Source organism: Nothobranchius furzeri, chromosome 2 (assembly GCF_043380555.1).
Source record: "Nothobranchius furzeri strain GRZ-AD chromosome 2, NfurGRZ-RIMD1, whole genome shotgun sequence".
In the NCBI taxonomy this organism is placed as follows: Eukaryota; Metazoa; Chordata; class Actinopteri; order Cyprinodontiformes; family Nothobranchiidae; genus Nothobranchius; species Nothobranchius furzeri.
The window spans coordinates 54874393-54931325 of record NC_091742.1 but is presented as its reverse complement, the minus strand read 5'-3'; the positions used below and the strand labels follow the sequence as shown (position 1 = coordinate 54931325).

At 40.5% G+C, this 56933-nt stretch overlaps 2 protein-coding genes across 3 annotated transcripts in view; both read left to right on the top strand.

Annotated features, from left to right (window-relative positions):
- Positions 1–2340, top strand: part of LOC107377180 (zona pellucida sperm-binding protein 3) — a 5002-nt gene extending 2662 nt beyond the window's left edge. Inside the window, exons 4-8 of one of the 2 annotated variants that reach the window (XM_054747766.2) lie at positions 839–1016; positions 1175–1292; positions 1369–1451; positions 1522–1628; positions 1702–2340. In XM_054747766.2, the coding sequence (XP_054603741.2) occupies positions 839–1016; positions 1175–1292; positions 1369–1451; positions 1522–1628; positions 1702–1778 (563 nt within the window). In that variant the 3' untranslated portion in view covers positions 1779–2340. The remainder of the gene's footprint in view (positions 1–838; positions 1017–1174; positions 1293–1368; positions 1452–1521; positions 1629–1701) is intronic. The other variant, XM_054747767.2, reaches the window with a different exon arrangement.
- Positions 2341–11885: 9545 nt separating this feature from the next.
- Positions 11886–40987, top strand: ntn5 (netrin 5). Its single transcript, XM_015946867.3, has 7 exons — positions 11886–12010; positions 18840–20308; positions 23932–24120; positions 28186–28335; positions 31431–31481; positions 39134–39214; positions 39314–40987. Exons 2-7 carry the CDS (start codon positions 18850–18852, stop codon positions 39880–39882), a joined length of 2499 nt encoding a protein of 832 aa, XP_015802353.3. The 5' UTR covers positions 11886–12010; positions 18840–18849; the 3' UTR covers positions 39883–40987.
- The last annotated feature ends 15946 nt before the right edge of the window (positions 40988–56933 follow it).

The following is a 56933-nucleotide window of genomic DNA, read 5'->3' as shown; positions in this document are numbered from 1 at the left end:
TTAGTTTTTTTATATTCTCCTCATGCTTCTTTATGTTCCCGTAAGCTCTCGTTGAATCAATTGGCTTGTTAGATCTTAACACCTTTGTACCAGTAAGAAGCTCAGCTGTGTTTGTTTTTGTTTGTTTTGTTTTAAGATTTTACATCAAACAGAACTTTAAGGTGGTGTTGTTTTACTCTATCGGGGGAAGCTGGCTAGAGGCTAACATTGAGCTAACAATGCTAACGGTGAATTAGAAACAAATAGTCAGCTCTAAAAATATCTCAAGCGACTTATTCTGTGTGAACTTTTAGCCGCTCGCTCCCCGTCTCGGTCACTGAGGTCAGCCGACCAGTTTCTCCTAGAGGTGTCGAGAACGAAGAGAAAGCTCAGGGGTGATGGAGCTTTCTCAGTAGCAGCACTCATCTGTTCTCCGCTGCTTTTAATTCAGTTTGAGAATGCATCTGTTTTAGTAGCTTTTGTGTCAGTTTGATATGTTTTTGTCATTTTTTTTTACATTTTGATGAACTTTTATCGTATTTTTAGCATTATAGGAAACTTTTATTTGTTTTGGCTTGTTAAGCACTTTGGTTAGCTTTTATGCTGTTGTAAAGCACCATATAAATAAAGTTGACTTGACTTAACTTATTTGATTACCAACAACTCGGCGTTACAGTGATCAACTTATCCACTACGACTCGCCATCTAGAGTCTTCTGCTGATCCTGAACTAGCAACTGTTTCTCAGAGTAGACTCATTGGTTTTGATACATGGGCTACCCACATTGAGTCATTAACACATCCTAAAATGTGTTTTTTCCAAAGTAATTTTTTTATTTGTTTTATTTTTTCCTTCTCAGATGACTGGAGCAGAGAGAGAGCTTCCCCCGTTTTCTTTATGGATCAGACGGTGAACATGCAGGCCTCTGTGGACCATCATCACCCTCCTCCTCTTCATCTGTACGCAGGCGGCTGTGTGGCCACTCTGACTCCTGATGTGAACTCTCACCCAGCGTACCCCTTCATAGACCGCCATGGGTGAGTCTTTAGCGTCTGCAGCGGTTCCTCCAACTAATCCTCCAAATGAAACCGTCTTCCTTTGAACCCCCGGCTTTCGTAAATCCACCCACTTCCTTTGACCTGCCATTATTCTCAGATGCAGGCTGGAGTTGAATTTGATCAGGATTTTTCCGCAGATGTTTCACAGACTCCCGGCTGAGCAGCTCCGGCTCACGTTTCCTGCCCCGAATCCGGGACGAACTCCTCCAGATTCAGCTGGAGCCGTTTTTCTTCCATCAGGACAGCAGACACACCGTCAGCGCCCCATAAACCGGTTTACCTTTATTTCATTTAGGATTAGAAAAATCCTGATTTTATTTCTCCCATGCAGATTTATATCACTTGTTACCTGGAGGCTGTGATCGTTTCTCAAAAGGAGACAAAGAAAAAGGCGTGTTCTTTTATAAATGAGAGGTCTGTTGTCAGAGAGGTTTAGCTTCATTTCTTTTTATGTGATCATAAAACATTTTCGCTTTATCTTCAGGTGGAGGTCCGTAGATGGTGACGATGATGCATGTGAGAGCTGCAACAGCGCAGATGAATTCAGCCACAAGGGGGCGCAAAGGAGTGAAAGATCAGTTGGAATAAATGGTGTCAAGTCCCCTCTGAAAGGTTTGATCTAATATTTCCAGAAGATTGTAACTGAGGTGTTTTGTTCTTGCAGATCTGCACCAAGGGACAACTCTGGGTCCAATCGTATTCCTCCCAAAGCGAGCTGACTCCACTGAGAATGTGACATGAGGAAGATTAATCTATCAAAGACAGAAAAGGAGGAAAATAAGTATTTGTTACTGTGATATTTACAATTCAGGGTTAATTTATTGTGTAAACAGCATGTCTGATGTACAGTTGTGTCACCTGAAACTCATATGTCTCAGTATGATTGAGTCGGACGAAGGAAAAGCAGAAAGAATAGTAAAGCATCAGAAATGCTTTGTGTTTTCAGTTATAGTTGTTTGCAGCTGCAGGTGGCACATTTTTGTTCACCAACAAACATTTTAATGCTCAGGATCTGCCTGATTATGTTTGATCATAATATAACTGGTGCCAGTTTAGATTAACTGAACCAGTATAAGGTTAAGTAAAATTATTAGAGCACTGAAATACATTTTTACCAAGTAACTACCTTTGTTTGTTGTTGAAATAAAAGTGTGTAAGGAGGGGTATGTAATTGATTTTTGTTAAAAAAAAAAAAGCATTTCCTTGGAGGGGGTGTGGCCTAAAACATATTCTGCAGCCATCCACCAGGGGACGATCTTCATTCATGTACGGTTGTAGTCATATAAACACGCTTCAACTTTAACCGTGCTGTCTCAATGCATTATTCTGTTCCTTTTTATTTTCTAAAACATGATTTACATGTAATACTTTTTTGGTCAGGGTGAACGATAGGCTGTCCATAAAAAGATTAGCACATCATACTTTTTAGATAATTTGTTAATGTTTGACCTGACAGTTGGATTATAAAATCTTTTGTGGGATTATTTTTTCACCATAACGGTGTACACCCTGTGTAAACTGATCATATCTTAAAAAAACACTGACACCTTCTTTTTAAGCTGGCTGAATCCTTTATTTAGGCAGGCAGGATGAATTTTCTATGGCTATTAAAGATGTCCAGATTATTTATTTTATCTGATGGCGCCATCTAGTGGCTGACAAGCGTATCACACCAATAAGTTAGGCTGAAAGCCATGCCTGTCATTCATGAACGCACTCCTCAAGTTGATAAAACAAAGCTAAAATACATTGTTTTACATTTATCATGCTCATGTTACAGTGTGTGTTCATAGACTTACTTGGCCATGAGAAAAGATGCAACCGAGTATGTCCTTAAATGCTCGAGCACGCTCTGTGAATAACGTCTGTACGTAAACGGTGATCTAACGCTATTGGTTAGTCCTAACCGATGTTAGGCATCTCAGGTAAAAAAAAAAAGATAGTTACAAATTCCTTTTTCCAAAAAGTTACTAAGTTGGTACCTTGTGAAGTTACTTAGCAAAGTAACTGACATTACTTTGATGTTCTTTAATGCAGTTACAATCTATAATATAACGTGAAAGTGTTTTTTTTAACTGAATGATTCGTACTGTCTAGAATGAACATCTCAGATATCTGAAAAGTTCATTTGGTAAGAATGTTCTTATGGATTTCTGGAATGGTCATTTCTACTAGGAACAATAGAATTATAGATATCTGGAATACAGATCCAGTCTGTTTGATGAATGTTAAAAAGGCCACTTTAGGTTTTAGGGATTCTGAGATATCTCAAACTTAATTCCTACTCGTGCAGTTGTTATAATGGTAATCCTTAAAGGGCGGGTCAAGACTGCCTCAGAGCCCTTCTCCACCCACAAATCAATTTTTAAAGTTGCAACATTAGTAGGCGTTGCCTGGAGGACTGAAAGGGTGGACTGCTACAAGGCTGGTTGAGACCGAGGTGCTTTTATAACCTACATCCATAGAGCTGCTATGTAGTACTGTTCTTGTTAGCTATTGGCTAAAACACAAAATAAACGAGTTCTATACTTTTGAGCTGTAGATGGCGCTAGACTGATGTTTTTAAACAGAATTTAGTTTTCAAAGAAAATGCATCAAAATGCAAAAAATTACCACACATGTCTACAACACTATTAGACACTCATTTATACTAGTTATCAGCTAAAATAAGTTGATTTTGATGTGGCTTGCTCTTTAATTTTAATTTTTATAGTAACAACGTAGGTTGATGTTATCTTATGCAGTTTCCACCAATAAAAACAGAGTTGGTACTAGGATAAATGAAATTATTGTTATTTAAAATAAAAATGAAGGCGTCCAATTGTTGATTAAATGTTAAAACTGCTTGCCACACATGACTTGAAGTCTGTGTGAAAGCCTAAAGTGTAGCTGTATCTTTGTGTCTTTTTGAAAGAACAAGTTTCATCTTAGAATAAATTTAACAAATTCCTGTTTCAGATGTAATTGATCTGAGTTTCCACCTTATTTGGCTCAAATGTCACGAGTAAGACTAAACCCACACATGAAACTTAACAAATAAATAAATTAAACTTTAAAAAATCTTCACTACTGATTAAAATTTTTTTTTTTTACTTTTTCCTATTTACATCATGGCTGTTCTGAAAGCACGAAATACACCTTTTCCCTTTATTGACAAACTTTTATTTTGAAAGTCCTAGTTTAAGACGTGAATATTTAGCCTTCAAACTAAAGCAGGTTTTTAAGAATTAATGAAGTTTAAGGAGTGTTTTATATGTTTCTTCTTTTAATCTGTCGTGTTTATATAAAGTAACTTAAGGTTGTTAAGTATGAAAAATTCCGGTCAAAATCTAACTTTATGGTAAAATACGAATATTAATGATCTAAAACGGCACCGGCAGTATTTTTTTTACCCAAATGTTACATCTGGCTATAAAAAAAAAGTACTCTTACGTTAGTAGCTTTAAGGGATTGGATTGGGGCTTAAACCACCAAATAGTTCCTAAGTGCAGCCACTGCTGCAGCTCACCGCCCTCCTCCATGGGGATGGGTCAAATGTGGAGATGAATTTCATCAGTGTGGGATGATGACTTTAACTTTCCTGGGGACACCACTTTAAAAGATCCAAACTAAACCACAGTCATATTTACTTGAATGATCAGAATTGTACCATTTTCTGGAGTATTAACTCATTTTCTCTGATTTCTTGTTGAACTTTGAAATTTTAGATTTGCATTAGAGCGATATGGTTGCATGAACTGATGAAATCATGAGGGAGCTTTAATTTCTCGTGATGTGCCTGTTACATCACGTATCCGGTGGAAAGCTGTAATGAGGACAGAGCAGTTAAGGTAATACATGGATTTGAGTTATGATGGGCTGATTACTTCCTGACACTAGCGGGGACAGTCTTCAGCCCTCACATGATCATTAAAATGGGTATAAAAGCAGTCAGACTAAATCTTTTTACCAGTTCTGCACTCATTCTGAAACAATCACGCTCATAAATGCTTGTTTTTACTTTGTGGGGAGTGTTTGATTCATGAAATGGGGAAACAAGATGTGACGAGAACTAAGAGAGATGGAGGAGTTTGCTGTGCATCGACCTTGGCTGAAATATCTGGCCCACCAGGAAGCCCAGCAGTGATAAATTCTTGACCCGAAGAAACTCCAAGGACAAGGTTCTGTCTCATCGTCATGAGCACAAGCTAAACAACTCTCACTCATTAATCTTCTTTTTTCAATGGTAGTCACTGAATTAGAATCAAATATATATTTTGGTAATAAGTTTGCATCCTTCTGTTCCCCTTTACCGTCTGTCAGCACTCACTCCAAACAGAGTTAAAGAAATGCTAGAAAACCAGAAACATTGCATCTGGATTCACATCTTACAGGATAATGTTCCTCTGCTGTATGCAGCTTTAGGTTTTTGAGCCAATCAAATCAAATCAACTTTATTTATACAGCACTTTTCATACAAAAAAAATGCAACTCAAAGCGCTTCACAGATTAAAATGGCCCCATTGATCCCATATTCCCATCCCAGCCCCCCCACCCCCCCAAGTATAAAACAGTTGACAGTTACACTTCCCCTCCCGCAACCAATTTCCAAGGTGAACGTACACTCACCCACACACTCGCACACACACGTGTGCGCGCGCGCACACACACACACACACACACGTGAACAACAGGGTAAACAATAGGTTCAGATGGGTCAGGTAATGGACGACACATCATCAGTGGAGCCATCTGCCTCGACAGCAACAGATCCACGGCAGCAGCCAAGACACTGGCCCATGATGCCCAGCGGGGGAGGGCGGAGACCCCCACCACTGCCCGGGCACTACCCGAGGAGCGCCCCGGCCGCCAACACCGGCCACAAGGCAGAGGGCTCCGCAGAGGAAACACTGGAGGATTAAAATATATAACATGTAAAATAACAAAAGCTAATATGGATAGAAAGTAACTGATAAAAAGTGATTATAAAGATAGTAAAAGAAAACAATCATGTAAAAACACTAAGATGTAAATAAAATAATAAAATTAAGTAAAAGAGATAAATAAGTATATAAATAAACAAATACGACAAGCGATACAGTTAAACAGACTAGATTAACAGTTAAAAGCTAAGCTAAAAAAGTGGGTCTTGAGCCTATTCTTAAAAGCCTGGACGTTCCCTTTGGCCCTGAGGTCCTCCGGCAGCCCGATCCAAAGGCGAGGGCCGTGGGATATGATACAATGTGATACAATAATAAACGATACAATGCAACTCGATACAATACGACGTGATACGATACAAAGCAATACGATATGACTCAATACAATATGATGTGATACAATACGACGCAATATGATACAGTACGAAACAATACGACGTGTGTGAGGTCAAATTTTTGACTTAGATTTAAAATTTTAAATGAAAATAAACATAAAAATGTACATAAAAAGTAAGAAAAAATAGATGACATACATATATAAAAGAAATACATGGTGGTCGGTAACTGAAAAACAGCTGGAGCTAATTTATGTTTGCGGGGGTGTTCCTACGCATCACTGTGCATCACCTCTAATGTTTGATGTAGGACACACCTGGGAAGAAAAACCCTGTTGAAAACACCTGGAGAATGCACCAACACGCTGATCCTCTAAAACCATACCAACTAAATTAAAAGACTGGAGAGGCAGCCGGTAAGACAACAAACTGAAATGCATTACTTGTGATGCCAATAAGCTGATGAATGATTGTTTAGCACAGCTCAGAGAGATTCTGGTGCATCATGAATGTTTGTTTTATGTGTTTAGTAATTAACTTGGTGTTTGTGCTTCAAATGAGTTATTTCAACTCTAATTATTCACTGTTTTGAGATAAAATTGAAATATAAATAGTTGTAATCATGAATTTGAGTGAGATTCGGTCAGAATTAATTAATCATATTGCATTGCCTTTTTGATAAATTTAAATGGGGTTTGGTCCCAAATTATTAATCAGGTAATTATCTATTTCATAAATGTTAGTTTAAATTAATCATGTTGTATTTTACTAATAGAAAATTTATTTAATGCAATTTACATAATTATATGGGTTTCTTAGTATACGATGTGTTTTGTTTAGGTTCTTCACCTGCTTGTAGGCTTTAGCCTTACTCCATGACATCACCTTGCTCATATTGTTACCTCAAAGAACAAGAAATAACGACGTGATACGTTATGATGTGATACATTACAACGTGATACATTACGACGTGATACGTTATTACGTGATACAATATGACCTGATATGGTATGACATTATACGACACAATGTGATACGATACAACGTGATATGATGTAAAACAATATGGCGTGATACGATACAACGCCAAACGATATGACATAATTCAACATGAATTATGATGTGATATGATTTGATACGGTACAATATTATGGGATGTTATTCAATATGATACAATACAAAATGATCCAATATTATGTAATATGATCTGTGATAAGATGGGACGCAATACCAACTGAAACTATATGATATAGTGTAGTGCAATGTGGATGCAATTTGTGATTAGATACAATATGAAACAATTCTGTGTGATACACTACCATGAAACTTGATATGATGTGATACAGCAAGTATTAGATAGGACAGGGATTCCCAAAGTGTGGTGCGCGCACCCCCGGGGGTGCGCGAGCTGCCGCTAGGGGGTGCGCGAGGTGAAAAGTGTAATGGCTGCGGAGCTCAGAGAAGTCTGTCATATGTCACCATTAGCGTAGCCAGAAACTCGTTTGTGGGCGGGCCTAAGAAAAAGTAAGTGGGCCCAATAAATGTAATTAAAAACAAGTATATTTTTACGCCTGTCCTCCACATGTGCCCTAGCTTCATAATAACAATGCGCCGAGCTTCAGCACTCTGGCCTGCGCACGCCGATATGTTCCGTATTTGATCATTTTTAACGGTGTTGGAGGAATCTGAAGGTGGTGAGTCATTCTGGCAGATTGTAATTAACACCCTGTCTCATGCAGGTGTTCTGACATTGTAAACCTCACACACAGAACATTGTGGATGTAACAAAATAACAAGAAATGATTCCCATTCAGGCTATTAACAGCGCGCTGAAGATCTGAAGTTCAGAGTGCGTCTGTCAGAGGTCAGACGCGTTCCAGCGGAACCACGGCTCACGGGTGCACATGTGAGCACATCTGGGCTGGGCAGAAGTAATTTTACAACATTGGTTTAAATAGCGCCAATAACGAGACACGGTGACTTGAGCGGCTCATGGAGCTGTGCCGCGCGCGCGCACGCACACACACATTCAATAAGGGCGCACGCTGCACAAACTCCGGCGCGCCGTCAGACAGAAGACAGAAATGAGCGCTGCCTCCTCCGTGATAAAAACTTTTAAGAGGTTTTATAACAACATTTTTCATTCAAGGTCAAATTAAGATATTAGCTTCTATTTTGAGATGACGTATTAAAGTCGGGTTCGCTCCAGCCAGTGACTCCTCATGAACCTGACCACATCTCATGTTACTGCAGCATTTGTTATTCCAGTCCGCGTGGCAGCGGATCACAGATTCAGCCACACCATAAAACAGCAATAAGTCGGTCTGAGGCAAAAGTGAACCTCATGGCTGTAGCTTTTCCATCTTTTCCCCTATAGACATTTGATTACGCACAAGTAGGTGATCAGCTCAGGTTTATGCAGAGCAGAAGGAAGGAGAGAGCTCTGGCCACTGCAGGTTAAACATTCCTACTTTTGGAAAACCGTTAAATTGCATTGTTTATGTGCTACCTGGGCACTCTAAATATTGATTTAAAATTAAATCAAAGGAAATTGTAATGTATCAAATGTTTATTAATTACTATTTAAAAATGAAAGTGATGGGGAAAAAGGTCAATCATATTTTAACCCTGTCTGTTTAGCGTGACGTCTGATATATATATATATATATATATATATATATATATATATATATATATATATATATATATATATATATATTTATATTTATATATATATATAGCCATGCCTGATGTGGGGGCTGGGGGGTGCGCGGCTAAATAAGTTTGGGAACCACTGAGATAGGAGGTAACACGTAAGATAAAATATAATGCAACATAAGACAGTAAAACATTTTCTTCATTGTCCTCTGAGGTTTAAAAAATTTTGGACTTTGTCCCAATTTTTGTTTTCACTAAGAATATATAACAGTGATTTATGAAAATTAATCAAACTTTTAATGAAAGATATGTGCTACTAATTACAGTCAGTTTTACAATAGTAATTGGATAAAATCAGTTCCAATGTTATAATAAAGAATAACACGCTTGCCTTTTTTATTTTTGTTTCATTTTCAATTCTAAAATAAAAGAGACCAAGTCGTAACATTTAAAAAAAATCTTTTGTGTGAAATTATTTGATAATTCACAGCTTCTTTTAAACCGTATACTTTGTTGGGTACATTTAGCAACACTATAAACTTTTCTTGTCACTGGCAGACTGTCTTAACACAAAAACATTTCATTCTTGACCAAAGAGATGTTTGTTGTCAGGCAATAATTCACTTTAACTTGTCATTGACTGAGACATTTAAATGACATTTAAAAGACTCCTGTAGCATTTAACTTGATTTTACTGGACTTTCCGACTCCGCTTTGAGTTTTGTCTCAGTTTTTTAACTGCCGTGTTCTCAGAGTGCATTGTTTTTATAAACTTTGTACTTGCACTAGAGTAAAACAAAATACTGCTACTGATCTGCATCTTGCCAAACAACTTAACAGTCCTCTAGATTAATCTTGCTAGATTTTACGATAAGCGCACGCAGCTCAACGTTTTGTTTACCTTCAACCCATTTAGACAAAACTCGTGCTGATGCGTCTGTGTTTGAGTTGGCAAACATGCCCGAGAAGAGCTGAAGGCTTCATTTTGATATTAAAGCAGATCTTACAATAAACAGACATTTCAGCTTCAGCTTCACACCCTTGTTATCGAAGCTAACCGCAGTGGCGTGTTGTCATATCACAGATATTTAATCAGATCTAATCTAACCAACAATTCCAAGCCAAGTTGTGAAAGCCCGATTGTGCGACTGCGATTTACTGTTGACTTTTAAAACTTGTTGGCACTTTGTTTATTATGACGTTGGTTTCTTAGCTGCAGGGTGTGAGCTTTGGCAGCGCTAAAACACCTGTCAGAGACCACTGCAAGAGCCTGACGAAGCTGTAAAACAATTTCTTACATAATTTCAGGGATGACTTCTGTTATCAATTTGGGTTTCTTTGATCCGTTAATAAACGGCACCAATCTGCCTCCGTCTGAGGGCTCTCGTGTCTGTGTGTTTATGCTGCCGAGGTGCATTATTGACACATAAACGTGCCGTTTCGCCCCTCAGTTTACTTTATTGCACTTGTCTTGCGTCCAAGGATTGCATTTTTTAAGTGCACTGTAAGTAAAGCACACCTGGGGAAACATTCCTCGAGGGAAGCCATCAATCAGTTTTATGTCCTTTCTATGGGAACGTTTCCTCCTCTCCAATCAAGCGTCTTCCCTCCCTCCCCCACCTCCATTCCCTTTCTTATATTTCCATCTGTATCAGTTTTGCCGCACATCTGAGAACCATCCACCACAGCCAATTAGCTTCAACCATTTTTTTTCCCAAACTGCTGGATAATGGGAGTAAACTGGAGCGAGACGTTAGGTTTCCTGATAAGACTGCAGCATCTGAATGTGTGTTTTCCTGATTTAGCCCTCTGGTGGTAATAAACCTGAGGGCAGAGGATGTGTATGGTGTAAAATAAAAACTGCATAACAAGCTATAAAACGCTGAGCAGAGTCTTTAAGTTTCTGGTGAGGTTTAAAGGCCGGAGAAGCTGCCAGGGCTGGAAAATGAGACTTTTTATATGAGGATCAATTTGTTTGAGTTTGCTCCTGATTTCACAACAACAACACAACTGGTGCAAAAAATAAATAAATAAACAACACAATACAAAAGCGTCACTAACACGAATAAGCACAGTAAAGTTTGTTTTAAAGTAATAAGCAGCATTTTGATTTCTATACAATGAAGAATATTTTTTGTGGCAAATTTTAAAAAGTCCAAAACTGTTGAAAAATTAGAGCTTTTATTTTGTTAGTGAACCCCTAAACTTGTTTTGGTCAACATGTGGGAACGTTCTTTAGCTAAACGAGGTGCAATAGGCTATATAACAAGCAAGGTTTTATAGGTTTTGATTTAATAAAGTGTAAAAAACTATTTCAAATTTTAATAAAAGCAAAAAACTTCATCATTTTCTATCAATTTTCGTCCGATTTTCCAGTAGTTCCCAATGTTGGGGTCGGGGCCCCACTGTGGGTCACCAAGAACTACACAGGGGTCAGGAAATTGTTTGCAAAACTCAAAATAAATGTGAAAAACAGCTGAAACTATATTTTTGTGTAATTGTTACAATACACGAACACAAGTTGAATATGTAGGCTTTTTAAGTATAAATCGGAGATTTCCGGGTCCACGCGTCCTGACAATGTTTGGGAACCACTGAGCTAAGTGACTCAAATATTTAGGGAGTTTTGCAAAAGTTTTGGAACGTCTGCTCCAGAAGCCCTGTTTGGTGACGTTTTGGCTTGTGAGATTAGAGCACATTGGGGTCCCATCATCTAATTTTTTAAAGACTAATTATTAGAGCTTTTTCGAAAAGATTTGAACAGAACGGCCAACGTGTATACAGTCAGAAATCCTCCACTTGCTGAAGTCTACTCACCAGTTTGAGATTAATAATCCAGATTTGAGAAGCTTCTCTTGGCTCATCAATTAATGTCAGGAGAGACACCTCCCATCTGATTCCGCTAATTCTCCTCCTCCTCCCCCACCTCCGCCCTCTGCAGCCAGCCTGTAGCTCCTCTCGCAGCGGAGCGGAGCGCTGTGAGCGGACACTTGCTGCGCTCCTGTCCGGGATCAGCACGCGCCGCGGGAGCGGAGGAGAATCAGCTGCAGGGACGCACATGGTGAGCTGAGCGCTTCACAGCGACCTTTTCACCCTTTCATCTGTTACATGAAACGTGTTCCTGCTGCCTGCTGCCTGCTGCCTGCTGCTCCTGTTTCATGGGAGGATTTGTTTCTGTCTACGTTGCCCCCTGGAGAAGAGGTGGATTTATTTCTGAAAGGATAGAAGTTTTGGAAATAGATGTGTGTCCTGCAGAGTGATGAGCAAAAATGTTTTGAAAAGTTAATTAATGTAAGTAAATTAACTAATTATTGCGCGATTTTACTCGACATTACGGCTCAGCTGAATCCCTAAAAACTCACTAAAAGCATAGGCTATTATTATTGTTATTGTTATTATTATTATTATTATTATTATTATTATTATTATTATTATTATTATTATTATTATTATTATTATTATTATGTTGTTGTTGTTATTATATTATTATATTAGTGTTATTAATATTATTATTATTGATGCTGTTGTTTTGTAAATATTACTTATAAATAATCCAAACATTTACACAAAAGAACAAATAGCCTTTTTTATCTGACGAGTCTCTAAATTAATAATTCTAGGTAGAAATTCTATTTCTAAACCTTTTTTATCTTTGCAATTTTTTACAACTTAACGTCTTTATGGTAACATTAATTAGCCATCTCTACAAATTTAGGGGGGAAACCACAACATTTACGCAGAAAGAAACGTAAATAATCTCTAGCAGGCTTTATTAGCAGCATATGACAGATGAATCAGCACAGCCCATCTGGAGGAAGCTGTTTGATCAGCCTGATAGACTCCTTGTGTAAATATTGTTGTACCTCTCTGAGACAAAGATAATTGACTGCGGCCAATTTCTGCTCAACAAGCGCAATTAACTGCGGTAATTACAGTGCGGGACTTCGCTCTTAGCTGCTGCCAAAGCAATCCTGTTCTAAATATGATAAACATTTATGTCTAATGAACCGCGTCCAGTCCCGGTTGAACAGCTTCAGCCCGTCGCTGCGGGCTGTCCCGCTCCAGGTGCGTTTGTTTTTTATTAAAAGACCTCAGAGGGGAAAATAAACCCAATTTATAGTCTTACAGGCGTGGAGACGAAAACTTTACAGCTTTTAAAAAAAGATGTGAACCTTTTGCTTTTTTTATATTATATAATCGTTTTTAATAAACGCATTTTTGCTCGTAAATTTCAATCGTTTAATTTGGTGCTCACAAGAGCCGCAGCCCTGCAGCGTTCTGATTCTAATTATTAACCTGCCAAAATACACCTTTAGTTCCAGAGACATTGTTTCAGTTATTGAAGTGTGTGCGTGCGTGTGTGTGTGTGTGTGTGTGTGTGTGTGTGTGTGTGTGTGTGTGTGTGTGTTCATTATCAGAATATCTTTTGAGCAAAATTGGAAAAAATATCTTACAGAAAGGAAATAAATCTAAACTTCGATCTGCCATAGATTCACTTTCCAAGTCAAGCAGGCCGCCACAGTTTGAGTTCAATTTTGTAAAAGGAACTCGAACACCAAAGCGACATCTAGTGTGTAAAGGTTGTAGTTACAATAGAACAAAGTTCGTGGGAGGTCAGGTTCGCTGCCCATGCAGCCAGCACCGTGTGCTGTAATGAATCGCATAGGATAAACGCTCATTTCTACGAATAAGTTTATTTTACAATATTATTTCATGTTTGAACATCTTCTGGGCTCAGAAGCACCTGGTTGACTTGTAGAGATTGCCATTATCCACAATGCCAGCCCTGATGTGAGCGGACTGTTTGGCAACCCGCAATGGTGCCCTCTACTGGCTGGAAGATGTACACATAAACCCAGCGTTGCCCGTCAAAATAAGTTTTTGATTATTTTTGTGTGAACATATATATTTTAAGGGAAATACTGTACCTTCATTCTGCACACCTAAATGCCCAGTGGAGGTATTATTTATAAAAATATAACTTTTAATTATGTTGTTCCATATTCAACCTTTAACATATACAAAAAACAGGTCCGCTTTTAAAATACAGAGATAAAAATAGGTGTTGCCAAGCAAAAAGCTTTACAATTTTTGCTAACTTTTCGAGTCAAAACCCTTTTGTCTTTAGCTAAATATCTCATGAACCACTGGACATATTTGAGTTAAACTTTCAGAAAGGGATCATTTGCAACTTTTCTTTGAAGTCAACCAATTCAACATGGCTGCCTCAGCTAAAATGACTGCAGACCAGTCACTTTTACATGAAAGATTAGGCACTATAGAAGCTGAGATCTATTCTCACGACACATTCTGAACCCTACACATTGTGTGACTTCTATACTAAATTTTCCAATTCAACCCTCATAAATCACCAGATACACTTTTATGGAACTCCCAGAAAGTATTGATTAATCTACAACTTATTAATTTATGGAGTTGATAATGGAGTGATGAGCGCTGCTCTTGCGGCTGCACGCTCTGAAGTGAGGAGAGTCCAAACCCTTCCTACCCACCTAGTGGACACTTATGTTGTGTATCATCTGAAGTCTGTGTGCATATCTGTCTGAGGTGTTTCTTTTTTTTTTCTTTTTCTTTTTTTTTTTTACATAGAAAAGCTATCCTTTCTGTCGGGGGTAACTCTGAAGTTTTCCCTCCCCCTGACTCAGTCCTCATATAAACCCTCTTGATCTATAACGGTAGTGTGACTCGTTTTGCAAATGATGACAGTCACCAATTCTTGTCACGTGTCTATGTATGTCTGATCTCAAAATTGTGTGTACTGAAACAATTGAATTTCCCTCTGGGATTAATAAAGTATTTTTGAATTTGAATCTGAATTAACTCCAAAATTAGCATTAGCCAACACAAATGTAGCTGAAACTGTCACATTTATATTTATTGAGCCTAAATGTTAAATTGTACAACCTTGGTGACATCCATGCTGTGTGGCATTGCTAAAAAGTTAGCCATTAGCTTGTAGAGTCAATCCTGATGGTTAGCAAAATGACTGGAGAGTCACTGCAGCTGATTGGAATGAAACCCTTAGAAAATAATCACTGGTTGTACATCTTTAGGGGGTTCACCCATTCATGATGTCCACCATAATCAATCACAACTCAGTTTCACAGATGTAAAGCTAAAAGTCCAAATTAGCTGAGCACAGGTCAACACAAGCTAAGTGCTAATCCTTGACATAAGATCTTGTGATATTGAGTGAGACCGTGCATTAAGGTATTTACGGGATTTCGATCAAAGGCTTTTGGTTTAAAACTCACATGAAAAGTGGTGAGGGGTTTGCATTCCCGAAATGAATGTTAAGTCTTTAATTTTTTTTATTTTTTATTTATTTACTTTTTTTTACCATCGTACCCACAGTTAGCTCAGCTGCACATGGAATCACAGTGATTTCATCTCCATCTGTTTTCCAACATCATCATGAGAAGCTGGAGACCCACAGAACCTCCTGCCAACTTGTCTGAGGCTGTAAAAAAAAGAGGGAGGCGGGGGCGGGGGGGATTCGTGAGGAAACATGAATTTTAAACATGTGTTTTTTTATTTAGAACATAAAGTAAACAAAACTCCTGCATGGGTCAGCGCAGAGGCGGCCGGACCTGACTGTGGAGGTTCCCTAAAGGAGCCTTGTTTGTTTGTAAATGTGGAGGACAGAGATGCAAGCTAGCAGAGACATCCCGTTTCTCCTCGTGTCTCTGTATCCCTACTAAAATTAGATTATTACACCTAAAACAGAACTCCTGGAATCTGCTCCATGTGGAAAAACCCAGCGTTCAGGCAGGAATGCACTTTGGGAATACAGGGCCGTCCTCTTCTTACCCAGAGTCCAGTGTTGTATTTCTGAAAGAGCGAAGGACAATTGCAAATTAACAAAGGTGTCAGATTGGTAACACGCACCAACAGGTGCTGTGGTGCAGCATCGAACATGATTTAATTATTAGATTTTATTTAAAGGCTCTGCGTTGGAGCAGATCCGGCCGAGGATCTTTTTAAACTGCATGTAGTTCTTCGTGTGCACAAGTTTTAAAATGTAAAACAAAAAAATTGGGACAGCTTGAGCTTGACTCTGTCAGACAGGACTGATGGGCATGACGGGGAATGTTAAAATGTGTGAGACGGGCTAAATCCAGCTCATCTGCTGAGCAGAACACGTGACTCGAAACGGCCTGACGACCCACAGTTCGAACAGATCGGACGCACCCAGCAGGTCTTCACCAAAAACGGAGAAGAACCAGGCACAGGCTGGACTCGAAAATGTTATTAAATGGTCTTATTGGTGCTTTGTTTTTTTTAAGTAAACTTTATTAAATATACACAAAAGGGCAAAACAGCAACAATTATGTCATTAAACAAAAGTTGTCTAAAAGAAAATTAATTTAAAAAATGCAAAAAAAGGAAAGAAATGGATGCAAATAGTTTACTTTGTTTGGATAAAAGTACATTTAATTCATTAAGTATTTTTAGTAAAAAAAAAAAAAGTAAAAATAAAAATCACATAGAAAACCAAAAAAATTATTTAAAAAAATCTACGAAATGTACTTTTATTGTTTTTACTAAAGCTAGATTTCAGCTTAAGATAAAAAATCCACGAGGGCTGCAGAGCGCGGATCTGAGCACGGCCCTGTCCGCTCTCATCTGTGCAGCCATACCGTAAACATGCCCCCAGGTTGTCAGCAAGTATTTTTCCAGCCCCTCGTCGGCCAAGCATAGCCGCTCCTAAAGATCACCCGCCGGAGATGTAGTTGATCTCATCGTACCACTATTTGACTGTTTAAGCTTTTTAAAAGACACAACTGCTGCCAAGATATTTTAGTTACACGGAGTCTTACTCGTGAGTGTGTCGTGATGTTTTAGAGCGCTGCTTTAGCACTTTACACTTTATGTCTCACCCAACGACGTTTTAATATACAAAATGTTGGCATTCTTAAAGACTTGCATGATGTGTGAATTTATGAGCAGTAGCGGAGAAAACCTGTTCGTGTTTCCGGCGGTGTTGGCGGCGGGAGACAAATGATCTGGCTTTGGAAGAAGTCCGGATTGGGCCTTGAGGGGGCTTTAAAAACCTCAGGGGCCTCTTTTCAGTTCAACTTCCATTTATCAAAGTGCTGGTAATGGACCGATGTTTAATTAGTCATGTAATGTGACAAAGACAAGAGCGAATTTATGTCAGGGGGAATGTTAAACAACCTCCTCCGATCCTGAACCTCCACCTGCCTACGCCCGCTTCAAATTCCCCATCCAGAATAAATTCTTCAGCATGATGTCAGCCCTCCACAGCTCCCCTGGATCCTTTCATAACCTTTTCCCTCCTTTAATCCCCTTCATGCTGTCCTTTCTTTTTATGCAAACAGGACATTGACACCAAATGAAACCAGAGAGCTAATTAATCACTAAACAACTTATAAGTCCTGCTTCTTATCAGTGCGTTCAGGTTCCCGTGGGGCATGTCTCGACATGCCAGGAATGGCTAGCTGAGGCATTCTGGACACCAGGAATGTGGCTTGGTGGAACTGGGGTCACAGTCGGACCACTCATCACGGCACCTTTTTGTGTTTCCTGTGGCAGCATTAGAAAAGAGAGCCGCCCGTCGGGCTTAAACTTTCCATTTTGTTCTCAACCGATGATTCAACCGGCTGCTTTTGCAATTGGAGGTCAGGATCGGAGAAGCTTGTCCACGGAAGCCGAGGGAACGTCACGACTAGCGTGCAGGCGGCTCAGAGTTGTGTGGTCCCTGAGGAAAGCTTCGAATTTCGACCGTTAGCTAATTGAGCAGGATGACGAGGCCGGAGAGGATCTCAGCCCCGTCCTCTCTTACGAGTTTGGTTTATGCTGCCCTGCTGACTTTGCTGTCAGTGTCAAACGCTTGTTAGGACATCATCAATCTCAGGGCAGTTAAGAATATTCCCAGAACAGAATGAAGGGGGCAGGTGATAAATGGTCAGAGACGAAGATGCGAAGGGAACGAGGTCTGAATATGAGGTGGGGAAACAGACATCGGATTCGATGCAAATATAAGAGAAAGAAATTCATAGAAGTAAAGCTGCATGGTGATGCTGTTTCTGCTCAAGAAACAAACAAAGATGAGACTGTTAGGGAAGTAAACTGCATTGCTCAGTTTGTCTTACTGGCAAAACGATTGCTTTCTACCAAGAAATCTTGGCAGAAACATAATTTACGGTCATCGCCAGTTGTAAGAGATAGAAAGGGATTCGTGCACAGTTTAGTGACACAAGCCTGCGTTTGTCTTCACTGCGGAAGCAGCAAAGCAGAGCTGAATCAAGCATGCATTTCAACTCATAAATCATTTCAAACCCTCCTAAAGCCTAATCTCCAACTCTTCTTCCTCCCTCCTGCCTCTCCGTTCTACCCTGTTTCCTCACGCCTTACATTTTGCACCATGACTAGACCCACCGCTCAGGCCTGCAGCACCAACCGAGGGTGAAACGATTGGAAAAGGGAGCAATAAACGTGATGGATGTAGGCCAATGCAGGGTTTAGCTCCAGCTGTCGGGCATGTTTTGTGTCATTTCAGACATACCTTACGGGGTGTGTGCCCTTCTTCACCCCAACTCTTCCACCACTCTTTGAGTTTGCAGGAATTTTTTCTAAGATTGATACGTTTTCAACGGTCAGTGACATTATGGGTTCAAATCAGCGGCTGGCACTATAACAAAAGCTGAGATTACATTTTTATGGGATGAGCTCTCTACTGGCCCATGGAAAGAGAGAAAGGTGCAGATGAAGTGAAGTGATGCTTTCATCTGTTTTCAATAAAGGCGCAGGCCGTCGTTTTTGGATTTTCTCCAAAGGTAGATCAAACAAATCAGCCGGTTTTCTTTGTGATTTTGCTAAAGATTGCTTTTTTTCTTCTCTTCTAGGCTCGATGACATGATGATCTTACCTTTATCCCTTCCTCCCTTCCACCCTCTCATTCCTGTTTTCCTCTTCCTCCTCCTCCTCCTCCTCCCTCCCTCTCGTCTCTCTACATTCTCCCACCCCCCCCTGAGTTGGACTTCACCTCATGAACCCTGCTACCACCCAGATGGCCGTCCTCGACATTGCCTGTCAGAGTTCATCAATGCTGCCTATGGGAACCCGGTCAATGCCAGCCACTCGCTACACGGTGACTCTCAAGGCAACATCACCACAGTGACAGACCTGAACAACCCTCATAACCTCACCTGTTGGAATGCACAGGCAGGGGCTTTTAAGGGGGATTGGGTCCTTACTCTACCACTGGGCCGCCGCTTTGAGATCACCTACATAAGTTTGCAGTTCTGTAACCAAGGGGAGCCATCAGACCCCATCTCCATCCTCAAATCCATGGATTATGGGCGTACCTGGAAGCCAATGCAGCACTACTCCAGTGATTGCCTCAGGGACTTTGGACTGCCCCCTCGGACCGTAGCCCAAACAAGACACCAAGAAACAGAGCCCCTCTGTTCAGACCCTAGACCTCTGCAGAGGCAACGGGGTGGCACGGTGCTTGCTTTTTCTACTCTGGATGGACGACCATCATCTCCTGACTATGATTACAGCCCAACCCTCCAAGATTGGGTTACAGCCACGGACATCCGAGTGGTCTTCCATCAAGTATCCAATGACATCACTGTGGGCAGCTCTGATAAAAGGGGAGATGCCCAATGGCTTGATGGTGCTCAGGATACCAAAGGAACTGGGGTTCTAAAGTGGAGATCTGAAAAAAAGGTCCACATTGGAGATCAGGGGGACGAATTGAACAAGGATAACACGCTGCGGTTTTTTGACAGGGGGACACACATCGCAGAGACAAATGGAAGGAATAAAGTAGAGCAGGCTGACAACAAGCAGCGTAGAAAGAACAATCGTAAAGGGTCTGATGAAGACAAAGATGGACACAATGTGACCAGCAAAGAAGAAGAGAGCAGTTTCAGCCTGGATTTATTTACTTCACCAAAAAAACAAGGGAAAAGCAGAGGGAGGGGTCGGAATAAGGAAAACAATTATTGGACCCCATGCCCTAATGGAGACTGTGGTTGGACGGTTGAAGGGCGAGGCAGGAGCAACAAGGGGCGGGAACTGAGGAAGAGGAGGAACAATAATTTAAACACAAGACAAAATGTTAGGAATTTGCAGGCCTATGCTTTTAGTTTTCCTCTCCGAGCTCCCGTAGCCATTTCTGACCTGCAAGTCGGAGGCAGATGTAAATGTAATGGGCACGCCTCAAGATGTCGCCGTGACGACACAGGTCGTGCAGTGTGTGTGTGCGAGCATCACACGGCAGGCCCAGACTGTGATGTTTGTGAGGATTTTTATTTTGACAGACCGTGGCATCGAGCTACGCCCACTCACCCAAACCCCTGTATCGGTGAGTCCTGCTCACTTTCAAACTTTAAGGCTGGGGTGTCAAAACTTGTTAACACGAGGGTCAAAATCCTCTAGTTAAAAGTCCTCGCCGGCCACAACAGTGTGATTTTTCTTATTTCCAAATTGCAACAACGACAGAACAAAAACAGTAAAAAGTGCCAATCCAGATCCTGCTAGAGGCAGAATTCTAACATTGTAGAAATTTAATTGGGGGCCACACAAAATTATTTGGAGGACCTCAAATGGCCCCTGGGCCACACTTTGGACATGGCTGTTTTATAGTAAAAATTTAATTGTACTTTCGTAGTTATTTCAGTTTGGGATATGTTTTTTGTGTCATTTTCTGTTAAAAATATTGTATTTGTTTAACAAGGATTTTCATACTTTGCTTAAAAGTTCCTGGGTTGTTTTTTTCCTCAAACCATTTAAAACATCCAAATACATATTTTTAAATATTATATAGCCTACTATAATTCAAATACATTTAGTCTTTAAACAGAAAATGCATAAAAACAAGGTTTTTAAGCTGAGCTGCATGTAAAAAGGTTTAACAAAACTGAGTATCGAGCCTAATTCCACCATCAACTCCTGAGACCTGAACCTGTATTTGATGTGATTTAAAAGAAAAAATACATAACTATTACAGAGTAGTCTACTCTCATTAACGGAAACAAAATTACAAATGTTAAAATAAAATAAATATTAAATTAAATTAAATTAAAAATTAAAATTAATTAAAATAAAATAAAATAACATTAAAAATTAGTCAAACTTCCTATAAAAATGCAAGAAAACAATTTTTTTTAACTTTAAGTCAATATTATGTGCCTATAAATAATAACAAAAAGGTCTAAGGTGAAGATAATAAAATGTTATAGTGCAAGGAGCCAATGTGCACATATGTGGACACAGGGCCCTAGGAGATTGACAGGTCTGACAGCAAATTTTGACCATTGGCTAGACGCTTAAGCAATGTTTCCCCAGATGATAAGTGATCAATGATCACTGTAACTTTACCAGAAATCAATTATGTGCAGTTTATGTATCTGGGGTTTACAAAAATGCTGATAAATACCTTACACCTTAGGTTTGCTAATCATTTCTACTTATTTCAAAATAATGTTTTTCACAAAAATGTTGTGTCATTATGTTGAACAACGCCATTGGTTTATTTTTGTTTTATTGGGGGGTTGGGGCGCAATCACATGATTACCTACCGTAAATGCTCAATTGATATTTAAAATAATTTAGTCTTTATGACGTTTATGTTATGCAGAGTTAGTATATGGTGACTAAAGTAGACAGCGTGTCAAAAGCTGTTTTCTAACGTGAGTGTTGATAGCATGGTTGTACACAAGCCAATTTATCCGTGTTTCACCATACACTGCACCCCACTGCCATCATAATCCGGTAGAAGAAAATTAGTCATCTATTTGCTAAAAATATAATTCCAACTCTAAACACATATAGTCCACCTGAGTGATACATTATTTTAAAACACATTTTTTAATTGAAGTTTACATGTAAATAAAAATATAGTTTTTACATCTAAAGATGATAAAAATACATTGGAAAGAAAAATATACTACTTGAGGTAATCAGAATTCATTCATGTAACATTTAAAATGTACTCATACTTTGTATCTGAATACACATTACAAATAAAGTAATTTATGTGTTCATATCTCAGCAGCAGCTTTGAAAGGTGCAGGGTTTTTATGATAAGGCATATGGCAAAATAATGAGCATGTCTACCAGCCTATTCTTTAAAGGTGGCTGTTTAAAGGCACAACGCGTAAGAATACAGAGAAATAACCACAAACAGTTGTGGAAGAAAGGTAACATTGTAACTGATGTCAGCCGTCTGGATGGTTGTCAGTTTTTCTTCTTTTAAAAAAGCTAAAGAGGGACGTAGTTACTGTTTACAATCAGTGATCCTGTGGGATTGCTATGCTGTCGCTGCAGCACCAGTATTTGTAATTTGACACCAGCAAGCACAAAGCTTCAGAGTTGTTTAAAGAACCGAAGCCAGTAAACAGGAGCAACCCAGAGGTTATTTCTTGTATCCCTGAGAAGCCACAGCATTTTTTTTATTTGCTCTAATATCAGGTGAAGCAGGTTCAAGGCTGACGTTGAGCTAACAATGCTAACAGTGAATTTGAAGCAAATTGTCAGCTTCACACAATTCTCAAGCTACTTTTTAATTACTACCAACTAGATCGGGGTGCCCAATCCTGGTCCTGGAGGGCCGGTATCTTGCATGTTTTAGTTTGAACTCTGTTTCAACACACCTGATTTCAATCCGCAGCTAATTAATAGGCGTCTGCAGAGCCTGATGAGCTGCTGCACAGGTGTTTCAACCACTGAATCAAGTCTGTTGGAGCAGAAAAAACACAAAACCTGCTGGATATCGGCCCTCCCGGACCAGGATTGGGCACGCCTGAACCAGATATTACAATGAAATGTATTTATGTACTTACGAACTTAATGTGTATGACTCGTCTTCACTCGTCATCTAGAACAGTGGTCACCAACTCCAGGCCTCAAGGGCTACCATCCTGCACAGCTGTTTCTTTGCTCCAACACAACTGATTGAAATTAATGAGTAATTAACAAGCATGTGCAGATTTACGCGTGGTAAGGAGCGGATTAAATGACTCCATTCAGGTGTGGCAGAGCAGGAAACAGAAAACTAGCATGATGGTAGCACTCGAGGACTGGAGCTGGGGACACCTGATCTAGAATCTTCTGGCTCTGATTTATAACTGACAACAGCCATGAAACTTGAGGAATTGTAGTGAGAGAGTTATTTGTGTGATCGGGAAATGCGGCAACAAAATTTGACCAAATGATGTAATTTTTACTTCATTTTTACACAATGCTAACCTAGCAAGACGGATGGCTATCCTATATATATATATATATATATATATATATATATATATATATATATATATATATATATATATATATATATATAGACTGGCCACAACCCCAGATAGAGCTTGTGGGGTGGAGCCTACGGTTGTCTTTCAATCTGTCTCCGCAACAAACTACGTAATGTACTCACCACTACGGATGTCAGTCAGCGAAGCAGTCTTCGAGGACTTAAGTACCTCTATCTGCTCTTGACTCAAACCCAAGTCTGAATAGTCCAACGTTGATGACCAGAGCCATTTCAAACAAGCCACCACCATCTTAGTTGTTCCGCTCTGTTGCAGGATCCTGCCTACCACACAGATAGAGAGCTCTGATCTGGACACCAAAATGATAGAGCGCTGTGATTGGCCTAACACAAAACTGATTGGGCTAATAGTAGACTTGCTGAGGCACCTTTAGAGTGTGGCTAGACCAACACTAAGAGTAAAAAATATTTCCCTTCAGCTACTCTCTGTCTAGATGTCTAAGCAAATATAATGCACCTTTAAACTGAAATGAACAATTTCAATTGAAAACGACTGAAAAAGAGTTGTATCCTCATTATTTTTAATATCCTCATCCTCAGTATTTCTCTGTTGTTTTTTTATGCCATGACATTAAAAATACACTAACAAAATGCCCTAAAAAATGAGTGCAAACACGATTTTCCTCTCTAATGTCAGCTATTTTCTTGTCATGTTTCAGCCTGTGAGTGTAACGGCCACTCAAACAAATGCCGTTTCAGCATGGAGGTGTTTCAGCAATCCGGTCGACGTAGTGGAGGTGTGTGCTTGAAGTGTCGCCACCACACAGCTGGACGCCACTGTCAGTACTGCCAGAATGGATACACCCGTGATCACAGCAAACCGCTGAACAACCGAAAAGCCTGCCAGCGTCAGTATATAGACGTGCATGCATTCGTGTGTGTTGTGTGATGGGTCAAAGCAAAAAAGCAAAGAGCAATAGTGCAATGTTTAAATGGCAGATTTCTCTGAATTTAGTAAGCAAAATAATGTAAATAAACACATCTACACAACTGTTAAGTGCACACAAAGTTGATCACTTTGTGATCGTCAAAGCGCAGCTTCACATCAGTGGAATAATGTGTTAGAGTAAAGCATGGCAGCTTATCAGAATCAGAGTGTCTTACTGTGGTTCCCAAAGTTGGGGTCAAGATCCTGCTGATGGTCACTCAGAACAACACAAGTAGCGTTGAATCCCAGAAATCAAAAGAAAATGAAAAAGCAATTCCTGAATGTATTTTTTTTGCCATAATTATTACAAATCTCAACTAATTGGTCTAAAATATAAATTCTTATTAGCTAAAGTAGTTTTCTTTATGTCCTGAAGCTTTTTAGGCGCTTGCATTTATAAATCACAGATATCTGGGGTCACATGTCTGAAGCGGACACGTTTTAGCCTGACAAGCCATCCTACATCCATTACAGGCCAAAAGTTTGGACACACCTTCTCATTCTGTGTGTTTTCTTTATCTTCATGACCATTTACATTGGCAGATTCTCATTGAAGGCATTACAACTATGAATGAACACATGAGGAGTTATGTACTTAACCCAAAAATGTGAAATAACAAAAAACATGTTTTATTTTCTAATTTTTTTCTAAACAGCCACCCTTTGCTCTGCTTACTGCTTTCTACACTCTTGGCATTCTCTTGATGAGCTTCTAGAGGAAGTCACCTGAAATGGTTTTCCAGCAGTCTTGAAGGAGTTCTCAGAGGTGTTTAGCACTTGTTGGTGCCTTTGTAAATGGTCATGAAAATAAAGAAAACACATTGAAAGAGAAGGTGTGTCCAAACCTTTGGCCTGTACTGTATCTTCCAAACTGTCTCCACATTCTTATGGGCAACGAACAACGTGACATACTCACCACTACTGATGTCAGTCAACAGGGCAGTCCCCCATACTCTGTTGAAGAAGACATAAATACATCCTTTTTCTAAATAAAGCACTTGCTGTTTAGTCAAAGTAAAGTCCAAATAGTCCAAAGTTGATGTCAAAGTCATATTAAACATGTGCCACCATCTTAGTTGTTCCACTCCGTTGCATCACCCCTTCCACCAAACCTAGAGAGTTCTATGATTGGCCTAACACAATGCTGCTCAGGCCAATGGTAGACCTGCTGAGGCTCTTATGGAGCATGGCTAGACTGAGTCCTTATACTTGATTTTTAATGATGCGTACACATGAATGAAAAGGCTGTCTCACGTAACTTGTGTTGATTTGAAGCGTCATTTGTGCACGTCCCTTAATATCAATGTGACACGTCCGCAAGTTTCTATATACGAGTAACCAGTAGGTGGAGTTGACAAAACGAGTGACACACATTCGCCATGGTCACTCCACCTCTGGTTTAGAGGTCTTACATATCATCTACGATACCACCACTGTCTTTTTTTCTGCCATGATCTTAAAATTAACAAGTTACTGATTTCTTCTATTAACGCCATGCTGGTTATACCCAAAAACCCAAAAATGTGCCCCCCTAGTGAAATCATCCAGTACTACATGCAGTACAGCAGCATGTATGTGAACAAAGGCCTTCTGCCAGCGTAAATGGGAGGTCATATATTCTAGGCCTAAGTCTCCATCTTTTGTAATGGATAAAACAGTTTCCTGACTAAAAGCAAGTTTAATAAACGCACTAAAATCAAAACATGGCAGCACCTATAAACACAACCTTTTACTTTTACTTATAAACAAAGGACGTAGGTGGAGACAATTACTTTAGTTGACGGTTTGGACGTGCAAAAGCCTTTATTTTGTGGCAGAGGACAGCTATTCCTGTCAGCACACACAAAAAAACCCAACCACTAATCTGCTGCCTGTATCCCCATCGTTACCACTGGCTGGTATCTGCATCGACCCTTGACCTTTGACTGGTCACGTATAACTCTGACACTGACATGCTCATGTGGAGGCATGACCTGATGTATCCAAAGTTAACAGTCCTCTGAGGTTGACACGTGTGCAGGGATGGAAAAAGCTCATACCTGTCATGGTCTGCGTTCTGCGTCTCCCTCATGTGTCTCCTTGTGTTCTCCATCCCTCTCCAGGTTCCCCTTATGTGTCTCCTTGTGCTTCTCATGTGCCTCCATGTGTTCCCCAGCCCACTCCAGGTTTTTTCCCTTTGGTGTTCCCCCAGGTTTCAGTGTCCCTGTGGTTCCCCAGCCCCCACCAGGCTCCCTAGGTTTCCCTCACGTTTTCCCTTAGTCACCTCACTTATCATTAGTCTTCTGTTAGTGTTGTTTATCTAGTCAGTTTTCTCCCTTTAGTTCATTTTGCTCCCTTCCCCATTGTTAGGCCTGGTTTCCTCCCCTGCTCCGTTGTGCTCCTCCTCTCTGTTTTTTAGTCCCACCTGTGCACAATTCCCTAATCACCCAACCCTTGTGTATATAACCCTGTCTGCGTCTCAATGTGTTGTTGGCCCGTTGTTCGTGTCAGCGTTGTTTAGTCCCCCCTCCTTCATGGTCTCTAGGTTATTTGGCTTCGCACCCTGCTTGGATTTTATTTATTTTTTCATCCTAATAAAGGGATGTTTTCTTTCACATCCGCTCCTGCTTCGTGTCGTTCTGGGTATCTGCATTTTGGGTCCAACTCCCCTGGCTCTCAGCGTGACAATACCCTCAATTTCTCACTTTTTATGTACAAAGCAGCTTAAATGCTTGATGGATTTTATTGTAACTTTTTAAAAAACACGCTGCATTTCTCAGAGTAATCAAGTGGCAACATTATTCTTCATTTTCTCCAGTCAGGCTGTTTGGATTCATCGTAAAGATCTGTGTAAATATTATGCCAGAGCTGCTGAAGTGTGCTTTCCTTTAGCCATCTCTCATTTAGATATATCCTGTGATAGAGGTGGGATGTAATGTGGTTTTCCATGAAAACTGTGACAAATCTGAGCAGTTATTATCCTGCTGCAACGTGGCCAAAGGACATAAATTGGTTTGTGTCAAAGCATTTTTCTTCATTTGGCTGAAGGTTGTTCATGGTCTCTAAACAGGCAGCAGCAAAGCGGTTTCATTCTGGTGATTTTATTGTTGTTGTTTCCCCTCATGGAGGAATCTGTCTTCGTTTACTCATCGGAGCAGCTACAAAATAGATTCACTGGGATGCCTGGGAAACACTTTGTCTTACTCAAGGACAAACATTAAGGATGAACGCCTGCTGTCATTAAGGATTACACTCCGGGGGCCTGCCTGTCATACAAATAGTTCATTTTATCTCATGTTCTGTGTCTTTTATTACTTATTTCTACCATCTGCCACCACTTAGTCATATCTGTAATAGATAGTTTGTTCTCATTATCTTAGCATTACAACGTCAATATTTGGGTTTAATCTAATTGGTTTTAACTGAATTAAAAAAAACTATAATATAGTGTGGATGAAGCATATTTTCCTTTGCCTGCCCAAAATATTCCATTTACAGATGCTGCCATGCTGTACTTGGAGCTAGTCTGTGTGCTCGGTACATGAGGCTGATCGTGTTTCTGTGCTTTTATGAGCAAAAAATATTAATTAAATCTAATTTTACTAGAAAAAGCAAAGGTAAGAACTACCTAAATGAACGGAGATCCACACCTCAAAAATATATGCACTTTTTTTAATCGGGAGAATGCCCCATTCGTTTACATGGAAAGAGCGGGACTTAAATCTTTTACTGCAGCCAGCCACTAGGGGGCATTTGTTATTAGCATTTTTAGCTTCAAATCTCACTTAATTTTACTCTCTCTTGGTTTAATAAATGTCAGTGGTCCATAGATAAAGTTGAAATTACTGCTGTGAACAAATTTTAACTCTTCATCGAGAAACAATCGCACCATTTGACCTGAAGCTATTGGAAAAAGCTTGTTTTCTAACACTCAACATGCTGCAAAAACATCAATGCAAAACATCAGACATCAATACACTATTTATTTTGAAATTTATTTCCTCAGCATGTCAGTGCCATCCTTTGGGGGCAGTTGGACGCTGGTGCAACCAAACATCGGGTCAATGTCTGTGTCGAGAAGGAGTGACCGGTCTCCGGTGTAACCGCTGTGCACCAGGATACGAACAGGGGAAGTCCCCTCTGAGGCCGTGCGTAAGTAAGTTCACCACATAAATTAAAACCTCTCGTAAAAACATTAATATTGACATGTTGGCTGTAATATTAGTTTTCTAAGTGACCTACAGTACGCGTCTTTTCTGAACTTTATTATAGGGAGCATAAGTCTCATCCCCTTCCGGTTGGCTCATGGGTCCCCAGAAAATTCATGGACATCGTGTGCAAAATCCACATGACAAGCGGAGTTATAAAATAGCGTTTTTAGCCCCATTGACTTGCATTCGTTTTTTCTTTCTACCGGGGATCCATGGTCAGGAAGTAGATGGGTGTGACGTAGGCTCTCATAGAGGATAATTTTTTAAATTCTGTAAATTTTTTGTCAAGGAAACTCCATAAACCCTTGTCAGTGAAAACCAAATATATTTTCATTGGCTTAAGTAACCTTCTCTGGCTTTAATAGTTTATGTCAGACTGATAAAGTTCCCTCTAATTTTTCCTTCAGCTTCATTTGCTCATGAATGGTTTAAATCCTTTGTATGAAGCCCTTTAAGCCTTTTATCATCTAGATGCTTGATATTAAAGGAGCTGCTGCTCTTCAAGCTAATTTAGCTCCGTCATTCATCATGTCTCCTTTTCATCATCCCTGGAGACGGTTTCCACAGCAGCGTTAACACGAGCTGCCCGATACAAGAAGCGCTCATCTCACGCTGGTCACAGATCAGTGTCAGATCAAAAGGATTGCTGCCAACTCCCATCTCTGCCTGCCCAGCACCAAAAAAATGTGCCATAAGCATTAATCCACATGCACAGTCCCAACTAATCGCGCGAGTGCCGACAACTACATGGGCAGTGTTGCTTTGTAAGTCACAATCAGGTGATGTAGGGAGCCAGAAGTAGGCAGCTTGACACCTGTTGCACGGCTCAAAATGCCGCCATCGCAGGGCTGAGACTCATAACTCTCTCAGTGAAAGGAGTGAGTGAAAGAAAACCTTGTTTGTTTTTACTGCCAGACCATCACAGGCTATGTATAGAATCCTTCTGCCCCCTCCACCACCTCCAACACTTCTAATCCTCTGCTTTCCGACAGACCAGCAGCAAGGCAGCAGACAAGCTAAAATATTCTGCCCCAAGCTAAATAGACTTAACAATAAATCAAGTTCTGTTTTACACTTTGACCATATTTGGAAGTTCACAAAATTCTAGTCATCTTTATAATTTGGTTTTATATACTGACACAATTTGTTACATTTAGTTAATGGACAGCTAAAAGAAGAGAAACTTAGCACTCAAGCAGCTAATAGAAGTTAGCTTGCTTGCTAGGTTATTGATTATGATGTATGGGGAAAAACTGATACTTGAACGTGCAAAAGTTCAGACATAAGTCAACAAGTATAACTGTTTTGGAGATGAAAAAGGATTGTGGTGTATTTTTACTTTTCTTACTCAGAAAAATGTCAGCAGGGGCGGATTTAGCAATTTGGGAGCCCAAGGCAAACACAGACACGAGGCCCCCTTACACGAAATTTTCGACAATCTTATCTTTAACTGGATTTGCGAAACTCTCCCCTCTTCTGACATGAGTTATTTTCCCTTTTTATTAGTCTTCCTCTTTTTTCCCTGTCTTTGCCTCCCTTTGAGCGCTTTCAATATTTGCTCTGCTTTTTTCTTCCTGTCAGTGCTCCTGTGCTTTTGCCTTTCTTTTCTTTTCTTTTCTTCTATTTTCTATTTTGGTCTATGTTTTCCTCCCTTTAAACATTTTCCACTGTCTTTCTTTTCTGCTTCCTTTTGATGTTTACATAGAAAAACGACGTCACTTTCGGAAGTGAAGATGAAAGCCTTTTTAAAGCAAGCTGCTTCTTTCTCTTATTCGAGCCAGTATGTTAACTCCATTTCATGCTTAATGTTTTGACTATCGCTTCGAGTTTGCTACGAACGCTCCTGCCTCTCTTCTTCTTCTTCTTCTTCTTCTGCTTTCTCTTCTTATTCTTATTTGTGGTTTTACAGCATTTGGCAGACAACAATTTGATGCATTACTGCCACCAACTGGGTTGGAGTGGAATGACTACCAATTTCTTTCTGTTTGTGCATCGGCGTCTTAAAGGAATAGTCCATTGTGATATTAACAGAGGGGTGCCAGCAGTCGGGGCTAGCCCCCCCCCCCCCCCCCCAACATAAGGGGGCCCCAGGCGGCCGCCAAACTATGCCTAAAGGTAAAACTGCCACTGAATGTCATGTACTGTAGGTCTACGTGGAGGGACAAGGAATTCAGCTTGTACTGCAACCAGCCTCTAGAGGGTGTTTCAGTTCCTTCTGGATTAACCTTCCATTGTTAGGGAATGGTCCATGTGCATGGATTACTATACTTGGTCTGAGCGTTTTGGTTTCTAGATTTAGTCCAGAATGGGTGCCAACCTCAAGATGACAAAAAACCAAAAAACAAACAAAAACAAAAAAACAAATCTGTTGTAGTTTCATTGATGTGTAAATCGCTGCCATTAAGAGAGTTCAATATTCATAAAGGAACCTTTTATAAGATCCACAAAGTAAAGTATAATTGTCTAATTTTGATCACTTGCATGCAAAGTACTGAAAAGATTTTAGTGCAAGTACATACAAAAGATATACCGTCTCCCAGTATTTTATGTCTGGTATCACTGGCCCAGTTAACTCTAACAGGACATGGAAGCAGGATGAACAGCTTGTAAGGTGAAACTGTCACAAACACACACTTTTACAAGAGACCTGGATCATTTGTGCACACCTACCCAAGTCATGATTTTCCTTTCTGTTCCATACTTGTACAAGTGAGGGGAGGGGACTAACTTTACTACAGTCTGTTTAATGTTTGAGATAAAGCCATCCAAGAAGTGAAGGCTTTACCTTATTAAAATGACCAAAATGAAAGTTTATGTCTGTGTTTGTGCTGGACCAACCTGTTTCTACACCATAAAAGGATCACACACTCAGCCTGCCTGACATTTGCTTATCTTCTGTGCGGGCATGTCCGTGTACCATGAGGCGTCCAAACACAACACCTATAAAACACACAAGTGCAATACACTGACAGCCCGTGTAGGTAGCCTGAGGTTTTACTGTGCAGCAGACACCTGTTTGAAAGTGTGTTTATACTTGCAGGAATTCAGGAGGTTGCTCCAACCCCGGTGTACCAACCTCAGTACAGCATTGGTGAGTCAGTTCTCCTGTTTTTGGATCATCCGTGCAAGTTATCTATGGTTTGATGCAGCGTTTAGTTGGGTCACAATTTAGTAGTCAGAGTTCTATCAGTTTGAATCGATGGCAAAAGGACTTCTGGAAAAGATTTTCCTTCTTAACCTTGGAGCTGTCTTCTATGGTTACCGTCACAGTACATGAAGACCTTGCTATGACACAGTCAGCCAGACTGTGGGTGGTCTTCACAGAGTCTTGGCAAGGTCTTCAGGCACAGATTCAAGATACAGTGGATTGTCCATCACACATGTGGTGGATGGTGACAGGTCCACAATGGTTTTGATTATAAAACCTCCATAGTTATGTCATGGTGCTTTATTATTGCGGTAGCAGCGTTTCGGGATCATAGGGTTAGGGACACATTGGGCTCCTGGCTAGGATATAATATTCTTCTTGAGGGTGCATCGTTTTACCATTGAAGGGTCTAGTACAATGTTGTCGGATCTTGGTTGTCATGGTCCATGATGCAGCGTGATTTAGACAACTCTCTTCCTCAACACATACAAAACTACGTGATCAGAACTCTAGGGCTTAAAGTGGGTTGGCGTGGACTATTACTCAGTACCAAACATTAAAATGTTACTTCTGGACTATTTTTTGCTTACTGTGCACACCTCTACTTTTCCCGAGCATGTATAGGTTTAAATCAGTCCGTCTCTCAGTCCTGCCCAACACCCTTGCTCTGACAGAAGTGCATTGAGGTGTACACCAGTAATTGTTGCTTTCCACTGAAGCTGGTTTTACAAAACAATGCCGTCAATGTGCCACAACGCCGTGGCAGTATTAGGGAGCCTTAGGTCATTTCTAGGTGGTCAGACCGTGGCGGGAATGTGGTGCAACCATGTCATCTTTTTATAAAAGATTAGGCAATGGCGGCATAAAGGAGGTATGGGGTGGTCTCTGCGCTGCCGCGGACTTCTGTTCGTCTTGGACAACTTGCTTTTTATTGTGATGGAAGCCACAACCGTTACAGTTTCTCAAATGCTAAAACACATTTCACAAACGTTTCCTCCATGTTCCCCAATGTCTAAACACAACACCCTTTTCTAAAACCATAAACACAACCACACCTTCTCACTTCAAAACTCATACTTTAACACCAAAAGAGCAGCTCAAAGCTTTAAAAAATGTAAACACTATACACATTACACACTACAGCAAAACAATTGAAAACACAATGCTCAATTTGTTAGAAGGTTCTTTGTTTCATAACTGCCAATTTGCCCATTTTTAGAAACTTTACAGTTACGGATCTTCTTAGATCTCTGCAGAGGATTAGGTATTTAGATTTGTGAGTTTCATATGAAGAGTATAAATCTATAGAAAATTCTGCATGTACACTACTGTAACACAACTCAATGCAAAAACAGAATCTATTGCACACAACAGTGCTCTTGAAAACAGGAACAGTGTGAATTTTTTATTTTATTTACTTTATTCACAACACACACACCACAATCACTGTGCGACATCATGTCGCTGAGCTGCATGGGGCCACATCACCTCATCCACATCACAGGCTATATTGTCTCTTGCCAGGCACCGCAGGAAACACGCCCTGGAATGGCGAATCGATCCTTGTAAGGCCGCCACTGGGATGTCACCACAGGCCAGCTCCATTGCCCTTAGGAGGTTCTCTCTAGTGTATGATTGTCCTTCATAAACCTTCCATCTCCACGATGAGAAGAGCTCCTCTATAGGGTTCAGGAAAGGGGAGTAGGGTGGCAGACAGACGTTTGAAAAGTGGTTACTGTTGGTGGTGAACCACTCTGATTTGGTTTGTTCTGTGGAAGCGGACATTGTCCCAAATGATCACATAAATGTGTTGTGCGGGCCCAGGAGGACGTCTTTAAGCTCCTTTAGGAAGGCGAGGAGGTGTTGTAAGATCCAAGGACAGCATGCTGGTGGACAAGCCCCTCCGAACCCATGGCCGCACAAAGAGTAATATTACCCCCCCACCCCACCCCCACCCCCCACCCCACCCCCCACCCCCATTGGCCAGGAACCTCAGTGATGGCTCTTTGGCCAATGATGTTACGGCCTCTTTGCCTTCGTTTCTGCAGGTTGAAGCCAGCCTCATCCAGGAAGAGGTACTCATGAGGTCTGGCCATTGCGTCCAACTGTAATATCCTCTGTGAAAATGTGAAAGTGCACAGGTGTTCAGAACAACAGTCAATCAGGTAGCACAGTATTGTCCAAAACTAATGTAGGCCACTGAGCAACACAGTATATCCACTAACTGTGTTGTGAACATGGATGTATACTTACTTGCACATACTCGTAACGTAGGTCTTTGTGTCGCGCAGAGTTGCGCTCAAAGGGAACCCTATAGACCTGTTTCATCCGCATCTTTTGGTGCCGGAGAACTCGGTCTATTGTGGCCAAGCTGACATCATCAATGCTCTCAAAGTTGACATTATCAGCAATGACTTTGTCTCGGATCTCCCTGAGTCTGATGAGGTTGTTCTCACGAACCATATCCACAATGATAGTTTCTTGTGCCGCTGTAAATATGGCAACCCTCCCACCTCAATGTGGCATTCTTTCAACTCTAAAGAAAGAAACGTGTGTTGTCATTTGACATGTTTTACAATAACAACTGATTTGAAACCAATATACTACTTTCACAGGCTTGTAAAACTGTATTGTGACAAAGAAAGCAATAGAGTACAATACCTGTTGTGTTGTCTGAAAGCCCTGATAATGGTGGCCATGGTGAACCTACTCAGGTTTGGACAGACTCTTAGTCCTGCTTCTGCAATTGTCGTGCCATGGACAAAGACATGGTCAATGACTGTTGCTCGCATCTCTTCCGTAATGATGGTGCGAGGTTGTCTTGCTCTCCATCCTGGACATTCTTCCCTTGTTGGCCTCCTCCTCTTCTTCCTCTGATTTGAACTCATCTTCCTCATTGGCCTGCTCCTCTTCTTCTTCTTCTTCTTCTTCCTTTCCGGTTAAATGGCGGGTGGCAACCAACTTAAGGTGCATTACCGCCACCTACTGTGCAGGAGTGTGAGTCAGAGCGAGGAGAGAAAAAATATATCTATATATCTATCTATATATCTATATATATATATATATATATATATATCTATATATATCTATCTATATATATCTATCTATATATATCTATCTATATATATATATCTATCTATCTATCTATATATATCTATATCTATATATATATCTATATCTATATCTATATCTATATATAGATATATATAGATAGATATATATATCTATATATATAGATCTAGTCCGATTTCTCTTTCTTTCCTTTTTTTTCTTTTCAGTACCTCAGACTTTACAGAGGGAACTGACCTTTGTTTACTACAATTTTTCTTTTCGTGAGGAAAATTTAACATCCATCTCTCCTGAACTTCTTCAAACTATCTATCTATCTATCTATCTATCTATCTATATATATATATATAAAACTAAAAAAAAACTAAATTCTACTAAATACCTTAATTTTCCTAAGAAACTCTAGCACCAACTTATAATTGGACCCACTGCCATTCAACAACGTTCTCAAATTCCAAATGCCACATCCTTTATCTTTCAACCTATCCATAAATTCACCCCTAATTACATCAAACTTACTACAAAAACAAAAAACATGTTCTACCATTTCCTGTTCTGTCCCACAATCACAAAAACCTGTTTGATGTTTTCCCAAAATATGCAAAGTGCTGTTCAATCCCGAATGTCCTAATCTCAATCTCGTTATTATTGTTTGTTCCCTATTATGTAACTCCTTAAACGACCTTTTACCTACTACGTTCTGTATATTAAATAAATGTCGGCCCTTTTTATCCCTTACCCACATGTCCTGCCATTCATTCATAATTCTATCCTTAATCATTGACTTTACTTCGTTACTGCTAAAAGGGATCGGTTTCACTACTTCTAACTTTACTGCTTGCTTTGCGTAATAATCTGCTAATTCATTACCTTCTATCCCCCTGTGCGCCGGTACCCACATAAATCTTATTTCAATCCCTAAGGCACACAACCGAAATAGGCATTCAAATATTTCTAGAAAAATATCAACTCTATTTTCATTACTTCTTGAATGAAGTGCCAACAAAACTGATAAAGAATCCGTAAACATTATACAATTTCTAAATCTATGCTGCTCAATCCAATCCAAACAAAAATAAATCGCCAGCATTTCAAATGTAAAAACTGACATACCATCTGGAGTTCTAATTTTCACCCCTTTACCCACCACCGGAATATAGAAAGAACAACCCGTCCTCCCACTCACAGAGTCTTTCGATCCATCTGTAAAGACTGGTATACAATTTCTATGAACACTATTTAACCTATCATTCAAAATACTATCCCAATTACCTTTGACCTTAGTCATACACATCATATTTTTAAGATAAAAGTCAATATCACACCTAGGAAAAAGCCAATATGGAGTCACTAAACATAAAAACTTATTTACAAATGCAGTACCAGTTAAGATATAACCTTCTGCTAATGTGGTTGCTTTCTCAAGCACGCAATCACCACGCCCAAACCCATATTCCCCATACAAAGACAATACATCTTTAACCAAATGGTCATCCCGTGAACATCCTTGAATACTAGCCCAAATAGTACAGTAAATTTTTCTTAAACCTCAGTCCTATTGGCGTTTCTCCCATTTCAACTTGCAGAGACGCTACAGGTCTGCTCCTCTTCTTCCATGGCCAGCTCTTCTCCCTCCTCTGACTCGAATGCCTTTTCCCCTGACTCTGCCTTCATCCATTGTGTTTGTTTGGAATCTTCAGCAAACTGTGCACTCTGAACTTGCTTTTATACATGTGGTCACAGCATTAGCAACAAGTGTCTTCAATTTTGAGTCGTTGTGTGTAATGAATGATGACAGGTGTGTTCATTGTGTTCAATTAGTGCTGACTGTGGCAAGCATTTGGCATCACATGAGCTTTCATTTGAGAATATGAGCAGAGTTATTTTGCAACTTGTGTTTTAGCAAGGAAAAATGTGTTTAGATTTATGAGAACGGAGGATTGTGTTTTATGAATTGTGTCTTCATGTGAAATGCCTTAATGATGTTGGAAAATGATGGCTAGATTTAGTAAACGTGTCTAGACAACTGGTCATTTGGTTTCGAGAATTGTCTTTTGTGTTTTAGCATTTGAGAAAAACTAAGTTATTTTTAAACAAGCTGCTCCTAAAGATTAGGGTTAGGGTCCTCCACAGTCCCGGAGAGGAGCTCTGCAGCGCTTCAGTTTACCGTCTCAGCTGATGTAGTTCAAAAAGCAAAACTTACGGCCTGTGTTTACTTTCATGTTCAATATAGTTGCCGGCAGGAGCTCGGCAGCAACCTCCAACGTGATTGTGAAACCTCCCTCTTTTGAGCCAAGTTGAAATCGTCATTTACAAGACAGACAATATTACTAGTAAGCGAGGCGGAACGAATGCCACAAAATTCATGCACGGCCATGCCGGCACGGTGCGTTTATAAGACACACGGTTGCGGTAATTTTATGCTGATTTTCCGGCGCGGTGTGTTTTGTAAAAAGGGCTTGAAAGTACTGGGTAATTCAGCCTTAGTGTGTGTAGATGCAAGCTGGTGCAATCCATCACTAGGAAAAAGGAAGCTAAAGTTGGCCTTTGGAAGAGACAACTAGCTAACATACAGGTGAAACTCCTAAAATTAGAATATCGTACAACAGTTAATTTAGTTCAATGAAAGCCAAAGGAGCCCAAAACAAGTGCTGAGCACAAACGCATGATTATACTTTATCAGCCTTGTTTTACAGATTTCATGTGACTGTGATTTCATTCTAATCGTCTGAGATTTTGAATTTGGAGTTTTCATCAGCTCTAAGCCATGATGACATTGTGAACATGTAAAGAGTTTATCTCCTATACATCAGTTTCAGTTGACTTGAATTACTGAAATAAAGAAGCTTTAGCACATACTCTAATTTTTTGAGTTTCACCCATATCGCTGGAAGGAACATGAGGTGTATAGACAACATATCCAGCTAGACAGGAGGAGGCATCCAACGGGAGGATGCACGAGGATGACGACGGCCACACGGCTATGGCGACACCTACCCTGACCTGAATTAGATACAGTAACATGTTTAAAATATGTGTCAGGATGTGTGTGGAGCGAGGTGCAATCATTGCTCAGGGGTATCCAATCCTAACCATAGAAGCATGTTTTAGTTATTTCTTGCTCATCTGTGTTAAGGGGCCCTAGTAGAAACCAGGTTTGTCAAATCAAAGACGTTACACTCATACATATTTAAAGATACGACTCTTATAAACATGCTTGGGTTTAGTCATCTGTTTGGTGAGGATCATGAAGCACCTGTCTGATTTATATTGTTGTCGTAGACATGAATTATATTTTGGCTCGAGTGTCGACAACATTGCAGTTTTTCTCAGTTGCTGAAGCACAATTCCTGAAACCTTGCTCCCTTTTCTCAAAACATCAAACACAAAACCATCAGCTTCAAGCACGATTTACAAAACCTCTCATTCCTCTTGCGAAATCAAACTTTCACCTCAAAACAGTTTTAACTGTGCTCAAAATCAAACACTACTCTCAAATCATAAACAAATTACTGAAACTTACACACACCATCAAGCAGTCAGTAAACAATACACCAAAAAATAGAAAGCACAAAGTTCAGGGCCATACAATTTGTTTATTGTACCACATACAGCCTGCAGTCCATTGTGCTACAGTGTTCAATGACAGTAAAAAAAAAAATACATGAAATGAAAAACATCAAAGGACTAAACATGTCATCAATGGACCTCTTCTTGTCTGTGGGCTGGGTCAGGCCACAGCACTTCATCGACATCACATGTAATATTTTCCCTCCTGAGGCTCAAACTGGGTTGCTCTCTATGTCCTGCTTCCCTCGTTGTCAGCCCACGGACAACAACATGGTCTATGGTTGTTGCTCAATTTCCACTCTTTGTCTTTCTCTTCCTCTTCATCCTCCTCTTTCTCTTTCTTGCCCTCCTCCTCATCCCCCACCTCTCACCTGTCCTCGTCCTCTCACATGAATTTTTCTATCCGTTGTCACTTCCTCATTCCCACCTTCAACAACCTGTTTGCTCTCTGAACTTGCTTTTATTGGTTTTCACATCATTTGAAACAAGTGAAATCTGTTTTGACTGATTGTGTTCAATCAATGACATTGGTGCTCTTGTTATGGGTAAATGTGCCACTTGTGTTTACCGTTATGGACGACATGTACATTAGAGTGCAGAATGTGTTTAAGAATGAGAATGCGTTTAGAGTTTTGCTAAACCGTGTGAAATGGTTCAAGGTTTTAACAACAGGCTCAACAGTTGAGTTTAAGCAACTGAGAACTTTCTTCAGTCAACGGATTTTATTGTTTTAGCAACTGAGAAAAACTGCAAATCATTAATGAGTGCTGGCTACAGATAGGCTAGCTAACCACCTCCTCCTAGTGGCAGCTGGAAGAAAGTCCCACTTGCTGCAACAGATCCTGTGTTTGTCGGAGGATGGCATGATGGCAACCACAAGCAGCCATATTGTAGTAAAGAGAGAAGACGTGTGCTATGAAACTCTCATTTGCTGCTTCTGTTCTTGTTCCATGTAGCGGAGGAGTGTGTGTCTTACTGCCAGCCATCACAGGTCAAAGTCACAATGAACCTGGAGACTTATTGTCTCAAGGATTATGGTTGGTGTCAAATTTTTCTCATTTTACTTTTCTCTTCAGAAATATTTGCTGCTTTAATTTGAACTAGAAATTAATATAGAAATGTGCTTGTTTTGTCAGTGCTGAAGGTGCAGGTTAAGGGGATGGAGCGTTCGGGTCCCTGGTGGCAGTTTTCCATTTCCATCCAAACTGTCTTCCGAACAGGATCCAACTCCCGTCTCCGCCGCGGGCCCCAGTCCCTCTGGGTCCCCGACCGAGACCTAAGCTGCGGTTGCCCTGCCCTCCACGTGGGTCGGACGTTCCTCCTGATCGGCACTGAGGCAGGGGAGCGGGGCTGGGGCCCAGAGGAGAGCCGTCTGGTGGCGGACCGCTCCACCCTGGCCCTCCAGTGGCGGGAACATTGGAGCCCTAAACTCAGGGGCTTCCGGGGGCAGGACAAAAGGGGCCGCTGCCCCCCTCAAACCCCAAGCAGCCACCATCATGGCAGGCAGCACACAAAGACCCAGGCTGGATACGTCCCCCCTCACCTGCTGACTGATTCCAGTCCTCACCATGGCCACTCGGAGAATGTGGGTCCGACTGGAACCCCAGAGGAGTCACAGGAACTGTCACTTCACCCTAAATCCACAGAAACACCCCCTTCTACTACCCCCACGCTGGTGTGTTCCACTCCAGACCCCCAAAAATAATTAAAACCAACCACAAGAAGAAAATATTTAAGGACAACTCTCATCTAAGACAGACTTTCTTTGGGGGGGGGGGGGGGGGGGGCAGAATTTTCTTACATTTTTGAAAGTTTTAGAGGAAAAATCCTGGTTTTGAAATTTGATCGGTCACTCTCAGTTTAACATGCAGGCTAAATGTGAAAATTGTCTTCTGCTGCTTTTTTTCTGCATTAGCAGCTGATTGAAAATAGACGAGGAAGCTGTCGGATTATAAAAGCCTGTGAAATCTGCATGTCATAATGTTAAATTAACATTTATGGACTGTTGTTGTTTTTGTTTTAGGGTCCAGGAGAGCGCAGAGTTCGTCTTGGTTAATAAACGCTAACTGTTAGCATCAGCAACACAGCAGAACTCCTCCAGGATTGTGTTATTTGTGGAGATAAAACATCAATGTCAGATATCAAATTGAGTCAGTGGTAGAGTCATGTGGCTGTTAGCCAATCAGAGGAGTGATGTCAGAATATCAGGAAATAAGACTCCAGATCCTGCCGTGTTCCGCTCCCCTCTCCTCTGATCAACGTCTACTTCCTGAAACAGGAGCGCCAGAGCCTTTTTCTAACAAAGTTCAACTCACAAGGCAGGGGTGGTGAACCCTGGTCCATCGAGGGCCACTGTACAGCATACTTTAGTTCCAACCCTGCTTCAACACACCTGATTTCAATCAGCAGGTGATTAACAGGCTTCTGCAGAGCCTGATGAGCTGCAGAACAGGTGAATCAACCACTGAATCAGAAGTGTTGCAGCAGGGTTCCCCACGCCTGTCCTAAGACATTTGTTTATGCTAGAAATGTGTTGACAAAATGAATGAATTTGGTCTTCAAACATCTGTTTGACTTTCCAGCTATGATTCTTAGAGAATTATCACTCACTGAGCTCTGGAAGAGTCATGGTAAAGTTTTCCACCAACAGTAACAGAGATATTTAATACGAGTGTTCGAATTTTAATCATTTAAAGAAGAAATTTAGAAAATAAAATACCTTAAAAGATGTGGAGCATTAAATTGTAGGAAAAGAATTTGCAGGTTTACCGTGGCTCGGATGAGAACAAATAAAGTTTTAAGCTTTTGGATTTCTATTGTATACATTTTTTTATCTTAGTGTAGCTTGATGTAAAATAATTGGTCGGCCAGAAGCTTCTTCTTTCTGATTCTTCTGGTTATTCGTCATTGTTTTGCATTTTTTTCACACTGTTTCACTATAAGGGAGATTTCTGTTCCTTAATGAGCAGCTGAGACCAAAACAACTCCAGCCCGGTTTTCTACCCAAAGAGGAATGCTCGAGACCAGATACAGATCTAAAAAGCATCCCTCTGACCCATCGTCGTGACTCCCGTCTCAGTTGGCAGAGATGGCGTCATGGCTCGAGGGAACGGAGGCAGGGGTGCAGAGGAACAGGTGGACGAGCTCGCATGTGTTGAGCAGCCGTTTTGTTTTGGCGGCTCCTGTGTCGCTGAGCCGCTGTGTTGAAGCCTGTGATTGAAAATAAAAAGAGGAAAATAGACTCGCTGAGTGATGGGGGTTGGGGGGGTCTAGCAGAGGTCTCGAAAAATTCAGATCAGTCCCTTCGTACGAAAACTTCACATTTACGTAAAATGTTTTACTAACCTCAACGCACAAAGATATTTAAAGAAAATTCTCATTATTCTAAATGTCACATGTTGACTTATCAAAAATAGGCCAGGAGCAACAATTACAGGATTTTTATGCCTCTAATATAAATTATTAAATGTATTAAATATGTAGTCAATTCATGAATAAAGTTTTAGGACATTTTTACAGACAGTTTGGTTTGTTTTTTCTGTTAATTACAGAGTGGAAATGTTCATGTCGGCCTTTTGCTGAAAATATTCTGCTCCTCGTTTTATTTTATTCATTTTGGTCTGCAAAGGTCTGTCCGATGTGAGCAGAAATGAGTCAAAGTGAATAATTACAGTCAGCAAGTAATTGTATTTTTCCTCAAATAAAACAATCACAACTACATTCTCAATTCAAACCTCAGGGTTAATGCTTATTTACCAGAATTCCATGTCCATTTATCTGGCTGATGTCAAACTAACTCAGCAGTTTAAAAACGTCTGCGTTAGAAAGCATTTCAGAAAACGTCTTGCTAAAATAAAACTTTTTTACAGTAACTAAGTAAAAATCTACATAAACTCAGCTTTGACTTTGTAACACAAACTATCTTCGGACTAAAACGCTCCTCATCAGAATGTGTTTACATGCAGAAAATAAACAAGAACGTATGTTACACAGTATTAAAGTTTTCATACTTCTATATAATGTGTAACACCGTGTAGTATTACAAAATACTCTGAAAACAAAGATTTATCACATTTTTGCTTCCGGTTTTTTGCCTTTGATTTATAAAATCTGTATTTTATGTTAGTAAAACAGCTAAACACACACACACACACACACGCACACACACACACACACACACACACACACACACACACACACACACACACACACACACACGTTTTAGTTTCACACTTTTGCTATATGCAGCTTGTCACACAGAAACAACTGCAGTAATAATATTATTTAAATATCTGTGTTCAGTTATCATCAGTTTATTTTATTGTTCGTGAGCTGCAGGCTTTTATTGTTTTATATTTAAATGTTTTCTTTTGTTGATTCCTGATTCATTTTGATTAGACGTCTTTTATCAACAACATATCTTCTTTAGACCTCCGTGCTGCTGTTGTAACGTTCTTTACTTTTCAGTGTAACTTCATCCCAGTCTTCCTAGTCAATAACCAGAAAATGGCATTTCATTCCAAATTTGTCAAATTTAGGGTCAGAAAAAGATGAGCTTGTCAGTAATTTCCCTCTGTGGAGGTTTTATGCTCCTAGACGGGTTTTAGACACAGATCCTTGTTTTCTTTTACACCCTAGAATTCGATAAATCATCATCATCAGCATCCTCATCATCTCCATCATCATAATCATAAAATTCTATTAAGGCATTGTTTCCTTTTTCTTCTGTGTTACGCAAAGTAAATGTTCTTTTTTTAAGAATATTCAGCATTTTCGTGCTGTGGTGGACGTCTGAAACAAGCCTTTAAAAACGGTCTAATGTTCAGTTGTTTCTGTCCAAATGATTAAGCTTTGGATCGCTTTCCCTTCACTCAGCAGGACGTTTACTTGCAAGCAGCTGCTGAAGGCGATGCTGGACTTTCTGCAAAAACAGAACATTAACAAACCAAAACACACTTTCAAAAAGGTTTCATTCAGCCGAACATACAAATGATATTCCAGTTTCGGTTTATAGTAGGATAAGGATTATTGTTACAGACGTTTCATCAAAAAGTGGAAACGTCAACTGAATAAATTACATGATTAGCTAATGAAGATCTATACTAAATTATTTTATAAAAACAGACAAGGTGAAGACTTTTGAGACAGTTTTCAGCAAGAAACGCACACACACACACACACACACACACACACACACACACACACACACACACACACACACACACACACACACACACACACACACACACACACACACACACACACACTCACACTCACAGAGGCCATAAGAGTTAAGTTTAGCCTGTAGCTCAGAACGTCAGTGTGTCAGCGGGGAATAGATGGAAGGGATGGGGGGTGTAAAAGTGTGTGTTAGTACACACACAATCATGTCTTGCTGGCAACGTTTCTCTCTCTCTCTCTCTCTGTGTGTGTGTGTGTGTGTGTGTGTGTGTGTGTGTGTGTGTGTGTGTGTGTGTGTGTGTGTGTTGGAAGCACCTGCTGCACTGCTGCAGGAAGCACCTGTCAGCGGTCGTCTCTTCGACTCTCAGCATGTCGACATGAGAGTTTGATCCTGAAACTTCCCAAACACACACACACACACACCATTACAGCCACACTAACAGACAACTTAAGCCAGCGGCTCACACACCCATGCTGCTGTGGTTTTTTTTATCAAACCAACAACAAGCTAGCAAACAGCTTGCTACTTCTTCTGCTTCTTATCCTTCTCTGGTATCAGGTTTACAGCCGGACCGTGTTACGTTTTATGAGAGACGCTACAGCCAGAGCCAAAGTTCAACTAGGCTTCTTACACACACACAGACACACACACACACACACACACACACACACACACACACACACACACACACACACACACACACACACACACACACACACACACACACACACACACACACACACACTTCCTTCTCACTGCGACGGCCAGAATATTCTGCACATTGATTGTTCCTCCTCTGATGCTCCAAATTCTTGTTCTCCGTCCAACAGCTCGGAGGTTTTAGTGAGTTTCGCCATGGCTCGGAGGGGCTTCTGTTAACGTGAGAGGCAGGGGGTCAATCCCTGTGATCCGCAGCCCGCATGCCTTCCATACACACACGCCACTGACACGGCAACCCGACTCCTGCGTAGATTAGGGCTAATCAAGCGTAGCGCAGCAACACCATGAGACACATGGACTTTCTACATTACATACATGTTCACACCTGGACTTTCTGTATGTCATGGCCAATAAGACGAAAAATAGGAAAACCAATGCCTTTAGTGATCACTCTGATGCCTCAAGATTTAGGTTGCTGTCCTCTTTTTGCATTTACCTGAAAGTATTTGCAGCAAGTCAAAGAAATGTGGAGAGGTTCCACTGGTCTGAAAGCATCTCTATAATTGGCAGATTACCTTGACGTTAACCCTAAAGCCTGGAATATACCTGCTTTCCAACCTTGTGTTGACACAGGCAGCGGGCTGCGGCCTGTTCACAGATTTGCTGCTGCACTTCACGTAGTACTGGAGTGTTCCACTAGGGGAGCACAGCAGAGAAGTCAGACCGGATAGAGTCTCGGATTTGTAGGATACAACCGAGACATACATGGGGTGTTTCTCAATGTCAAGGTGCCTGGCCTTGCGAGGCGATGTCTTGTGAGGCCAGGTGCCTTGCTTACGAGGACACTGTCCTTCCATGGTCAAAGAAAATGGTTAAATGGAACAGACTTGCATCATGTGTCCGCGGCTTCCACGGCGGTCACGTAACTCACGTGACACGGGAGATAACGTTATATTTTATATGTATTAGTTTCAATATAAATATATAACAAGGCTTTTACTTGTTAAATTGTGTATATGTTTATGAAATTAAATATATAAGTGAGTTACTACCTGGTAGCCACCGAAGCTGCAACTACTAAGCAACTAACCAACCATAGATAAATTCTTTGGATCGAAAAAAACCATTTTAAATTAGTTGACTTACTTTTAAACTTGAAAATTGTCCCCGAAGTAGCTGCCTGGTTCTGATCTGCTGTCTTTTTGAAAATACTGAGGTGTATTGTGGGTAATCTTTGGCCAAGGCAAGGCTACAAGACACCTCCCGTGTATCCTTGCTCAGCTAGCTAAATGGCTAACAAACAGAGAACACACGCCTCAGTAGAACATGAACATTGGAACCGATAGGAACACGTCTTGGCGGCTCCTGATGATGTATCTCCTAGGCAACCGGGGCGGGGCCAAGACATCAAGGCAAGGTTCCTTGGCATTGAGAAACACCCATGGTATCAGTAGAAGAGATAACTGGATCATTCTGAGATCACGGCATAAATAAATAAATAAACAAACAAATAAATAAATAAATAAATAAATAAATAAATAAATAAATAAATAAATAAATAAATAAATAAATAAGACAGCAGTATCACTCATAGTATGAAAGACCTCTAAACCAGAGATGGCGTTGGAATGGTGAGTGTGTTTTGCTGATTTTGTCAACTCCATGTACTGGTTACTCCAACACTGTGTGAATGTGTCACTTTTTTTTGGGGGGGGGGGGGGGGGGGGGGGGGCATGCAGACAACACTTCAAATCAACTCGTACGCATCGTTAAAAAACAAGCATATTCCAGGCGTAACCCAGAAAATGTAGTTGAATCCTTTGTTTTTGTCTGGTTTCCTAACAACAGCAACATGGCTGCACAAGACCCCACAATCATGTGACATTTATGAAGCCAACAAGGAAGTAGCAAAACCAGCAGTTCCACGCTCAACCACTAGGGGCTGGCACCAGTAGTGAGCAAATCCTCACCAACTCCCATGTTAAAAATGCCAATTTCACAGCAGAAATAAACAGCCTGGTTAAAAAAACATTTTAGGTTTAATAGATCTAGTTTACATTCATGACAACTCTGACGGGGGTGAATTTTTCATTAAGTCTTTCATTTAATGTGTTTAAATGCTTGAAATTATGAATAATTAATGTGAATCAGAGCTGCCAAAGCAGCGCTAGGAGCTAGCTCTGAGGAAAGGCCTAAGCCTGGGCCTCGCATTAATAGATGTTGTCCATTTCCAATCCCTGAATTTTAGTTGGGTCCTCTGTGTGTTTGTGTTTGGATGTTAATCATGAAATTATTTGGACAAAGAGGGCAAGCTGTGGTTAGCATCCAAGCAGTTTCTGCTTCTTTTTTATCAGTAAGTAAAATTATATATCTGTACTTTATTTCACTGGTTGAACGGGAAAATGCTGTCAATTTAACATAAAACTGCTTGGTTAAAAATGGGTTGAAATATAATGTGTTGGTGGGGCTGGCTGGCTAACTTGGCACTGAAACTTATAAGCTTGCCAAGGCTAGCTAACAAAGGCTTCGCGGCTTCACTGGTCCAACACGGTCAAAGATTAGTGAGATCAACACTGCAGAGAAGTTTGCTGAGGTTCGGTAACGTGCCTCTCCCTTTTACAGCAGCAATTCTGTGATGAGATATCCACAAATCTGCCGCTTCTTCTGTGTGGAGGAAGTTCAGCGAGGTGGGCACCTGGCCTCTCCATGATAGCGTTTAGTTAGCAATGCACTGATACCAATACTGGTATCGGTATTGGCACCATTACTGTTACCAGTATCTGTAAAAGTTAATCTGATACCAATGCAGTTGCTTGAAAGTGGCTTCACTGTAACTTGTCATTTCTGTTCACCAAATATTTGAGTTTTATGATCATTTCTATTACTATATTTTATTTTTTATCTACCTCACTGTAGCGTAGATAATCTACATACTAGAATTTAAGCTGTTGCTAGTCAGCTTTGTTAGATTCTGAGAAAGATCAAACAATTTGGCTTATGAACTTATATTTACATAGATATCCACAGATATTTATGTAATCGATAGAAATTCATACACCAACTGGCTTGGTCTATATTTAATCCAAAGATTAATATTTAATTTAGGAGACTTAATTAATAGCAAAAGTTTATTTATTAAATCAGAAGATTTAAAGAGATCTTTGCTCGTTCAGTGACCAAATATACACTACTCTGTGTTTCATTTCAAATAAGAGTCAGGTTTAAAAAGTTAAGAATTTATTACTAACAATTTAAAGATGACAATTTAAAAGACAATTTATAACAGATTTGATATTAAAACTTGATATTAAAGAAACCTGTGTCTGGATGGAACTAAAATGAGATGTGTGTGTTTGGATGTGTGAGTGTAAGTCTCAGAAAGGTTTCTATCAGAGAGAGAAAACGCGTTCTGGGTGAAAGAGTTTTGTTTTGCAGCTAACTAGAGTATTTCTTAAGGGAAACAGCATATAGACGCAATCTGTGTTCTGCCTCACCAATCAGACAACCCTCTGTGTGGATCCTGAGATCAAGGGAGGATGTTGTCAGCCTCTGGGTACTCGGTCCAGTAGAGAAGACCCGAGTGGTACCGACTCTCTGGTCCAAGAGTTGCCGCTGGTACACAGGTGTTGAGTTTGTGTCTTAAATTAACTCTGAAGGAGTTTGCGTCAGCTGGTTGCAGATGGCGTATATTGGAGCAATTCTATCGGCGTGACAGAACAGCTTAGTAGAGGCTTCGAGCGGCCGTCTCGATCCTCTGGGACTCTCGTGCCACGGAGAGATTTTGGTGAGCTTCAAACTGAACTTGAACTGAGGAGTTTTTGGTTTTAACAAAACTCACAAGGGTTAAAAACATCATCTTTCATCAGGTACATCTCCTTGAAGCCAGGAGAACAGACAACAGAAGACCTCATCCCATCACGGCTAAATTTGAGCACTTTAAGCAGAAAGATCTTGTAAAAAGCCGCGGGAGAGAGCTTAAAGGAAAAGACTACAGCGTAAACGACCAGTTTCCTAAAGAAATTCTGGATCGCCGCTGAGTTCTCTTCCCGCTGCGCAAGAAGTTTATCCAGGATGGGAAGCGGGCTGTGATCTCCGTGGATAAACTGTTTGTTGATGGTAAGATCTACAAAGAACAAGGAGTAACAGACTGGCTTTATTAGACAAACTTCAGGTACAACTTTATTATTATTAAAAGCACTCACTGGGTCATGTCAGGATTTAGCTGCTAGATCCTGTTCCGTCAACACCTCACACCCACAAGACTTTTTCTTTTCTTTCTTCTTTTTCCTTTTTTAACCTTTATAATTCCTTTCTTTGCCTTTTTTAATCTGCTTCTGGGTCTTTACATCTGCATGGCACAATTTTTTCCTCTTTCCACACTGCAGCATACAACTTACGTGCGCGCACGCACACACACAAACACACACACACACACACACACACACACACACACACACACACACACACACACACACACACACACACACACACACACACATAGACTCCATACGCAGTCACACGGATAAGTAGCCTAAGGCGTTTCATTGCACAATCAAAACACTATTGGGCTTGTCTTGTTGTTGTTATTATTATTATTATTATTATTATTATTAGAATTATTATTGTTTTGTTTATTATTATTATTTATTTATACTTTATCATTATCAGCATTAATATTTTTATATTAATATTGTTTGAAAAAAATAATAAAAAATTATTTAGTTAGTTTTTTGCTACTATTATTGTTATTTTTTGTTAATGTTGCAAATGATAATAATGATTATAATAATACCCTTATTATTTACTCTCTATTATTTACTATAAGATTAATGTATGCATTTAATTACTTATTTTATCTCATACACATGAAGGCGTCATATTATAGCTACTCACACACACATCTATGGGTGCACTAAGGTTTGTCTCATGGAACGTACATGGAGCCGGCTCTAGAGAGAAAAGATTAAAGATTTTTGATCAGCTAAAGAGAGTGCGAGCAGACGTAATATTATTACAAGAGACTCATAGATCTGCCACATCTGCACTTCACTGAACTTAAAACACCTGAGTTTCCCAGCATGTTCTCTGCCTGCTATAACTCTAGGCAAAGAGGTGTAGCTACTTTAATACACATAAGCATCAATTTCACAGTATTGGACACAATTTCAGATCCAGAGGGTAGATTTATAATGTTAAAAATATCTATACAAAGCCAAAGCTCATGTATCGTCAGCATACTGTCCAAATATTGATTACCCTTCATTCTTTCATAATTTTTTCTATGTACTCTCCGAACACTTGGACTGTCCACTTATACTTTGAGGTGATTTTAATTTTTGGATGGACACTTTAACAGACAGGCTCAGTACAGCTGGGACTCAGCGCAATTGGCAATCCACTAATATAGTTAAACAGTACATGGGTGATTATGGGCTTTGTGATGCATGGCGATCTCTTCATCCTAACCGTAGAGAGTATACGTTTTTCTCACATGTCCATCACTCTCATTCACGTTTGGATTATTTTATAGTCAGCAGTTCATTGTTGGCTGACATTTCAGACACTGAGATACACCCCATAGCTGTCAGCGACCATGCTCCGGTTTCATTAACTCTGGTAAACAAGAAGACAATCCCACCAAGCAAAAACTGGAGGTTTAATACATCACTGCTTAAAGACGAAGGTTTTATTGATTCTTTTAAAAAGGAGTGGGCTTTATATTTAGAACATAATGACCTGCCTGAAACATCAGCATCTATTCTCTGGGAGGCAGGAAAGGCAATGATGAGAGGTAAAATAATCTCTTTCTCATCACATAAGAAAAAAAAAACAGAAAACAAATGTATTCAGGAGTTAGAGGAAATCATTAAGTCTTTAGAGGCATCCACAGAAGAAGAGTCAATGAGCAAATTACGTAAAGCTAAATTAGAACTTCATGGAATTATTGACAAAAAGACAATTTTCAGCACAAAGACTATGAATAGAAAACTTTGAACATAGAAATAAATCAGGTAAATTCTTAGCTAGCCAATTAAAAATAAATAAAGAGAAAACTGCCATATCTGCTGTTAAAGACTCAACCGGGAATATAGTTAATGACCCTGAAAAAATAAACAACACCTTCAGAGACTTTTGCCAAACTTTGTACTCACCACAGATAAACCCATCAGATAACGAGATCGATGAGTTCCTTGACAGGATAACACCCCCTTAATTATCAGACAGCCAAGCTACAGTCCTGGACTCGCCACTAACATCAGCTGAGCTTCAGGAAGCCCTTAAATCCATGACTAATAGGAAAGCTCCAGGTCCAGACGGGTTTCCAGCAGAGTTCTACAAATAATTCTGGATCATTCTGGCTCCAATATTTTTCAGAATGGTGAGGGAAATCGAAGAGAGCGGCAGATTACAGCCAAACATGAATTCAGCCAACATTGGTCTCTTGTTAAAACCAGGCAAAGACCCTGCATTTCCTAACAGCTATCGCCCAATTTCTCTTATTAATGTTGATCTCAAAATAATTTGTAAAGCCCTGGCAAAAAGATTAGGGAAGGTAACCCCCATCATAATACACCCTGACCAAACTGGTTTCATTAAGGGTAGACAGTCATCCACAAACTCGCGTAGATTACTCAATTTGATAGATTTCTCTTACAGTAGAAACATAGAAACTAGTATATTATCTCTAGATGCAGAAAAGGCTTTTGATAGAGTTAACTTGAAGTGCTTATTTGCAACTTTACATAAATTTGGTTTTGTGAACTTCTTCATAAACTGGCTACAAACATTATACAGTTCACCAACAGCACGTGTCAGGACAAACGACCAAATATCACCTAGCTTCTGTTTTCAGAGGGGGACCAGGCAGGGATGCCCACTCTCCCCCTCACTGTTTGCTATCTTTATCGAACCACTAGCAGCAGCAATTAGGCAAACAACAGATATTAAAGGGATAAAGTGTAAGAAAATAGAACATAAGATCAGTCTTTATGCAGATGATGTTTTACTCTTTCTCCAGAATTCTCAATCCTCTCTCCCATTCAATAGAACTGATAAACTCTTTTTCAAGAGTTTCAGATTACTCTATAAACTGGTTAAAATCCACAGTTCTACCAATTAATTTCTCTTTTGTCAATTTACTTAATACACAATTGGAGTCAGGGAATATCACATACCTGGGAATTAATGTCTCTCCAAAGTTAGCAGATCTAACCAAACTAAATTACATCCCACTTTTAAGGAAAGTGGAAGATGATCTTGCAAGATGGAAATCCTTACCGATATCACTCATAGGGAGGGTTGCTACAATTAAAATGATGGTCTTACCCAGAATAAATTGCTTATTCTCCATGATCCCAAACAAACCACCAGCTGACTGGTTTAAATCTCTGGACTCCTCAATTACTAAATTCCTTTGGCAGGATAAACCTCCACGAATTAGCTTAAAAATGCTTCAGAAGACCAAAGACAGAGGAGGACTGGATTTACCCAACTTTTATTATTATTTCTTAGCCAACAGGCTGCAATATATACCAAGATGGTTGCAAGATAACCCACTAGATGTGTCCTGGTTAGATATAGAACAGACACTTTGCAATAGGATAGAGCTTTCTGACTTACCATTTATTAGCCCAAGCATAAGAAAACATGAAGGCTTCAAAAGTATTAGTATCAGCACTTCTCTGACAGCATGGTGGGAGTATCTATAAATGACAGAGTCTTCACTAGTACCATGCAGACGCACACCTATCTGGAATAATCCTGATATTTTGCAAAATAACAAAATGATGAACCTTCTGGACTGGAAAAATAAAGGAATCCTATACCTGGAACACATTTATGAAGGATTGGACTTCATCCCATTTAATATAATAGTCTCCCATTTTGGAATGGATAAGAATAGCTTTTTAGAATATCACCAAATTAAATCTGTAGTCAAACAAAATTTTAAGCTCAATAAAATAGAATTACAAACACCACCAAGGGTATTTGACATTTATAATCTCAAACCCCCCAAACTACTGTCTAAAGTATATAAGACACTGTCCAAAATAGACGATAAAATTGCAATCCCTATTGAAAAATGGGAGGTGGATCTATCAGTTAGCTTTGACCAGGGCTTCTGGTCCCAAACTTGTTCAAAAACTTTCAAAATGATCAGACACCCCAATTTACAATTAATTCAGTACAAAATTCTACACAGAGTACAGTATACAGGTCATCGGATGTTCAAGATGGGGTTTGTGTCATCTGACACATGTACACACTGCACAAACAACATTCCTGACAATTACATTCATGCACTGTGGTCCTGTCCACCTGTCCAGGAATTTTTGGGTAGAGTATGTGAGGATCTGTCAAAATGTCTGAAATGTCTTAACCCAACTTACCCCTCTCTTCAGTTACTGGGAAACCTGGACGATGTCCCGATTGAAACATCTTTGGTTCACGTGGTTCTGATTGCCATATTCATCGCTAAGAAAACTACCCTCTTGAATTGGAAAAATAGAGAAACTCTCTGTATTAACCAGTATAGAAATATTTTGTTAGATCATATTACACTTGATTTAGCCTCTGCTTCCACTTCAAATCAATCTCTCTGGGCTCCTTTGATCGGTTCCATCACATAGCGATGATGGGGACGGCAGGAACACGCAGCAGTGCCTGGCCCGGGTTCAGGGGCCTTGGGTAGACCTTGGCTCCTCTGCTGTCCCATCACAGGGGAGGGGGAGGTCCAGGAGGGGGAGGACCCAACCTTACCTGGATGTCCTATGTCTTATATATTCTGGAAGTTGTGCAAATGCAGGGATGGGCATAGATATTCTGCTGGGGTGGGGCTGGGTTGGTGCCCTCGGACTCCGTGAGGCTCTGTAATGCTGCTGCTTTGGGCCCTGGCAGGATGGGCTGGGGTCTCCATGCCCTGGGTGGCAATTTGACAACAGAGGTGCTTATTGGGGCCAGTGGGGGAGCTGGCTCCCTGGAGGGCTAAGCCCAACCAGCCATTCCTCCCCATCCCTGCATATTTCTCTCCTCCTGCTCCCTCACATCTTCACACAAACATGCACATAGGACCTTGGGGGGTGGACAAGTCAGGGAGTGTGGGTATGGACCCCATTTCCGCATTCCTGTGGCAACCTGCCCCCCAATTTTATTTGCACCTTATGCACTTCCACCGACGACAATCCACGCAAACACACACTTAGGGCCTTGGGAGTGAGCACATTCAAGGTCAGGTGGGGCCTTTGACTCCACCCCTCTTCTGGGACTTCTTTTGATTATATAGATCTTCGTCTCCCCTCCCCCTGCCACACCTGGTGTGGGGTGTGGTGCCTTGGTCTGCCTGAGTGTTCGTGGCTGTGCCAGAGCGTCGGTACCGACACCCGCCGTAAATCGGACATTTAACCAAATTGTGACGTTTACCCTCTTGCAATTTAACATTCCCCTCACCCCCATCCTAACCTTAACCAGCTTGCGCGTGCAAAGCTCTGATGGTTGACGCGCTCCAGACATCTGCGTCCTGAGCACGGTCATAGTAACATTATCAAATTAGGTGTCACCACCTCAAAAACAAATTTAACACGCGATGCTTCATGTCGGCTCATTTCCTTTTATGTTTTTTGTTTTTTTTATTCTTTTGTTTGTGCCTGATGCCTTTCGCTGCTGTGGATCGGGGCGCATCACCTGGTTTGTCCTCGATGACACAATGTGGCCGGCAAGCAGCGAGCACTCCGCTGTTTTTGCGGTTGGTAGATCTTTTAGAACTGCAGTTCAAAGGTAACTCATAAGGTGAATATATATGAACCCAGGTAGGGTTGTCACGGTAACCGGTATAGCGGTAAACCCCGGTAAAAAAGTTGACAATAAAAATAACCGTCCAGTTTTAAAAAAAACTAAATTATCTCGGTGGGTTTACCGTGGCTGCGGTTTCGGCGCGATGACCCTTACCAGCCACCGTCGCTTCAGCTGAAGTTCCCGCGGCGCGCACACGCACTTTTTAGTTTGCAACGGCACCAAAACTTTGAAGCTGAAATAATGGCCGAAGGAGGAGACGGCAGCGCCCAGGACATCCATCAGCCCTCAAAGAAGACTAATTCGGAAGTATGGGCATATTTTGGATTTCTGAAAAATGCTGAGGGACAGTTAATAGAAGACTGCTATCCCGTTTGCAGAACGTGCAGGAAACAAGTGTCTGCAAAAGGCAGCAACACTTCGAATCTAATGGCACATCTGCGTGACCATCACCCACGTCTCTACAGCCAGTGCAAGGTAAGTTAGCATTAGCGTTTTAGCTTAAATGCATGACGTGAGGACTTTTGGTTGAGAGAGAATGCAACGAGTCACTATATACTGCAGCCGCAGCGTCCTCTGCCAGCATTTAAACCGTGTCACGGACACCCTGTTGCTGGATGAAGCATCTTATTTGTTGATGATGAAGAGAAATATACAATTAGTTCCTTGTCATTGATTTGTTTACTTATTCAATGCCATTTATACTTGAACATTTGGATTTGATTACATAGTGTAGTAGTTATTTTAGTAATTTGTTTAAAGTGGCTATTTATTTTAAATACATATTTTTTTAAGGTTGACTTGTACAGTGCTCAAGTCAAGTGTGGACTGGAGTTTTAGATTTTCATTTTGATAATGAAGAAAACAAGTATATGAGAAAACAAGTGGTGTTTCTTTGATTTGTTTACATATTGTTTATGTTTTGAATGTTTGGATTTGTTTAATTTAAACCTGCACTGACTACTGTAACATGTTCCAGAAAAAGAAGCTATTTGTTCCTTTACTTGTGAAAAGTTGCACTTTTGCTAAGGCTTTGTGTTATTTTAGGTTTAATAAACACTGTTAAACCTTTTCAGAACTATTTCAGTTTGTGTAGAACAGGACTATCAATGCTTTCTGAACATATGCAACACCGTTTAAAAAATACCGCGATAATACCGAAAACCGTGATAATTTTGGTCACAATAACCGTGAGGTTAAATTTTCATACCGTGACAACCCTAAACCCAGGTAGCAGTTTTTCTTTAGGATTGAGAGGAGATGCAGGAAGATAATAAACAGGCAGGACAGAAAAATAGTCAAATAAAAACAAGTTTGTTTTTGTACCTGGTGGTTGCAACAAACAGACACCATTGAAGGTAATCAGAAGTGAGGAACAGAAAATGAAATAATTATTTTAATGTTTAGAGCAGCAGGAACTCCGAGAGGCTGCAGGCGCATCAGTGAGTTTGCGGCCGCTGCGCAGGGGGAGAGGGCTGAAGGAGAAACTACCGTTGTTAAAAGAAATGTGTTTAACTTTGAAAATGTGGGCGCAATTTTAATTGTCAAAAACTCCAGCGAACCATTAGTTCATTTTGCATTCAAATAGAAATTGAGGCTTGCCTCTAATTCTGGTCCTCCTTCCAATAAAGGCCTGGAGCTTGATGAGCCTGAGTCAAATACAGACCCGGGCCTGTATTAGAGGATTTACGGTATTATTACTATTATTATTATCATCATCATCATCATCATTATTATTATTATTATTATTATTTCTTGTGGCAGAAGCTGGTGTGGTCCACCACAGAGAAGCTGCTCTAGCATGATGACTTTAATTATTCTACAAGTTATTGTTCAGCCTTCTGAGACAAACTCACCTCACACCGTCCAGAGTTTGTTCTTTAAAGCTTCTATTAAATCCACCGTGTTGACGTATTTAACAAGTTTCCTCTACGCTGCAGGAGTTAAAGTCTACATTATGGAGTAAAAGTTCGGCAGACGTGTTTGTTTATTTCTGGGTGGGGGAGGGGGGACTCGTGCTGCACACAGACAGCTGGTGTGATCAGCTCTGGAAAGCATTGATCACAATTTGCAGATCACGTTTATTTTTCACGGAGATCGGCCGCGAATTCCTCTTCTGGTCGACATTCTGGAATCGAAATAAAAAATGTTGAGCAATTCCGGGAAAAACTAACAGTTGGATCCGGTTCCAATCAATGCTCAACCCTATCGACGAGTGCTCAGATCCAAGTATTGGTATTGTATCGGTTTGGAAAAAAGCAGTATCGTTGCATCCCTAGTTTTAGTTGTGCTGCTTTCCAGTGGAGCTCTCTGAAGTGGTTTACAGAAACACAGCTTCTCTTTGAATTGATTTTGTTGTCGCTTTACCACATTTCTCTCAATAAAAATGTTAGAAAAACCTCGGTTAGCTTGCGTTAGCATGTAGCTAATATCTTGCTAATCTTCGACCGAGGCGGACCATTACCTCAGCCAGGGTGCCCAGCTGAATAACTCATAAGTGACCATCACTTGTAAAGCATCTTTCAGAGTCGGAGGAGCCCAAAGTGCTTTACAGTGAATCATTAATCTGTTCACATGCTGGTGGTGATGGGCTGCATCCTAGCCACAGCTGCCACTGGTGAGGCTGCCATGCACAGTCCCTCCAACCACCACCAGCAGACAGGGAAGCTGAAGTGTCTTGCCCAAGGACGCGACTAGCCTGACTGCAGGCGCCTGGGTTTGAACCTGCAACCCACCATTTACAGGGCAAACTCCTCACTCTGAGCCACTGTTTTAAATGGCTTTCCTCATTTGAAAGCTAGAAAATGAACTAAGAAATACCTCTACATACAAGTGACCTTCAGACAGTGAGAACCAGCTGTTACATGGTTATGGCTTTGACCTCTCCCAGTAAAACCTTTCCCATCCCTCCCAGGTGTGGACCAGTCATCCGGTCCAGACCCTCCTGAGCTCCGTCCTCTTTGTAGTCTGCAACGAGAACCTGGTTTTGTCTTTGTGGTCGTCAAGTGGAAGCTTTTTTCCTGCAGCCGTCGTCTGAGACAGGAGGGGTGATTTATGCTGCAGAGGGGGAACGGGGTGATCCCACCGTTCGTTTTGGTCTCCTGAGCTGGACCCTGAGTCCAGGA

What these genes read in the sequence shown, in the direction of transcription:
- ntn5 (XM_015946867.3), top strand. Translation starts at nt 18,850, where the DNA reads ATGATGATCTTACCTTTATCCCTTCCTCCCTTCCACCCTCTCATTCCT. An exon ending in CAACCGAAAAGCCTGCCAGC is followed by an intron (nt 24,121 to 28,185) that starts GTCAGTATATAG and finishes TTATTTCCTCAG; the next exon opens with CATGTCAGTGCCATCCTTTG. An exon ending in CCCTCTGAGGCCGTGCGTAA is followed by an intron (nt 28,336 to 31,430) that starts GTAAGTTCACCA and finishes TTATACTTGCAG; the next exon opens with GAATTCAGGAGGTTGCTCCA.